Here is a 72,089-nt window from a genome sequence, read left to right on the forward strand (position 1 = left end):
TGTGAAGGGAAAGCAGAGTGACAGAGAGTCGAGCTTATCACTGTGCTGCTTTCCCTTTCACTGTGCAGTCACAGGCTGGGGGGGACCAGAACGACCTGGTCTCAGAGGAAGTAGGTTGAATGAGGTTGGTGGTCACATTAAGGACATCTTGTGGCATACAAAGTGACTGCGGGGGAATTCGCTTGTCCAAACGTGAATATTGTAGCAAAAACAGGTTTTGTTATTTCATATTTTAATGAGCTTTTTATTTTTTCTTGTTATTTTTGGCTGGATTTCTGCTTTAGGTTTAATGCAAAATCCTACAGACAGCCAAATAACCATCAATGCACCTTATTTATCATAGTAGGAGATCCATGTTGCCCATAGAAACTAATACGACAATGAGGACATTATTTAGTAAGCCAGTTCAAACTGCGGTAACAAAAGCAACCAATCAGATGCCAGTAAAAACAAGACTTCTGATTTGTTGTTATGATTTCCTTGACTTGGTGATTGCACCCCATTAGCCTTTGTACCGTATTACTGAACAAGCTGTATGTACAATTTTTGGGTTGAAAAGTGAAAGTTTAAAATAGTCATTATGGGTAATAAGGACTTCTTTTCTTTTTTTTAGATTTTTTTCTAAAAAACTAAATAATGATGTTGTTTATGATTTCTCTCCTAAGTGGAGTTCTCCTTTAAAAGCTGTAACCAGTTTTGGGAAAGGTACCGTCTTTTATCCTTCAATTTGTATTTGCAGCAGAACAAATTTCACTTGTAGACAATGTCTGGAGACGTTCACAGGATAATTAAAAGCAAACTCTGGATTATTTGGACTGTACGATTTTTGTTCATCTGATATGCAGTTATTACCCAAAGGGTTACTGGAGTTTTGGAAGGTCACATAATAATAATATTGATTTTCTTCAAATGTCACACAGTAATGACTTGACAAAAATGTATGCACTGCCTATTAATTTAAGCACTGGTAATTATTAAGAATGCAAATGAGTACAAGCCTGGAAACAGGCCCAAGGGTAAACTATCAATATTTTCCTTTTATTTGCTGTATTTTTATTGCATTAATTAGTGAGAACAGAAGTTGGAATCTAAATATGCTGATGTAAAATCGCTATCTTCGTGTCATTAATAAGGTTGGCTTGGGTGACATTTTGTTCTGGGTATTACTAAGCCTTGAGCATAGACAATGGAGGAGTTGACGATAGCAGCCAATCAAATACCAGCCGAGAGTCATGGCTCTTCTTTTATTATTTAGCTGTTGTCCATAGCCATTGGGGCACAACTAGCACAATGTATGGGGACTGATCCAATTCCTGCATTAGGGCACCCAATAGATAAGGGGTGTCAAACTGGCGGCCCCCCAGCTGTTGCGAAACTACAAGTCCCATCATGCCTTTACCTTTGGGAGTCATGGCTCTTCTTTTATTATTTAGCTGTTGTCCATAGCCATTGGGGCACAACTAGCACAATGTATGGGGACTGATCCAATTCCTGCATTAGGGCACCCAATAGATAAGGGGTGTCAAACTGGCGGCCCCCCAGCTGTTGCGAAACTACAAGTCCCATCATGCCTTTACCTTTGGGATTCATGGCTCTTCTTTTATTATTTAGCTGTTGTCCATAGCCATTGGGGCACAACTAGCACAATGTATGGGGACTGATCCAATTTCTGCATTAGGGCACCCAATAGATAAGGGGTGTCAAACTGGCGGCCCTCCAGCTGTTGCAAAACTACAAGTCCCATCATGCCTTTACCTTTGGGATTCATGGCTCTTCTTTTATTATTTAGCTGTTGTCCATAGCCATTGGGGCACAACTAGCACAATGTATGGGGACTGATCCAATTTCTGCATTAGGGCACCCAATAGATAAGGGGTGTCAAACTGGCGGCCCTCCAGCTGTTGCAAAACTACAAGTCCCATCATGCCTTTACCTTTGGGATTCATGGCTCTTCTTTTATTATTTAGCTGTTGTCCATAGCCATTGGGGCACAACTAGCACAATATATGGGGACTGATCCAATTTCTGCATTAGGGCACCCAATAGATAAGGGGTGTCAAACTGGCGGCCCTCCAGCTGTTGCGAAACTACAAGTCCCATCATGCCTTTACCTTTGGGAGTCATGGCTCTTCTTTTATTATTTAGCTGTTGTCCATAGCCATTGGGGCACAACTAGCACAATGTATGGGGACTGATCCAATTCCTGCATTAGGGCACCCAATAGATGGTATAAATTAACATCACTATGCACTTAATTTTGAAATGACTACATAAGGTGGGCAAATAATAGATAAAAATAATTATAACTATTTACTTTTGGTGTTCCTAGGGAAAAATTGTGTCATCGAAGGGTGTATGTGGAGAGGGGAGATTTACTAAAAATGGTGCGCACAGAATCTGGTGCAGCTGTGGATAGTAACCAATCCGATTCTAAATTCAGTTTGGTCAATTAAACCTAGAAGCTGATTGGTTACTATGCAGATTCTGTGTGCTCCTGTTTTAGTAAATCTCCCCCTTGATGCTCTGGTGTTGAGTACTTTGCAAAAACATAGCAAAGGGTTTCCAAGTTGGTCTTCTGGCCGTCTTCAGTGTTTAACCGCTTCCCACTGCCCTACAGCGAAACTACTGCTGCAGGGCTGTGGAAAATCACGTATATGTACGTGATATTGCATTTCCGCCATTGGCGGCTACAGATTTTGATCACTGGGTCTTGGCTGGAGATTCCCACCCGGCACCTGGCGATCGCTGAGGAACACTCACAGGGGAGAGGTCTGTATGTAAACAATACAAATCTCTCCCCTGTCAGCACCAACATGCTGCTTTGTATTGCCCTGCATAGCAGAGCAATACAAAGCAGCATGCTTACATAGTAAAATAGCACACAGCACATAATGTGAAATACACACAGCACACAGTTAACCCTTTGATCATCCCAGATGTTAACCCCTTCCTGCCCAGTGACACTAATACAGTGATCAGTGCTAATATAAAGCACTGATCACTGTATTAGTGTCACTGGGGATGTCAGTGGCAGTTATTCAGTTGCCCCCCCCCCCCCGTGTCAGGATGCCCGCTGCAGTCCTGCTATAAGTCACTGTTTGCCGCCATTACTATTATATATATAAAAAAAAAAAATTTCCAGTATATATACCGCCATTTGTAGACTTTCACGTAAACCAATTAATTTACACATATTGGGATTTTTTTTAGCAAAGACATGTAGCAGAATACATTTTGGCCTAAATTTATGACAAATTTTGATTTTTAAAATGTTTTTATTGGATATGTTTTATAGCAAAAAGTCAAAAATATTGGGTTTTTTAAAAATTGTCGGACTTTTTTTTCTATCGCAAAAAATAAAAAATGCACATTCAATCAAATACCACCAAAAGAAAGCTCAATTCGTGGGAAAAAAGGACGTAAATTTCATTTGGGTGCAGAGTTGCATGACCGCGCAATTGTCAGTCAAAGTAACATTACGCCGTAATGCAAAAAATGGCCTGATCAGGAAGGGGGTAAATCCTCAGGAGGGCAAGTGATTAAAAATACAAGGCTTCCTCTGGATGGCTGAGAAACACTTAGCCTGACTCAATCTTGTTTCGGCAGAAGACAGGAAGTCACTTGTACTGGTGCAGGAACGGAATGCTGCATACGGCATGTATCAGATACTGCTAATATATGAAACAGCGATGACCCAAATGAAATACTTAAAGAGTAACTCCACTTTTGTTGAGAAAAAAAAAGATTCCCCTCTGAGTGATCTGTGTACATTGTAAAGATATTAACAAACTTTGTTGCAGATTCCTACCATTTGTCATTCTAAAGAAACAGCTATTTGTCTGTCTGTGTCCATGTGTAAAATGAATGTGAATGGATATGATCGTATAATTATCAATCAGTTGCTGCACTTTCAGGGTTCTAATGAGAAAAGTGGCAGGGTCTGCATCCTTTTAGACATGATTTGCCTTTAGGAGTATCTCACTAAAAATTACATTTTTGTTGCAGCGGATGTTCAAACTTGGACTTGTATCTTAGTGCAGGCTTCTGGGAAAATCAATGAACCAATCACAGAAGCAGGAAATTACATTTCTGGGGGGCGTTCTGTACACCATCTATGTACAGAATGCCTCCAGGTGGCCATATTGCATTGTATTTTACAGAAAATTACAGCGCTGCAGATGTTATTGATTTATTACGGGTACTTATACTGTATATCGCCGTCAATTTGCACTGCACATACTTATAGTACATTCACATCAGTCCCTGCCCTCAAGGAGCACACAATCTAAGGTTCCTAACTTACATTCATACATATTAGGGCAAATTTAGACGGAAGCCAAATAACCGACCAGCTTGTATTTGGAGTGTGGGAGGAAACTGGAGGAACCGGAGGAACCCCACGTACAGTGCCTTGAAAAAGTATTCATACTCTTTTAAATTTTCCACATTTTGTCATGTTACAACCAAAAACGTAAATGTATTTTATTGGGCTTTTATGTGACGGACCAAAACAAAGTAGCACATAATTGTGAAGTGGAAGGAAAATGATAAATGGATTTCAAAATTTTGAAAATATCTGAAAAGTGTGGCGTGCATTTGTATTCAGCCCCCTTTACTCTGATACTCCTAACTATAATCTAGTGGAATCAATTGCCTTCAGAAGTCACCTAATTAGTAAATATAGTCCACCTGTGTGTAATTTAATCTCAGTATAAATACAGCTGTTCTGTGAAGCCCTCAGAGGTTTGATAGAAAACCAAAGACGGACTGATAACTCATGGGGCCCCCGGGCAATAGGGGATCATGGGGCCCCTGTGTCCTTGCCCAAACTCAAAAAAGCCTATGAAAAAGGTACCAGGGGCATCTCATGGGGCCCCCTACTGACCCCAGGCAGAGTATCATGAAGGCCAAGGAACACAACAGACAGGTCAGGGATAAAGTTTAAAGCAGGGTTAAGTTCTAAAAAAATATCCCAAGCTTTGAACATCTCACAGAACACTGTTCAATCCATCATCCGAAAATGGAAAGAGTATGGCACAACTGCAAACCTACCAAGACATGGCTGTCCACCTAAACTGACAGGCCGGGCAAGGAGAGCATTAATCAGAGAAGCAGCCAAGAGGCCCATGGTAATTCTGGAGGAGCTGCAGAGATCCACAGCTCAGGTGGGAGAATCTGTCCACAGGACAGCTATTAGTCGTGCACTCCACAAATCTGGCCTTTATGGAAGTGTGGCAAGAAGAAAGCCTTTGTTGAAAGAAATCCATAAGAAGTCTCATTTGCAGTTTGCAAGAAGCCATGTGGGAGACACAGCAAACATGTGGAAGAAGGTGTTCTGGTCAGATGAGACCAAAATTTAACTTTTTGGCCTAAAATCAAAACTAACACTGCACATAGAGCTGAACACACCATCCTCACTGTGAAACATGGTGGTGGCAGCATCATGTTGTGGGGATGCTTTTCTTCAGCAAGGACAGGGAAGCTGGTCAGAGTTGATGGGAAGATGGATGGAGCCAAATACAGGAAAATATTAGAAGAAAACATGTTAGAGTCTGCAAAAGACTTGAGACTGGGGCGGATGTTCACATTCCAGCAGGACAACGACCCTAAACATACAGCCAGAGCTACAATGGAATGGTTTAATTCAAAGCATATTCATGTGTTAGAATGGCCCAGTCAAAGTCCAGACCTAAATCAAATTGAGAATCTGTGGCAAGACCTGAAAATTGCTGTTCACAGACACTCTCCATCCAATCTGACGGATCTTGAGCACTTCTGCAAAGAAAAATGGGCAGAAATGTCACTCTGTAGATGTACAAAGCTGGTAGAGACATACCCAAAAAGACTTCCAGCTGTAATTGCAGTGAAAGGCGATTCTACAAAGTATTGACTCAGGGGGGATGAATACAATTGCACGCCACACTTTTCAGATATTTATTTGTAACAAATTTTGAAAACCATTTATCATTTTCCTTCCACTTCACAATTATGTGCCGCTTTGTGTTGGTCTATCACATAAAATCCCAATAAAATACATTTACGTTTTTGGTTGTAACATGACAAAATGTGGAAAATTTCAAGGAGCATAAATACTTTTTCAAGGTGCTGTAACTGCACTTTCTGTCTCCACACAGGCACAGGGAGAACATGTAAACTCCAGGCAGGTAGAGTTGTGGCTGGGATTTGAACCGATGAGCCTAGTGCTGCTAACCACTTTGCCACTGTGCTGCCCAGCTAGGAAGGAAAGGTCATTTTCAATTACAATATGACTTGTGTAACAAAGGTACATGTGTAATATTTTTTTATTTGTTATTTTTTCCCCCCACCAAAGTAGAGCTACCCTTTAAAGTAATAAGAAAGCTGGACTTTGGCATTAATACACAACTGAAATATATACAGTATATGGGATCTGTCTTCTCTGTCGAAGGATTTGTAATTCTGTACAGGCCCATTTTATAATTCACCAACTAGGAAGGTGACACCACTTTCTCTATTACAGTTAACTAATACAATGGTGTCACCTCCCCACGCCCAGTCTGTTGATTGGACAATAGAGAAATAGCGACACACTAATAAGTCTTCAACTCGACTCTATCCCTTCGTCAGCACATTCGTATGCGTATGCAGCAGAGCCTGAATAGCTTGCAGTGCTGACACTCCCTCTGCCAGCATGAATGCCGCTATACAAGGGATGACAGGAGGCTGACATGAAGACTGAGTCAGGTGCTTATGCTGGCTTTATGTAAAAAACTACATTTAGGGAACATTTACATCTGGTTGTTGCAGTAACGTGCAGATGCATTGTGGTGCCATTCATTGTGATGCACCATGCGTCTGCTAAAAAATGTATGCTACATCCGTTTTTCAGGATCTTTTTATGCCTTGGCAGCCCATTTGCAGCAGGACATGTCCTATTGAATGGGCTGCCATAATGCAAAGCACGTTAACACATGACATAATGCATGTTAATACACAGCAAGAATGTAAATGGACCTTTAATTACTTTTAAAGGAGAATAAACCTGCATTAAAGGGTGTTTAAAATCTGCCTGGAGCTTGGCTTTCACTATTTTCTTTGCAGTGTGAGACTAGAAAATAACAAGTACCAGACAGTGTAAAGTCTGAGGAGCTCACTAACACTTGCTGTAGAAAATCTGTACTAAGCTAGGTAATGAATGGTGGGGGGGGGGGGCTTTGTATTGTCATATTAAAACACCATGGCAGCAGTCCCCATCCACTGGAAAGTTCACGTCTGCGTAACCCCCCCCAGGAATGTTAGGTTGCATATCATAGGTGTGTGTTTGTGTGTGTTCAGATACAGCACCATGGGGGTTATTTATTAAAATTGAGAAGTGCAAAATCTGGCGCAACTCTGCATAGAAACCAATCAGCTTCCAGGTTTTATTGCAAAGCTTAGTTGAACAAACTGAAGTTAGAAGCTGATTGGCTACCATGCACAGCTGCACCAGATGCAGAATGCTCCACTTTTCGTAAATCTATCTCCATGTGTACATATCATTTTAGCTATAAATAGTTTTTGGTGGGGTTCTCCTTTAACACCATATTACTCCATAAAACCCAGCAGCCCCCATATATGATATAGAAATACACAATATATATCTCTGCTGCACAGGTTCTAAAATGTTGATTGTATGTACGCTACATAATCTATTCTAAACCAGCTCAGTGTGAGCAAGGACAAATCATACCTCACTTGCTCAACAATGCTGCATTAATCAGACTGCTGAATAAAAATGATATTTATAATGATACACAGATGCATCATTTGTATGTAAAAATACAGCGATTATTCTGGAATAAAAAAAAATCTTAACGTATTCAGTTTAAAAGGAATGAGGAACACAATTTACAATTCAGGTTGGGAAAAAAATATATTACAACCCTTGAAAGTTGAATAGTTCTTAAATGGCATACAGCAGATATTGAGATCGAGAGCAGCTTACCCCGACTGTCATTAGCCTGCCATGGAAACGTACACACCTAGCAGCCAATTATGAACAGACGGGAGAGGTGTTGGAGCTTGATTAATTATACAACGTTCCTCCTAAAATGGGGCAGGGATGTAAAAATAGACATTGACTGGAGACACACAATCTGTTTTCCTTTTACATTTGTGGAACTACAAGTCCTAAAGTGATTCTATTATTGTTGAGCATACAATGTGATCAAAGGAGGCGGGTAGGATAGACAGACAGAAGGTTTTAAGGCACATTGGATGGGTAGGGGGTAACTGTCAATGCGTAAGTCTTGGATGAGTTCCTGTTGTCCACTTTTCTATCCAGTGAAAGGCTCCATTGTTGAAATTCCTCCACAGCAATGTCCCTATGATTGTATTATGGAGACCTCATTGAAAGAGCATGACAATATCATTAGGGTTTTTATTAGCTTCGGTAGTTGGGCAGAACTGGAAATTTTGCTGGGGATATTTCATCCAAAGCTTTGAAGCCAACATGTGGTTCATCTTTCCAGGACCTAAGCACAATTAAAAAGCCAGTTTTGGTTGGAGTTGGCATTTTAGCTTTACTTCCTGGGGTTGTACACATCATGTATATGGCAGGTGTAAGAGGAGCCTGCAGAAGAGTTTACTGAAAGACAACTGAGCCTGTCAAACGTAAAGTCTATTTAAAGTGGTTCTAAAGGCTCAAGGTTTTTTTGTACTTTCATGCATTCTATGCATGAAGGCAAAAAACCTTCTGTGTGCAGCATCCCCCCAGCCCCCCCTAATACTCACCTAAGCTTCCTCTTGATCCAACGATGTGCACTGGAGTTTGGCTATCCCGGGACTCCCTCTTCTCATTGGCTGAGACAGAAGTAGGAGCCATTGGCTCCCACTGCTGTCAATCAAAGCCAGTGAGCTAATGAGTAGAGATGGGGGGGCTGAGGCTCAGCTCCATGTGTGAATAGACACATGGAGCAGCTGGTGCCCCCATAGCAAGCTGCTTGCTGTGGGGGCACCCAGCAGAAGGGGGACCAAGCGAGCTTGCAGGGGACCTGAGAAGAGGAGGATCTAGGCTGCTCTGTGCAAAACCACTGCACACAGCAGTTAAGTATAGACATGTTTGTTATTTGTTTAAGCAAGTTCAGTATTTGTTATTGCATGCAACTGTAAGTATGCATATCTCATGCTTGAGGGGCCATTGGGGAAACTGAAAATCACTGTAGTAGTCAGCGCTACCACAATGATAGCCATGATCTTCCAGGGCCTGAGCCGAGTGGCTTTCCCACTCCACAATTAACACAGGGTGTTTCTTGCTCGGTTCTTCTGCCATACCTATGTTTTCATGAATAGTTCAGTCACTTAGCCTTATTTCCATGTCCTATGCATGAAAACATAGCAACTGGGGTGCAGAAAAATGGCAGCAGGTGCTCTGGACTGATGAGTCAAATTTTGAAATATTTGGCTGTGGCAGAAGGCAGTTTGTTCACAAAGGGCTGGAGAGCGGTGCAGTAATGGGTGTCTACAGGCAACAGTGAAGCATGGTGGAGGTTCCTTGCAAGCTTGGGGCTGCATTTCTAAAATTGGAGTTGGAGATTTGGTCAGGATCAGTGATGTCATCAGTGCTAAGAAATACAGGCAGATACTTATCCATCATGCCATACCATCAGGGAGGCGAGTGATTTGGCCCAAATTTTTTTGCAGCAGGACAATGACCCCAAACATACAGCCAATGTCATTAACAGTGATCTTCAGTGTAAAGAAGAACAAGGGGTCCTGGAAGTGATGTTGCATCGATGTATATAAGCCAACTTGGTGTACTCAAAACATTATACTTCTTTATAAGAATAACAAGGTTTTGAGTACACCGAGTTGCTGGCTTATATACGAAATCCCAAGACCTGTGAAGCAGCTCTCTGTCCCCTCCTTGCAGGGATGACAGTATGGGCTAGATGACTTCTGATTGGTCAGCACCGCCCATGTGATGGTGCTGACAAATCAAAAGCCTTCTAGCCCAAACTGTCATCCCTGCATGGAGAGGAGAGAAAGCCGTAGGATTTCAAATCTCCAATACTTTCTCTCCTCTCCTACAGCTGAGAATACGGAGCATCTGCCACCAGGTATACATCCCGCACATGCCCTTCTCTTCCACTCTCTGCTGCTCGAAACTTCCCTGCACTGCACTGGTGTGCATTCCTGTTCAAATTGCATGCTATTCTTTGCAGTGCAATTTGCATCTATACATTTTGTATTTACCCAAATCACACCACAAAGTATTGGTGAGCACTTGACTAAAAGTATCGGTACTCACTGATCAAAAAGTGGTATTGGTGCATCCCTACTGTTGTCTGCCATCTTGATTAATGGTCTCTGGACTGGCCTGCAACATGTGCGCCGCCTATCACTAATAGGACACACTTATTACTGCATGTAGTACCACCATGTTAGCATCCCTATTTATACCTGTTAAATTAAAAGTCCTGGTTTGACTTGAATGCCTCTTGTACATCAATGCTACAACATTGAGGGACTACACATCCCAGCTACGAGCACCAGTCTTCAGCCTCAGAGAGCATAATCAGCAGTAGAGCTTGGGTATTGTATTTAATGACTGGTCCTGGAAGTGATGGTTTGGCCCCCACAGAGCCCTGATCACAACATCATTGAGTTTGTCTGGGATTACATGAAGAGAGAAGGATATGAGGCAGTCTACGTCCACAGAAGATTTGTGGTTAGTTCTTCAAGATGTTTGGAACATCATATATATATGAACATGATCATTCCATTTCAGTTGCTAGTGCAAGAATAGTAATAATGGATTATTGTAATTTTGGTGAAGTTCTTTGTGTTTGTTTCCAGAGAACATTAGCTAGGAATTCTCACTACAGCCTGTCAGAGCTTCCTCCCACCTCGTTCAGATCAGCTGGTAATGTATTGCTCTGCAATGTGCTGCCTGGTTCTGCTGTTACACCACAGGAGATCATAATCTGCATTACATAACCCGTCTAATGTATTCTGAAGAATCACAACAGGACAGTATGTAGAACTCAGAGACACTGAGAATTCTGTGACCTCTGCAGATCAAAATGGTAACATCTAAGACCAATGGTGCTCAGCTGGGGATCTGGGGTCTGCGTGTTGCCTTCCAATATAATCTACGCTGCCAGAATGACTTTGCGAAATAAATAATCGTGTTCATTTTTTCATTCTCTTTACATGATTTTTACAAAAGTTGGAGAGAACAGAATCTGCAGTAGCACAGGATTGTATGTGTTTGTATGTATTGTGGCTTGCACCTTTGTTTAGCTGGTAATGACCGGTAGTTCTGGCGAAGATCCATAAACTGGAGATTTGAATGAATTGTATTTATAAGCATTGTATTTAAGCATTCAAAGTATTCATATTGGCCATATATGGATTGAGGTTCGTCCGGCTTGGCAGGAACCAGATGAATTTCGATCCATATATGGGCAACCTGGGTGTACAGAAGTTGATCTACTGATCAACTTTTGTACAACCAGTCAGTTGGGTTTTTGCAATTGTGGAAGGCTCCCCGCCATAAGAACACAATATCACAGTGGGAGAATTCCCACATCAAATTTGTGGATAGGGAAATTGGATCTTTTTTTTTTTGTTCATTCAATCTGCTGGTTGAACAAAAAAAATTATGACTGTATGGGCTACTTTAGGAATCAAGTGAGCTTTAAAACAAGAAGAATATGAATAATAATATCTCCTGCGCATAATTGTGGGGGACTGAAGGCAGTGACCTTGATAAAGCTCAAGTAAGTGCATGTATCAGGATGTCCCACGGATAGACTAAGCCTTGCTGCTCTCGCACACGACCGGGGTAGTCCAGACCAAACTGCAAAGAGGCAAAGCAAGAGCGCACACATTATCCTTAAAGTGTTACTAAACCCACAACAGTATATGCAGTCTGTATATGCAGTAAAGTATGCTTGTTATACTCACTGTGGAACCTAAGGGGTTTATCCTCTGCATTGTGTAAAAAGGCTGCTTGATCCTCTCTTCTCTGTTCCATCCATTTTTCAAACGACCACCTCTTTTTTCTCCAGACTGAACCATGGGCATGTACATGCTCAGTTTGGTGTGTATTGCTAGAGAGGTTTGTTTTTTTTCTTGGGAGAGTGCATGTGATCAGCAAAGGGCCAATCAGCACTGTCCAGACAGAGGTCATGGAATTTGCATGCTCCTAGAGCAGAAAGAAAACTCCTCCTACAAGCTTTAGCTAGTGCTGGGCTGGACACTAATAGAAGTCACAAGACTGCTCTAACTTCTGATGATAAAAAGGTATTAAGCAGTTTATATTTCCTAAAATAATTGCACTTCCATGTTCTGTGTATTGTGGAAGTCCAGATATAGTGGGTGTAGGGTTCTGGGTTTAGTAACACTTTAAGAAATGTTATTGTAGTATAGATAAAAACATACTCACAAACATGTGATGACAATAATGGCTCTGAGGAAGAGGGTTGCCCTCAAAATGCATCAGCTGTATTTGGCCTTGGGATGATTCTCATCTAGACGTCGGGGTCTGTAGGCCCCCACTGGTCATTGTACGAAGTGGCTGTCTATTGTTATGCAAATTGTCATTACATGTTTGTGGGTATGTTTTATCTATACTACAATAACATTTCTTAAGGCTAATGTCACTAGGATGGTGCGCTCTTGCTTTGTCTCTTTGCAGCTTTAAAACAAGCCCTTGCTGATCTCTGCATGCACTGTGCAACAGTTCATCCTCAGAGTTTACAGAAGAAGCAGTCAAGTCATTCAAGTAATTTTTCCAGGCAGCTCAACTCCTCCTGCAACCCACTCCCACATCCTAGCAGTGACTCAAATGCATGGCTCACCCTGCTCCCCCCTCCTAGCAGTGACACTGCAGGCTTCCAGTCTTCTAATCTCTAATGTAAAACACACAGTGGGAGCAGAGTACACTAAGCTGTCTGCAAACACGATCTGAATGACTTTAGTTCTGCTGTACATTTTGAGGAGGAACTGCTTCACAGTTCCTGCAGCAACAGTGGTCATAGCTTGCTTTAAAGCACATTTATTGCCTTTTAATAACATATAAATACTTGCATGTCCATAGCCTGGCCACAGAATCAATTTAAAGTAACCTATCAGTACCAAAACCTACTGCGTGTAAAATACACATTGGCATGCTCCTGTGCAGAAAAACTGGCAACTTTGGCAGGTCCCTGCTGCTCCTTTAGCAAGATTCATACCACCAATAACCAACATGGAGCTGTGAAAGAGCTGAGGAGGCAAGAAAAACTCAATTATCTCTGCAAATCTGCTATTTTGAACACCCTAAGTTTCATGGTCCTTGGGCACTGGACAATTTATCTGAAGAAGCCTACATGCTTCAAGTTTCGTTATATTTAAATACTGCCAGGTTTTGTTCAGGTTTCATCATACTTCTTTTTCTTTATAAACGTTTTTATTAGCAGGTAGACTGCAGCAAACGCACCGTTAAGTGAGGTGGAATAAAAATTTTCAGACATATACATGAACATTAAACAGAAATAAAAAATACAAGTATAAAAAGGAAAAAAGAAGACAAGTACATGAAAAATGTAGTCAACAATATCAACAGATCAAGTACAAAATCACCTGAATTTAAATAAAGAAAAACCCATTAATTACATCAATCGAGTAATAGGTGTCGATGCATTTTCCAACCATCCCATTTACTGTTAAATGAGTGCAACCTATCTAGCAACGTATAGTGAATATGTTCCATAAGCATAACCAAATTGACTCTCCACAAGACAGCAGCCAAAGGCACCACTGGAGCTTTCCAATTAAGGGCAATCTCCCACAAAGTAGAAGTGCAAATTATAGGAATGAGCCTCATTTGGTTATCTGGGATCCCTGAAAGCGACACTCCCAACAAACAAACTTGCAGAGATAAATCCACCGAAGAGTCCGCCAGTGCAGATACCACTTCCGAGATCCTACGCCAGATCAAGGAAAGACCAGGAGAGGCCCAGAACACATGCACGAAGGTACCGGCAAGGCCACATCCCTTGAAACAGAGGTGCGACTTTCTGGGAAACATAATATGAATTCTGGAAGGGGTATAATACCACGAGTCAGAAGCTTCAGGGCCGTCTCCCGGACTGAAAGGGATCTAGATCATCATACTTCAAAGTGGAACTTGCATTAACATGACAGCCCCAACCTTCAAATAAAAAAAATAAATAAAAAGGCTGCTAGAAAGCACCAGTAGAAGAAAAGATTAATAATACTGTACATAGCTCACACCTGACTTTTTATGTCACCATGCTCCATCAGTGTTTTCCTTGAACACTGGTTGCTTGAAATCTCACAATAATGTCTTCATGCTGTTTGAAAATATTGAATTGAGAATGACAAAGGTAGTACCTCTGTATTGCTTTTCAGCCACTTGTTAGGGGACACTGATTTAGTATACACTTTTTAGTTTGTAGATCCAGCTGTCTACATGAATAAAATGCAGACAGCTAGAAATAGTTAATGTAGTAATAGGACCTCAGAGGTTTCTTTAGCTTAACACATTGAACATATTAAAATATAAATTTCACAGGAAACGTTTTTTCGTTAATTCTTACCCCAGCACTTGCACTTTGGGGCTGTGTGTTTCTATTGACGCACACAGTGTAGAAAGACACAACCAGTCCCTGCATGCAAGGGTGGCTCCATAGGGCTCTGAAAGAGAAAGGAGACACTCTGAAACAGGAAACCTGGGGAAGGGTTCCAGGTTTCCAGCTTAAACTGGAAAGTTGGCAAGGATTAAAAGATATAGAACCTGCATACTCAGTAAGTGATTAAATCAGTTGCTGGAAGTGATTTAAAAACCGCAAGGTTAATATAATTTTAACTTCACAAGAAGCCCTGGAATCCAAGAAACTCTAATATGTAAACACAGACTCTACCTGGTTAAATCGACAGCTGGCTAGCCTTCTTCCTTCACCACACCTTCATATTGCCCAGTGAGGCCATTCATTTCAGTGCTGGCCCAACATTGAGGTAGGACGGTGCGGGCCAAATTTCAGCTTCACCAGGAAGGTTTTTAAATAATAGAGATTCCCATTTTGTGGAGCACCTGGGCCAATGCAAATTAGGAGCAATGCAGGCGGATCCTATTGGTGAAATCAGAGACTAGTAGACACTGGGGGTGTGCTAGAGGAGTCTGTGCCTCTAGTGCTGTAGCTTTAAGAAGATTGGTACTTCAATCAGATGCAGCCACAGTTTGGGTATTCACACAGTGGGTGTCAGCTGTCAGTATACAATAGCTGGCAGGAGGGATTGCTCCTTTCACATGTATTTACAAATGTATGTCACAAAAGTCTCTTGAAGAATCTCACTGTTTTGGAACATTATCCCCCACTGCCAATGTGTGGGCAGGTCCACTCACCCATGCACATGGGGTACCTTGGGGTGTGTGATCGTGCTCATCAATGCCCGGGACCAGGCTGGGCTGTGTTCAGGTGAAATCAACCTGGAACCCCAACTTAGAGATAAGCCATACATGGTGTGCAGTAGTAAATGTACAGAGTCCTAATAATGTACTCTCCCATGTCCATACACACCTTGCTGTTGAGTGTCATATTATTTTTTTTTTTACAGATAAGTTGAGTGTCATATTTAGGAAGGATACTCCAGAGCCCATGCTCTCTCCACCAGCCCAGTGTACCTCTGTCATCACATTCCCAGAATGGTGTCCTGCCGAGCACCTGCAAGGACCTTGTGTGCTTTATGTCATCTCTTCACTCTCTCCTGTACCAGGTGGTTGGGCTGAGGAGCTCTGTGATGCAGCTTCGGTCCTGACCTCGGGGAACCGACTGCTAAGGGCAGGAATCATCAACCAAATACCATGCTAATGGCTGGCTGTTGTAAACCTTGCACTAACTTAACCCTTCGTAGTGACTTTGTTTCATACCCCAAATGTGCCTTACTTCTTTCCTACACCAGGGACCTTTATGCACGCCTTTAATATAAGTTGATACCAGGCTAGAAACAGTTGATACAATTTTACTTAGTAACAAAGATAACACAGTCCAAGATGAACATTAATGACAACATCCCTAACTCTCTAACTACTTGGTACAGGCATACCTCAAGAGGTGTTAGTCCGATACTGGCATAGTCCATACTATCGCAGTCCTCTGGCATCTTGTATCTTCCAGTGGACTGCACAGCACAGCAGTTTCCTCTCCATAGCTCCATGGTATCCCAACATTCTCCTAAAAGCAGCGGCTTGAGTTCCGATCCTCAATTTTCTCCCCTATTTATATATCTCAAGGGTAGGGTAGACTAGTTCATATAAGGAACAAGAAGGAAACAGATGGAGACAATGAACCCCTTCCCAGCCTGGGCCAGCCAGCTGCCTATCTTCCTAGTGTAGGAAACCTGCCGAAGGGTGTGCCGGGTGCTGGTCTATGGAACTCATTTCTACTGCTCGCAAGCATTGTATGTTGTAGTTTAAACAGTGGCTGCACATCGATGACACCATTTCCTTCAAGGTTTTATTCCAACAGGACAGTGTACAGTCTTTTGATAGTGTTTGCCCGAAAAACCCACCTGTTAATGCATTTAGTTGTAGAGAAGCTCTAGAATAGATCTACACTATCTTCTTGGAATAAAACTTTGAAGGAAGTGACATCACCACCGTTTAGCCTCTGTTTAAACTACAACAAAAATCTCTCTTATTTACCTGAATGTTGAAATATTTTATTTTAAAGGGGAATGCTGATCTTTCAACACAATCCTTAAAGTGGTTCTAAAGGCTCAAGGTTTTTGACCTTCATGTATTCTACCCATATAGGTAAAAAGCCTTCTGTGTGCAGCAAGCCCCCCCAGCCCTCAATCCTTACTTGAGCCAACTCTGATCCAGCGATGTTCTCAACAGCCTCTGCTATCTGGGGACTCTTCCTCCTCATTGGCTGAGGCAGCAACGGGAGCCCATTGGCTCCCACTGCTGTCAATCACAGCCAATGAGCCAATGAGGAGAGAGTGGGGGCAGGGCCAAGCCACGGCTCTATGTGTTTTATGGATTCAGAGAGCAGCAGCTCGGGGATGAGCACGCATCAGTGCCCCCAGGGTGAGCGACTTTCCCTGGGGGCACTGCTTGAGGAGGAGGAGCCAGGAGTGCCATAGGGGACCCAAAAAGAAAAGGATCGGGGCTGCTCTGTGCAAAATCACTGCACAGAGCAGGTAAGTATAGACACGTTTGTTATTTTAGAAAAAGAAATATAAGCTTTAGTGTCACTTTAAGCTGCTAGATTTAGTAGATAGATAGGAAGGTATATTATACTGTATATCAGGGCTTGAAATTTCCACTCGCCCGCTCGCCAAATGCGAGGGGAAGTGGCTTGCAATGCGATCCCAAGGTCCCGGGGATCAATTTGCGTTCCACTTGCACTCCAAGCCTCGTTGTGAAGCCGACATCCGGTTTTCCACTTCCGGTTTCTTCTTCGCATGTAGTCCATAAACATTGCCAGGATCAGTGGTATACGGAGCAGCTGACCTAGATCGGGTGAGAGACGTCAGTCAGTGAACATGATTTCAGACAGCTGGATAGTGGGGCACAATTGTATACCCAGCCAGCATGCAAGAAAAGGGAACAGTTACAGACATGTGCTGAAAGCAAAAGAGAAGTTCCAAAAAAAGGCAATGTATGTGGAAGGTGGGATATATGTAGTGGTATATACAGTGTTGGTACAGCACCTAATCATGTGAGTGGTATTATTTGACCTTTTTTTTATTAAATATATGTATTTTGTCTTTTTTGGCATTCCTGGGAAATATGGAGATATCTATGAAGATGGAGCAAAGAGTTCTTTCTGATATATGTGTGTGTGTATATATATATATATATATATATATATATATATATATATATATAATGCAAAATGTTTACTATTGTTATTTATTTTATGCAATGTTTTTTGGCCATCAAAAGAGGCACTTTTTCTTAATGCCACACTTCTCTAAGGTCTCTGCTGGAGATCAAAAATACAACATGTTTACAGTAACTATTATTCCATGTTTTTTGGCATCAAAATAAGCACTTTTTCTTATACTATACTTCTGTAAACTGAACTTACATCTTTTAAAAGAGACTTTAGTTACTAAAGTCTCTTTTTAAAGATGTAGGAGATAAACAAAAAAATACAAAATGTTTACTACAGGTTTAAAGCTGTAAAACTTGATATTTTGATTGCACCCTATTGCTATTAAGCTATTCATGTTATGTTTAAATTGACATAATAAAGCTATGTTATAATTGCAGTTATTTATATTTTGGACTCTTTATTCTAAAGAAAAATGTAATTTCATAAGCTTTAAGGGGGCGTAGTTGGAGGGGCGGGGTTGGAGGATTGGCCAGGGGTGGGGTTGGAGGCGGACCTGGGCAAGGTTGGGTGGGGCAACTGGTGGAGAGTAAGGTTTGTGTCTGGCTAGTAGATCTAGACTCGAAATTTTAGGCCCTGCTGTATATACTTGTTTTAAACTTTTTTTCCCCATTGCCTTCTGGTTTCTGGCCTAGGCCAACATGATGCCATCACAGTTGTCTTCATGGGCATTTATTTTATTTCATCTGGAGGAGTAGCTTTCTCAGCTAAGCACACCCTCCTGCCTACATGTCTGACCAGCAGCCCATGTATATTGTACTGTGCATGCACAAGATTTTTTAGGGTGTCATCATAGTAAAGACAAATAGATTTCAGGAAGTAAATACCACATGAATCATCTGCCTTTACTGAAGATGGTCACAGCTAGAATTGCTAGAGGGATGTTTTTCAAAGTGACTTCTCAACAAAATAAACCATGGAGACATGGATGGATGGGTGATTTTGCTTTGAATATTAAAAATTAATTAAATAGTGTTTTTGGTTTGTGGCGTTCAGATACAGTTTAACCACCTCGCGAAAGCGCCTCCTGGCCCTTTAAAAGTCTCAGAAGCTGGGAGGTGGGCGGGGTTTTAGGGTCATGTGACCGCCATGATTTGCCATCACAACAGTCACATGATCAGAAAAAGTCCCAATCGAAAGGGGAGATTGGGACCTTTCCGTGAATCACGGACATATGTGTTGGGAGAGTGCAGGGCGCGCTCTCAGCACATATGTATTTTCTAATTGCACGCAAATATGCCGCTGCTCGGCGTCAAGGCCCGATGCCGAGAGGCTGCATATTTGCGTGCGCTCGGCCTCAAGGGGTTAATTTTGCTACAAATCAGATATCTTTACAATGGCTAGTTGGATTCTGTTCTTAGAAATGTTTGTATAGATTGGATGACTCTGCTATCCTGACATTCTGTAAAGAACTGTATATTGGGGTGGTTCAACACATGCCATAACTCTACGTGGCAGCCCACCTAGCGAGAGTATTTGAGTGTCATTTAGCAAAGTTGGCTTGGACATAGTGCTAGCAGTGTAAATGTTAATTCCATGTTCTCTAGTCATTGGCTGGAGCTGAAGATGAGTGGTTGAATTCCAGGATCAGGCCAGGCAGAACAGAAACCGTGCACTGTTATAGCTTGAATCATTTTGTGAGCTAGTTTGACCATAATGTGACACAAGAGAAGGAAATGAGTCACTGGGTGCTGCAGCTGCCTTTTTATTTGCACAGATAGAGGCCAATAGTACAAATGGCACAATCACATTTCGAAGTTCACGTGGAGGATTTGGCACTCCTAGAAGCTGAAAGGACTAGGTATTGCCACAGGCAACATCACATCTACCTGATTTTTGTTCAGTCTGATTTTATTGAAATGAAATACAGATAAAGGTACATACATACATGTCATACAGAGATTGAACTTTGGAGTATGATAGGAAATAGTCAATATAATAGTTCAATCTGGTAAGATCACATTACATTCAGTGCAAACGAAGGGGTGCATGGCACCATTGTATGCATCAATTGTAGGTACATATGAAAATTGTGTTTTAGAGTGTATATTAACATTAAGTATTACATACAGAAGGTATGCGTTGAAGGGATCACATATCAGAACATATGGTAGTGATACTCCATGTAATGGGTGGATTAAAATCTCAGATAAACAACATAGAGTAGGAAATAGGTTGGAGTAGGCAGGTTAGAATAGGAAGATAGGATTAGCGTAAAGATACACTCCGCCATGGCTACTCAGTGATGGGTTCAGTTTCACTTTCAGCCCAAGCTAAGATCTCTTCAACTTCATACCAGGCAAGAAACTGTTGATACTTTACTTAGAAACGAAGATAACTCAGTCCAACATCCCTAACTCTCTACCACTTGGCACAGGCATACCTCGACAGGTGTCAGTCCAATACTGGCATAGTCCTCTGGAATCTGGTATCTTTCAGTGGGCTGCAGAGCACAGCAGTCCCTCACTATAGCTCCACAGTATCACAGCATTCTCCTAAAAGCAGTGGCTTGAGTGCTCATCCTCAATTTTCCCCCTATTTATATATCTCACGGGGAAGGTAGGCTGGTTCCAAAAAGGAACAAGAAGGAAAAAAAGATGCAGACAATTAACATCATTTGTGGATGATTGCATCATTACATGTGATGGAACATGACAACGCATTAGCTCATACAGCTCATCACATCTGTGCACATTACAGCAACTTGGCTGGGAGGTATTGCCACATGCCCCTTACAGCCATCATTTGTTAATACAATTTTTTTTTTTTTCTGATTTTTTTATACCACACTGTAACCAGAGTAATATAATGTTACCATAGTAACATTGTACTACTCTGGGAAAGTGATCAGTATTTTTTTGTACACATTATGATTGTTTATAGTAATATATTTCATTTCTAAAAGCAAGCATTTTACTGAATGGAATCGATTCATTCAGTTTCTTTTGTTGTGATTAGTTGTCCGGTCACAGCTAGCAACACAATATTATACAATGGATGGCATGAAAGGAAGCCATCCATTGTTTACAATTCTCATGTAACCTGCTGCGATTGGTCACAGCGGTCACATGGTACCAGCAACGGGCCAGTACACAGATCAGTCATTGGCTGTGTCCGATTGACACAGCCGGTGACAGACCTCGCTGCAGCGCAGCCCTGCTGACGTTCACTCAGATCGTCAAAAGGCCGGGCAGGAACTGGTTAAATACTTTAGTCAGGAAAGGGGTTGGAATGGAGGTGAATAGTTTGAAGAACTTTGGCGTAAAAGCCATCAAGCCCCGGGCTCTTACCAGCCAAGGTGTTAGCAATGGCTTTAGTGACTTCGTCTTCAAAGAGGGACCTATTGAGTTTGTCAGTTGTGTCGCCATCTAAGGTAGGAAGTGCATATTCCACAATGTAGGACATCTTCTCGTCTTCCAAAGTGGTAGTAGGGTGTGGATGCCATGAAGGGACTGGTAAAAGTCCCTGAACATGATATTGCAGAGGATGAGGAAATCACATCTCCATGTGGTCCCTGAAGGTGGGAGATAAAGGTGGAAGAATGCTTCAGGTGGACGGAGCGGGCCAATGATTGTCCACATTTGTCTTTAAATTTACATTGGTACAGAGCTAGTTTGTCTGTAAAAGTTTGGGCAGCCGCCTCATTTAATTCCCTGAGTTGGAAATCTACCTGACTTTTGACTGCACAATGAAGTCATTAGCATTTATAGTTCATGGATGCGACTACAGAAAACTGAAGTCGGATTTGGTGCCAATAGTCTTAGCACTTTGTTCATCATCAACACACTTTGCTTTGTATTAACCACTTACCTACCAGGCACTTATACCCCCTTCCTTACCAGGCCAATTTTCAGCTTTCAGCGCTGCCGCACTTTGATTGACAATTGCGCGGTCATGCAACATTGTACCCATATGAAATTTTGATCATTTTTTTCTCACAAATAGAGATTTCTTTTGGTGGTATTTAATTGCCGCCGGGCACTTTACTTTTTGCGCTATAAATAAAAAAAGTGCAAAAAATTTGAAAAAAAAAAAAAAGTTTGTTTCTTTTATAAAATTTTTCAAACAGGTATTTTTTCTCCTTCACTGATGTGCGTTGATGAGGCAGCACTGATGGGCACTGATAGGCGGCACTGATGGGCACTGATAGGCAGCACTAAAGGGCACTGATAGGCAGTACTAATGAGGTGGCACGGATAGGCGGCACTGATAGACAGCACTAATTAGGGGTCACGGATAGGCGGCACTGATATGCAGCACTGATAGGCGGCACTGATAGGTGACACTGATTATGAGTACTGATAGACGGCACTGACTGGCATCACTGCTGGGCACTGACTGGCGGCACTGACTGGCACAACCCCTGGGCACTGACTGGTGGCACTGACTGGCAGCACTGCTGGGCTGCACTGGTGGGTGGCACTGGTGGGCAGCACTGGTGGGTGGGCACTGGTGGGTGGCACTGGTGGGCACAGGTGGGTGGCACTGGTGGGCACAGGTGGGTGGGCACAGGTGGGTGGCACTGCTGGGCACATGTAGGTGGCACTTCTGGGCACAGGTAGGTGGCACTGAAGAGTGGCACAGGTGGGTGCACTGCTGGGCACAGGTGGGGGCACTGCTGGGCACAGGTGGGTGCACTGCTGGGCACGGGTGGGCGGAGCTAGTGGGCGCACTGCTGGGCGGAACTTGCGGGTGTCACTGCTGGGCACCGATCATCAGGGCACTGATCATCAGTGCCCTGATGATCGGTGCCGATCCCCGCTCTGACAACTGCCGGTTCTCGGCAGTACTTTCCTCACGATCTGACAGCGTGAGGAAAGTGCAGCCGAGAACCGGCACTTGCATTTCCCTGTGATCAGCGTGTCATTGGACACCGCTGATCACGTGGTAAAAGGCCGCTGTGATTGGCCTTTTACCACATCACGTGATCAGCTGTGTCCGTAGGACACAGCGATCACGGAGATTGCCGGGTGCGCGCCCCAGGAGAGTGCGTTCTGGGAGGACGTCATATGACGTCCACCCAGAACTGGCCGGCCGCGGTGAAGCCGTCATTCGGCTATGCGCGGTCGGCAAGAGGTTAATGAATAACCTAAATAAATTTCTAATGTGTAAGTTTTATGTTTCTTTTTTCTTAAAGTATAACTGAAAGCAAAACTTTTTTTTTTCTGGGTTTTGGATATAGTGGAGAGGGATTAACCTGCCAAGTTTTTATTTCTGTCTCTGTCTGGGTTATTCACCCTCTCTTTTTGTTCTGATGACCGTTATCACCAAAAGTGAAAGCGGAAAAAAAATCCAATATTTTGAGTTCTCACTAAAACAAGAAGAAAGGGAAAATTTTCTAATGGAAACACTAGTTTTAGTGACCCTGGTGAGAACCGGGGATTTTCCTCTCTGTGAAGGAAAATAAAACTATCATGGATTATAACCTTCCTTTACTCTATCCAAAAAAAGAAAAAGAGTTTTGCCTGTCACTTTAAAGGGGATAAATATGAAAGTAGAACTAGAAAGGCAGTGTTTTTCAATTTAGATAGCATAAAGGAGGGTTGTAATCCCTGTTAGGTTTTTGCCATTTGTATCCTATTGGGGAGATTTACCTTTACTTTCTGTCCCATAACCACAATAGGAAGTGAGAGGAAATCCCTCCGCAGAGAGGAAAATCCCTGGTTGTCACCAGGGTCACTAGAACCCCCCCCCCCCCCTCTCTCTTTTTCTCCATGCTCTTCTTTCCTCCTCTCTCTTTTACTTCTCTATCTCTTGCTCTCTGTTTTTCTCTCCCCCCTGTTACTCCCTCTATTTTCTGTGCGTCTGCCTTCCTTTTTTCCCCTTTTCCCATCATCCTCCCTTTATTATTTCTTTCTTTCTTTCTTTCTTTCTTTCTTTCTTTCTTTCTTTCTTTCTTTCTTTCTCTTTCTCTCTCTCTCTCTTTCTTTCTTTCTTACTCTCTCTGTGCATTTCTCTCTTTCTTTCTCTCTAGGTATTTCTCCCTCTCCCTCCCTCTCTCTCTTCTCTGTGCATTTCTTTCTCTTTCTTTCTTTCTTTCTTTCTTTCTTTCTTTCTTTCTTTCTTTCTTTCTTTCTCTCTATGTATTTCTCCCTCTTCCTCCCTCTCTCTCTCTTTGAGCATTTCTCTCTCTCTCTTTCTTCCTCTCTATGTATTTCTTCTTATCTCTATCTCCCAGCATACCCATGTTTGTTACTGTCCTACCATTTCTGCATCACACATGTGGCTCCTCTGTGATTATTTACAATTTACAAACAATGTTAATTTTTTGTATATATGTGTCAGTATTTTGTAAAACACCAGAGAAGTGATGACTACCATTCACAGTTTACAACATCTACATACACATGCCAGTTGATATGAAAACCTGCAAATTTCAGGTTTGGTTATAAAGAGACAATGTTAAAAATCTGGGCTGTTCTTGGCTACAGACACACTAGTTATATAAATGAGTCTTTGTGTTTTATGTTCAGATCTGGGTCCTGGGAGATATACTGATAGTTACACAAACCCCTTCGATGGTAACGATGAAATAAGACAAATAATCTCCTTTCTATTGCTGGTCTTTTGTACCAGAGACCTCAGTGTCTATGGGACTGACTGGGTGCTTTGACACTTGTCATGCTGTAGGATGCAATACCAGCAATGGTAATGATGATGACACTGAGGACAGTGCTGGAGTTAATTAGCGGATGGTAAGACTTAGAAGACAGAAAGGACAAAAACTGGCATATCACTTTACTGGCTCAGCACATTTTAGATGCCCTGCAAATTCCTATTAGAGGAAGATTGAACCAGGGTGGCACAATGACAAGAGACTCCAGGGCATAAACAAGTAATGAGCAATTATGATCATTAAAGGGGGAACCAAAATGTTTGCCTGAACAGCTAGTCCTCTGCAGACTATGCCAACCATTGCCTGGGTCACCAGAAAGATTATTTGCCTCACCCTGGCACTGGTATTACCAAACAGGCCAATAAGTCATTTCAAGGTGTGCTCAGTCTTGGAAGAACTTTCAGAACAATAATGTAGTTCTAGGTGAGCTCATGTCATTCCTTGGTATTGACTAGATAATTTCTTTAGGGCCTGGCATCTGTTCATCTCACAGCCAAGTAATGTAATTGTCAGGGAAGTAATCCTTTCAGTGGTGATAAAGTCTCCCAAGAATTGCTTGCTAATGCAATATAGGTAAAGCAGTCTGATTACTATTTTATAGTGGGCCTCATTAAGAATGCATACCACAACTCATTAGGCCTAGACTGGAAATCCGGCACCTCTGATGTATGCCAGAGGAGCTCATGAGTCCAAAAGTGCTTGTATCATATTTTGAGCATCTGTTGAGAGACAATAATGGAAAAAAACATTGAAAATGAATTTAACTTTGAAGTTTAAAAGAACAATAACAAACAGCCAAAAATATGTCATATTATCTGGTAATCGGTTGATGACCAGTTAGCAGTATGTGTCTGCTATGAGGTTCGTATCAGACGGCCTACTATGCCGCTAACTATCGTGCTGCTGGAAATTGGTCGCAATTGCCAGCAGGAGGATCACTAAAGAAGCTACCTGGCTGTCCCTATGGAATTTCTCCCTCTGTAGCTGAGGCAGCAGGGTTTCAGCGACAGCTGACATCTATCCACAGGGAAAGTGATTCCATAGGGACAGACAGGCAGCCTCTTTAGTGATCCTGCTGCTGGTTATTTGTCATTAGGATAGTCCATTTGTCAAAAGCCTAAAAGAGGTGCGTCAAGGAACACTTTAGAATGTGAATTTGTGAAGCAGCATGAGGCAACTAAAAGAGATTTAAAGAGGTATGCCCCCACATTGTAGGTATAGTGGTCATATGCCTTTCATTACCTCTGAGTTCTATCTGGCTTTAGTCTGATCTTTGCCCACTTCACACCTGTGTATCATCTACTTATTGTGGATGTTTAAAGCCTTGGCCCATCACTCCAATACCAGATTGTCTACACTGATCCCTGTGCTCCATGCCAATTTCTATGCTACCTCTATGGACCTTGGGCCCTAAATACTATTTCCTGCTCTGCTCTGGATGTAACACACAAGTCTTATAAAAGCCATAATCTTCAGCTTTGTTTATAGCAACCAACAGACACTTTCCTGCTCTAAGTAACACAAAACTTGGGCCCCTAAGCAATGGAGAATGACACAGGGAGTAATATTTCCTACACGAGAATGGGTTTAGATTTGGAGAAAGACAAAGTATGCCTACAGCTCATGTCTGGTAACTGTTGTATCAGTATTGGATCAAACATAAAATGGACAACCTCTTAGTTTGGGTCATCAGAGCTGAGGATTCCACTTTACAGATATTTGCATGACAAAGTGCACCCTATGGTGTAAACAGCAGTTTCTCATGATGTTCCCATGTTCCAGGATGATTACACCACTGCTTTGCAGCTCAGCATTTTAAGTGAAATGTCTTAAATAACCTCCCCAATCACTGCAATGGGAAAGTTGGGAGCTCTGAGGTAAAGCTTACCTTCCATTTTTAAATTTTAATTTTATTTTTGTATGTAGGGCTATGCATTATTTGTAGTGTGACATCATTTATCTACAAATATAAGGCATGATATCACCACCAATAAAATACAAGATTTTACAAGATTGTGCTGGAAATTTTTCCCTACCAGGTTCAGACAAAGTATCAGCCAGGCAGACTCCATGTGCTTTGGAGCAGATTACTAGAAGGCAAAGAGAGGAGGTTTGATGTGTTGGTGCTGGAAGGTGGGGGAGGAGTGCACAGTGTGTGTGTGAGGGAGGGTTACACATAACCAGCCAAGCTATCCCCTTGGGGTCTCCAGCTGCTTTTGTATTTTATTATCACTCCTTCACAAATTTCGATGGAGAAGGGATTGTCCCTCTTTAAGCCCTGTTTTTTTTCTCATTACACTCTTGATCCTGCGTGTTAATAGCAGTGACTTTCCTTTCAAAAGGCCAGGGCCATTGTGTCAGTATTGGGCTGGGCTTTTGGATTTTACCCTACAATGACTAAAGCTTCTCTACTTCTAACATAGCGTAATGAACACTTTCTCATCCTCCATAATAAAAGTAAAATATATTTTTCTTCCTGTTTCCTTTATTTCTCCTTTTTTCTCCCTCCCCCACTACCACCTTCTTCCTTCCTGCCTTCCTTTTTTCCCTTATCCACCCATTGTCCCCCATACCTTCCTGCTCTTTTTTTCCTTTTTTTCTTTTTCTTTCTTTCTTTCTTTCTTTCTTTCTTTCTTTCTTTCTTTCTTTCTTTCTTTCTTTTTCTTTCTTTCTTTCTTTCTTTCCATCCTTCTTTCTCTATTTTTGTTCTACTTGCCATTCCTTCACATCCTTTCTCCTCCATAACATGTAGGCAAATGTCAAATATATTTTCTTCCTGCTTCCTTACCTCCATTCTTTTTATTTCTTCCTTTCTCCCTGCTTACGTCTCCTTTTTTTTTCTCCCTCCCCCACTACCACTTTCTTCCTTCCTGCCCTCCTTTTTCCCTTATCCAACCATGCCCCCCATACCTTCATGCTTCACCACTCTCTACTTTGTTCTCCTTCGCCTTTCCTTCACATCTTTTCTTTCTTTTTTTCTCTCCTCTTTCCTTTCTAGGGATGACACCCCACATTTTAAAAAAATAGCAGAGTGACTGTATTTACCGCATAGCGTTTGCATGTAGTAAATGCCCTACATAATGTGTATTTAGATGTGATGGGGACTGAATGATCTATACATATTTATGTGTTCGGGGTGCCAGCTGTATTAGAAATAGGTCTGGATGCCTCGGTAATGTGCTTAACATTTCAGATGGCATGAATAATTGTGCAGTTGCCATTCAATTTGATTACACATGTTTAGAGAAATTCTTTGCTTGTATGGCTTGGCTGCACAGGCCACACACCAATCCAACAATCCTACTAGCTTGAATGGGAGACCACATGATGCAGGCTCCTTTGACATGCCCCTAAATAACAGAAACTAGCTTTCTAAATGCTAATGCTCTTTAAGGACTCTTCCACTACACGTTATACTACCAATACCAATTGGACCAAAATTGGACCAAGCTGCAGTTAGGAAATCAGACAACCATGGTCATATATCAGTGTAACACTGCAAACAGTAGAGGGGTTCAGCTTACATGCCCATACATGTAAACTCCAGACAAAAATCATTATCTCAGGATCTTAAGTACCTTCTCCCTGTACATGTCATAAACCACACTTACTTGGTAATGATACCTAAAGTGATGAGTGACTATATGAAATATCAGATACTAAAGTTCTGCTTCTTTAGTCCCCTCTCCTATCCAGATTGTAATTGGACAGTAAAAAAAAATCAGCATCACACCAATCAGGTCATCTCTGTGCTCTCACCTCACATCAGCAAATTCAGGATTAGGCTGATGACAAGCACAATGCAGACATCAGAGCTCTGATTGGCTGAGAGTGCTGCTCCCCTCATCTCCCATTCTGAGTGCTGCTGTACTAGCAATTGCAAGTGGCTGATAATAAGCTAGATTCAGGCACAAATGCTGTTTGTGTGTAGAAATACATTTCATGATTTTTTAATGAATACATCAACGGATTGAATGGCATTTTTTTTCTCTTTGCCCAGAGATGAACTGTAAGCTGATCATAGAGATTAGAGGACAGCCAAATGTGCAGGTAAGATCCTATCATCTGAAGAAGCCTTTAGGTTCAGCTTCAGGCATAAACATAAGCATTTAGGTTGCAGGTAACAAAAGCAGTTGAGCAAGGTTTCTAATCTGTCCAGTTGTGTTCCACAGATCGTGTAGCTGGCAGCGCCTGCAGGGGACCAGGGATATAGTATTATGATTTTGGAAAGTATTTGAAATTCCTTCCCACAGAAAAAAAAGCAGCAGTCATTTATTAATAATGTGACTAGTGTATGGTTTTACATAACACCAGTCTATGTTTTAGGTCTATCTATCTATCTATCTATCTATCTATCTATCTGTATTTTTCACATGTACACACTGGAAAGCAGAAACATGTTTATAGGATTAATAACCTATACATTTTGGGTAGACACAAAAACCCAACAAATTTCCCAACAATAAAAATTTCTTACACAATAAACCTGGATGAATAACACAGCAACAAACATTTTCCATAAACAAAGTGTATGTAGTTCACAGACACCAATCTGCGACTTTCTTTTACTCATCTAATTATACGAAACTGTGCTTTGGTCACTGTGACTTTCTTTGTACGTCATCCCTGCTTTGCATAAGAGTGCATGACTTAAAGTATAAGTAAGGCCAAACATTTTTGTTCAGTTTTGGATAGAATGTGAAAAGGTTTGAACCCCTGTCAGGTTTTTATGTGGGTCTGTGTCCCCACTGGGCAGATTTGCCCTCTACTGGTCCTGGGTTCCAAAGGGTAAAGCTTTTCTGGTGACAATCAAGAGGGGTTATCCTCCAGCTTTGGAGACCTCTCCTCTTACTTTCTGCTGTGTCTCTGGAACAGGAAATTAAGTGAAATCTCCCTGATGGGAAACAGAACAAAAACATCTGACAGGGGTCTTAACCACCACTCCCTGCTATATCCAAACTTTAGAAGGTTATGGCTTTACCTACACAAACCTCTTTGGCATATAATAATGTCAAATATCTTAGTAGCAGCAGTAATAATAATTATTCTTTATCACAAATTTCACAGTGCTAGGTTATTTTCAGTTTTTGTTTTTAAATGACTGCTTCCCCTCCTGCTTCCCTTGTATTTCTATAAACCTCTTTCTCCTGTGTCAAAGAAGGGCTAGCTCCTCCACTTAAAGTGGTAGTAAAGTCCCATTTGTTTATTTATTCCTACAGGTAAACCTATAATAAGACATACCTGTAGGTACAGTAAATATCTGCTAAACATGCACTTTACTTTAGTAGCAGCCGGTGAAGTCCCTAGCGCATGTGCACTGCACTCTCAATGGACAGCATGCCATCATTGAGAGAGCCGTGCCACGACCATGACTCTGGTGTGCATGCGTGGGAGTGACGTCATCTTTGGCTTGGCCGTTCAAGCAGCCAGAGCCTGAAAACCTGGAAGGAAGACCGGTTGAAGATGGAAGCCCTGTCAGCAGAGACAATGTTCTGCTGGAGGGCTACATTTTAAGGTAACTCTTTCATGGTACTAGCACATTGTGCTCTTAACTTGCAGGGTTTTTGCAGTTACTATGCTTTAATGTGCCAAGCCATTGGAAAGACCATCATCTGCTGTGTGGACATGCTGCAGTTTGTAGACTGTTGTGCTTAAAGTGACACTAAAGCTTAGTGTTTTTTATTTGTTACATAACAAACATGTCTATACTTACCTACTCTTTGTACTGGTTTTGCACAGAGCAGCCCAGGTCCTCTTCTTCTCAGGTCCCCGCTGGCGCTCCTCCCCTTCAAGCAGTACCCCCAGTAAAATCCATTCACCCTGAGGCCACCACTGCATGCTCATCCATCATACTTCCATCAGACACATAGAGCCGTGGCTTGGCCCTGCCTCCCTGCTCTGCTTGGCTCACTGGCTGGGATTGACAGCAGCAAGAGCCATTGGGCCAATGGGCTCCCACTGCTGTCTCAGCCAATGAGGACAAAGAGTCCCCAGACAGCAGAGGCTGTTGAGAATGTTACTGAATTGGAGGAGGGCTCAGCTAAGGATTGGGTGGGGTGGAGCTGCACACAGAAGCTTTTTTACTTCATGCATATAACACATGAAGGTAAAAAAAACCTTGAACCTTTAGAACCACTTTAAAATAGGCTCTAGAGCAGGGGTCTTAAAATGTTCTAAACAAAGGCCTAGTTTACTGAGGTTCAGCATTATGTGGGGGCAGATTGTGGCTAGTGTGGGTGAAAATTGTCCTGGATTCAATGAGATTAAACAATGGTTTAGGTTTGGTGGTCTGTGGGAGTAAATAAATTAAATAGAGCCTGTGGTCAGTAGGAGAAGAAATAGTGCCCCATCATTGGTTTTAGTGAGAGGAATAGTGTCCCATCATTGGTATTAGTGAGAGGAATAGTGCCCTATCATTGGTATCAATGGGAGGAATAGTGCCCCATCATTGGTATCAATGGGAGGAATAGTGCCCCATCATTGGTATCAATGGGAGGAATAGTGGCCCATCATTGGTATCAGTGGGAGGAATAGTGGCCCATCATTGGTATCAGTGGGAGGAATAGTGCCCCATTGTTGGAGTCAGTGGCAGGAATAGTGCCCTACTGTTGGGAAGAATAGTGCTTTGTATCAGTGAGACGTATAGTGCCTCGTGGGCTGGATAGAGACTAGCAATAGACTGCATCTGGCCTGTAGGATGCATTTTTGGGATCACTGCTCTAGAGCACTGTATTCTGTTATCCTGCAATGATCCTGCTTGCATCCTGTTATGAGTCATTTGAAGCAGTAAAGATCAAACTTTGTCATTACTTTGTTAATGGGACATTGTTGAAGGTCACTGAGGTTGGTAGAGAGATAGTGCAAAGCTGGCCCTGGGACTTGGAAATCTGCCATTACAGAAACATCAAAGGAAGCCATATCAGTGATTGCAGGTAGCACAAACTTTGCACTGAACAGCAAGATGTTGCTTGCAACAGAATGCAAATATATCCAACTGCATTTGCAAACAGAAGGGCACATCCACAAACCTGTGGCTGTAAGCTGGTAGCATGCAGTATATCCGCCAGTCACCTTGTTTAAATGCCTATGTATATTGGGCCTCAGCATAATGCGAGCAAAGCTTTGGACCATACGTGCTATTGTCCAGAGTTAAATAGCACATTTATGTAACAATTTACCATTCTTCACATGGTTGATTGCATTTCCTATTCCCCAACTCTTTGAAACATAATATTCGAACATGCCTTCCTCCCACTCCTCCTTAAATAACCTGCGGTCACCCAACTATGTACTTTAAGGCACTGAGCTTTTAAGTAAGGTAGATTGATATGCGATATTATAGTCTGCCTATAGTATTCTATAGTATGTTATTTGTGGTGGAGCCTGAAACCTTGAAATGTGGCTTATGCAGACTGTTCTTTTTTCTATGTAGATTTAACCCCTGGCTGCACAAACAACCAGCTATTTACATATACAGTTTACTTAGAGTGTTTTTTTTCAGCTCTTTAGACCTTTTTCTTGTCATATCTTTTGTACCTAGCCATATGTATACCATGAGGGATAGGGACATGGCCTTTTTTGTACTAAAATGTGACCCTGGCCACAAAGCAAATTTCAGTTTTACCAGTTTAGAGTATGTAGGCCAATGAAAGATGATTTCTGATTGGGTACTCTGAGCCACTGGTTTTTGCCCAATTTCTCTTGTTCAAGAGCTTGAAATGTATCTTTTTTTTCTGGTGAAATTGTGAACTATTAAAGGTATTCTAAATGTTCTTTTTCTAACTTCAAACATGTCAAACTTACCTGCTCTGTACAATAGTTTTTCACAGAGCCCTGATTCTCTTTTTTCTTGGCTCCCCCGCAGGCGCTCCTTGCTCCTCCCCCTTGACCAGTGCCCCCAATAGCAAGCTGTTTACTAAGGGGGCACTGGTGCGTACTCGCTCCTGAGCCCCACTCTATGCATCCATAAGACACATAGAGCCGTGGCTTGACCCTGTCCCCCACTCTCTCCTCATTGGTTCACTGCCTGTGATTGACAGCAGCAAGAGCCATTGGGCCACTGCTGTGTCTCAGCCAATGAGAAGAGAGACCCGGGTCAGCCGAGGCTCCCGTGCACATCATCTGAGGGGGCTCAAGTGAGTATTGGGGGCTGAGTGAGGAGCAGCACACAGAAGGTTTTTTACCTTCATGCATAGAATGCATGAAGGTAAAAAACCTTCAGCTTTTAAAACCACTTTAAAATCTTCTTGCACTCTTCTCTTTTTTATTTTATGGTCTGGTGCAAGGATTCTCTAAGATTGGAAAGTTATTTCAAGTCAACTCAGTTGGTCAAAAATCTCTACTTGAGTTTATAAATGTGTGTAATTGTTGTGGCCACTATGGGGGTGACTACTCTTTCAGCTGGGTTTTTTAATTTAGTTTTATAATATAAAGCATGCAGGAGGAGTTGGAAAGCAAAAAGGTGGATGGAAGCACCAACGTTTTAGAAATCAAGAAAAAAGGCACGGACTGGAGATCTTGCTTTTGGAGTATCCATGACTCATAAGAAGCCAGGCCTTATTCAGCCCACCAATATCACTTATAACTAAAATCTGACTTTTGGGTGGACTCACCCTTTAACCCATTTGACTTGTCAGGAAAGGAAATGTGTGTCTAAAGATGAGCTTTGTGCTCCTTCAGACCAATGTTTCACTGCATTGGACAAGAACTCCTGTGCAGATATATCATATTTGCCAATGTTTTTATCCCAGTCCCTGAGACTCTGTTACCTCCACCCATGGCCCATACATATCCCCACTTTCTTGGCAAATTCACACCTACTTTGTGGGTGGTCCCACCCATGTGGCTCCTCCCCTAATTATGTAGGAGCCTCACACTTACCTTCACAAATATCCTTTTTTTTAGTTACTGTGCATGCTCAGTAACTTAAATGAGGGAGATGCTGCAATCTTGGGATGCAGATTGGAACACAGAATCAGAAAATCCTGGACAGTTGACATGTATGATATACATTATGTGTATCTCTCTCTCTATATCTTCTCTCTATCTCTCTCTCTCTTAGAGAGAGTGATACAGGATATATATATATATATATATATATATATATATATATATATACACACATCCATTCACTGGCTAAATCCTGCCGCCTCAACCTTCGGAACATTTCCAAAATCCGCCCCTTTCTAACCAATGACACCACAAAACAACTTATCCACGCCTTGGTTATATCCCGCCTTGATTACTGCAACTCCCTCCTCACTGGTCTAGCATTACACAGGCTATCCCCCCTTCAGTCTATTATGAATGCTGTTGCTAGACTCATACACCTTACCAACCGATCAGCGACTGCAATCCCTTCACTGGCTTCCTCTATCCCAACGTATACAATTCAAAATACTAACTACAGCTTACAAAGCCATCCATAACAATTCCCATAGCTACATTGCCAACCTCATCCACAGAAATCGGCCAAATCGCCCACTCCTCCTCCCAAGATATCTTCCTCTCTAGCTCCCTTATCTTCTCCTCCCACGCTCGCCTCCAAGACTTCTCCAGAGCCTCTCCCATCCTCTGGAACTCCCTACCACAGCATGTCCGGTCAGCCCCCACCCTGTCTGCCTTTAGGCGATCTTTGAAAACTCACTTCTTCAGGGAAGCCTACCCCACCTCAACCTAAGAACTGGACTTGAATCACCTCCTCCAGATCATCCCCCACAGCTATCACCTTTTGTGTCACCTCCCCCTTCCTTTAGATTGTAAGCTCCACAAGCAGGGCCCTCCTATTCCTTCTGTACTGAAATGTATTGTAATTGTACTGTCTCCATTATATTGTAAAATGCTGCGCAAACTGTTGGCGCTATATAAATCCTGTATTATAATAATAATAATATAGTGCTGTAAAAGGTATTTGCCCCCTTCCTGATTTTTTTGTATATTCGTCACATTTAAAGAGTAACTCCACTTTAGTTGAGAAAAAAACTTTCCCTTCTGGGTGATCTATGTACATTGCAAGGCTTTTAACAAACTTTGTTGCAGAGTCCTACCTTTTTTTATTCTGAAGAAAGAGCTGTTCATTGCTCTGTGTCGATGTGGAAAGTGAATCTAATGGGAGTGGTTTCATAATTATCAAACAGCTGCTGCATTGCAGGGCTCTAATGTGATATGATTTCCTATTGGGAGTATCTCACCAAAAATGAATTTTTTTGTACAGGGGATGCCTGAAATCTGACTTGTATCCAGGGGCGGACTGACCCTTTGGAAACTCAAGCACTGCTCGAGGGCCCAGGGTCAGTAGGGGGCCCCATGAGATCCCCCTGGTACCTTTTTCATAGGCTTTTTTGAGTTTGGGCAAGGACACAGGGGCCCCATAATCCCCTATTGCCCGGGGGCCCCATGAGTTGTCAGTCCGCCCCTGCTTGTATCTTAGTGCAGAACACCTCCAGGTAGCCATATTACATTGCATTTTACAGAAAATTACAGAGCTGTTGATTGAAAAGGAAAGGTCGTTTTTAATATCATTCAATTACAATATGACTTGTGTCACAATTGTATATGCTATATTATTTTTTTATTTGCTATTTTTTTCCACAAAAGTGGAGTTACCCTTTAAATGATTTAGTCCATCAAACAAATATGAATGTTACACAAAGATAACCTGAGTAAATACAAAATGCAGTTTTTAAATGATGATTTAATTTATTTACCACTTGTCCTCCAGAAGATTTACCCTCCTTCCTGACCAGGCCATTTTTTTCTGACATGGCGCTATGTTACTTAACTGACAATTGCACAGTCATACAATGCTGTACATAAATTAAATATGTCCTTTTTCCCCACAAATAAACTTTTCTTTTGGTGGTATTTGATCACCTCTGAGGTTTTTACTTTTTGTGTTATAAACAAAAAAAGACCAACAATTTAAAAGAAAATACAATATTTTTTATTTTCTAAGATAAAACATTTCCAATAAAAATGTAAATATCAAATTTCTTCATAAATTTAGTTCAAAATATATTCTGGTACATATTTTTGGTAAAAAATCCCAATAAATGTATATTGATTAGTTTGCGCAAAAGTTATAGTGTCTACAAACTATGGAACATATACTGGAATTTTTTTAAGTTATTTATTTTTATACTAGTAATGGCAACGATCAGCGACTTACAGCGGTACTGCAATATTGTGCAGACATTTTTACACTGACACTTTGTGGGAACCAGTGACACTAATACATTGATCAGTGCTAAAAATATTCACTGATCACTGTACTAATGCCACTGGTTGGGAAGGGGTTAACATCTAGAGCAATCAAAGGGTTAAATGTGTACCTAGCTATGTGCTTGGTGTATACTAGGTGGCGCTGTTACTACAGGAACTGAAAGATAGTGTTCACACAATAATTCAGTTCACCACCTGTCAGAACAGATATCTATCTTTTTTACATAGGCAGAGCTCTGTTCTCTCTCCTGCCCGACGATCAGCGGGTGCCAGTGAACGTATGTTCGCTGGGACTCACAGATCGGCTTCTACTGTGAGTGTTCACAGGAGAAGCAAGCCACCACCAGTGCACGCACCCCCTATGAAAGAAGTGCAAAATCACGTATATATACGGTATTTGGCACAGGAGGGCCGCCCTGTAGCAGTAAAAGTGCTATAAGGGTGGTCCTCAAGTGGTTAAGGGAAAAAAGCTGTCCAAACCTGTCTGGCCCTGTGTGAAAAAGTAATTGCGTTCCTCTTCCTTGCTAAATCATGAATTAACTGTGATTAACCACATTTTTTGGAAATCTGAGTTAAATTTCACTTGCCACACCCAAGCCTGATTACTGCCAGACCAGTTGAATCACAAAACCACTTAAATAGAAGCTGTCTGATAAAGTGAAGCACGCTAAAAGTCCTCAAAAAGCAATACATCATGTGGCGATCTAAAGAAATTCAAGAACAGATGAGAAACAAAGTAATTGACATGAATTAGTCTAGAAAAGGTTACAAAGCCATTTCTAAGGCATTGGGACTCCAGCGCACCACGGGGAGAGCCATTATCCACAAATGGAGAAAACTTGGAACAGTGGTGAACCTTCCCAGGAGTGGCCAGCCTATCAAAATGACTCCAAGAGCACAACGATGACTCATCCAGGAGGTCATAAAAGAACCCAGAACATCATCTAAAGAACTTCAGGACCCATTTGCCTCAGTTAAGGTTAGTGTTCATGATTCCGCTATAAGAAAGAGACTGGGCAAAAATGGCATCCAGGGGAGAGTTACAAGGCGAAAGCCACTGCTGACCAAGAAGAACACAAAGGCTGGTCTCACATTTGCCAAAAAACATCTTAACTATCCCCAAGACTTTTGGGCAAATATTCTGTGGACTGATGAGACAAAAGTTGAACTTTTTGGTAGGTGTGCTGTTACATCTGGCAAAACGAACACAGCATTCCAAAAACAGAACATCATACCAACAAACATGGTGGTGGTAGAGAGATGGTCTGGGGCTGCTTTGCAGCTTCAGGACCTGGACGACTTGCCATAATTGATGGAACCATGAATTCTGCGCACTACCAGAAAATCCTGAAGAAGAATTTCCGGCCAATAATTCATGATCTCAAGCTCAAGTGCAGTTGAGTTATACAATGATCAGAAACACACCAGCAGGTCCACCTCTAAATTACTCAAAAAAAAAACAAAAAAACAAACTAAAGTTTTGGAGTGGACAAGATAAAGTCTGGACTTAAATCTGGCTGAGATGCTGTGACATGACCTTCACCACTTGCCTACTGGGTACTTAAACCTTCTTCCTGCGCAGGCCAAGTTCAGCTTTCAGCGCTGTTGCACTTTGAATGACAATTGCGCGGTCATTCAACATTGTACTCATATGAAATTTTTATAATTTTTTTTCACACAAGGAGAGCTTTCTTTTGGTGGTATTTAATCGCTACTTGGTGTTTTATTTTTTGTGCTATAAACAGAAAAAGAGCATAAATTTTGAAAAAAAATTAAGTTTTTCTTTATTTCTATTATAAAATTTTGCAAACAGATCATTTTTCTCCTTCACTGATGTGCATCGATAACGCTGCACTGATAGGCAGCACTGATGGGCACTGAAGAGGTGGCACTGATAGGCTGCACTGATGGGCACTAATGGGCGGCACTGACTGACAGCACCGAGCCGCACTGCAGGACACTGATCATCAATGCCGATCTCTTCTCTGACAATTGCCGGTTATCGCCAGTACTTTCCTAACGGTGTGACAGTGTGAGGAAAGTGCAGCCGATAACCGGCAACTGTATTTACCCGGTGATCTACTCTGTCATTGGACACAGGTGGTCATGTGGTAAAAGGTCACTGTGATTCTACATTTACTACATACCAGATCACCGTCATATGACGCCCTCCCAGAACTGGACAACTGCGCTGTAGCTGTCATTTGGCTATAGCGAGGCTGGCAAGTTCTTAAACAGGATGCTCATGCTTGAAAACCCTCCAATGTGGCTGCATTAAAACAATTCTGCAAAGAAGAGTGGGCCAAAATTCCTCCAAAAATGATGTGAAAGACTTATTGCCAGTTATTGCAAACGGTTGATTGCAGTCGTTGAGTGGTACAACCAGTTATTAGTTTTAAGGGGTAATTACTTTTTCACATAGTTCCAGGCAGGTTTGGTCAGCTTTTTCCCTTAATAAATGGATCATCTTTTCAAAACTACATTTTGTATTTACTCGGGTCATCTTTGTGTAATATTAACATTTGTTTGATGATCGGAATCATTTAAGTGTGTCAAATATGCAAAATAAAAAAAATCAGGAAAAGGCAAATACTTTTTCACAGCACTGTATGTATAGCACACACACATAGTGGTAGATGATATAATCCAGTTACTGACTTTGTACATGACATGTTTACTGTATAAAAGATGATAAGTCACAGTTAGCATGCTTTAGTTTATAGAGAAGGATTCATTTTAAGATAAAGGAAGCACAGCGAGATAGCAGTTGTTTCCAAATGTGGAGGTTCTCATTTTAACCTCTCAGATATTCCACAGGTATGATTAGGAGCTGGGGAGCTGTATATCTGATCCAGTAGTACAACCTAAAAGGGGTACAAGGGTGCAATGTTTCTGGGCCCAGAAAGTCTCAGGGTCCAGTCCAGGGGCGGACTGACAACTCATGGGGCCCCCGGGCAATAGGGGATCATGGGGCCCCTGTGTCCTTGCCCACACTCAAAAAAGCCTATCAAAAAGGTACCAGGGGCATTTCATGGGGCCCCCTACTGACCCCGGGCCCTCGGGCAGTGCCCGAGTGCTCGAATGGTCAGTCCACCCCTGGTCCAGTCATTCCCTTTACTGATCAGCTTGGTACTCACAGTATATTCAGTTTACAATAAATCACTATTTCCGTTCCCTACCTTTTCCTCTCATTTATCTGCTTTTTGAAGCTGTTGCAGGTGCAAAAGGCATGGAAAGTCAACATTTTACCCAGTTTTATTTAAATTGATCAAATCAAGCACAGAACAGGACATCAAGGATTTCTGGTTTATGCATGAGATATGAGAGGGCCTCTGGGTTATCTTTAGCTTCAGAGCCCTGTGTTTTTTATTTGCAAAGGGCTATTTATGCTGTATCCAAACCCAAAAACGTCAGTCCATCCAAAATCAACAAAAGTACGCTTTTAAAACTCATTGGTTCCTTTAATATATCCAAACAAATGAAATATATATGCAAATATAAACTTTCACCCTCTCCCTGCATTTTTCAATCTCCTTTGAGAGCTGTGATGAATGGCTCAGGTAGTACTTTTGGTTTACTGTAAGCCAACTCTCAAACATAATTGCAATTTGTGTTCTGTATTTACAGAGTGATATCAAACAAGGCACATCAGCATCCCATTGGATAAGGATGATTCTGAAAGAGTTCTTATAGTTTGCTGGTTGAGGTCACATGGAATGTTCCCCGCTATTGGGCGCTGGAAATGCCTGCTCTTTACAGTTTCTTCCCTCCGTGTTTTGTTTGTGAACACATGCTTTCCTAATTCTGCATAAAGGTGTGTACTGTATATAACTCATCATGTTATGGCTTCTTGGATTAAAGGCATCACATCAAACAGTTATGTGGAGCAATACAACATTCTCTTTTTATTTTGATCACAAAAGTGCCCTTATTCATAACCACTTCCACACTTGGGAAATTTTATTCACGCCAAGCGTTATTTTGCCTAGTCTCTTTTTCGGCTTTTATCTTGTTTCATTTACAAGTAATACAGGTCATCGAATTCTAAAAGAATTTTCTTTAGAAATTTGAAATTACGTGCATTTGGTAATCTGATGGTGCCACCATTGATTTCAAAATTGGACCAACCAAGCCATCAATTTCATGTTGCTAAAGAAAACTATTTTCATAGCTGGAAATCTTCTTTTCTTTCCAGGTCACAGCTCATGCTCATTTCTTTTCTCATTATATTTCTCACAATATTCCCCCATCATTGATTAGAAATTTGTTCGTTGTTCAAAAAAAAATTCCAACATGCCCGATCACTTAAATTCGATGGCTGCCCAAAAATCGGATGATGTTGCGGCCCACTAATGGTGTGAAATTCAAATGAAAATTCTTAGTTATGATTTTCGAAAAAAAAAAAAAATCTTTCTGAATTTGACCCATGTGTGGCCTGCAGAAGTTAGAAAGTTCTCAGCACATACAGCAAAAGGAAGGGAGACACAACATTGTATGCAAAGTGGTATCAAGCTTACTGCTTTGATTTTGTGATCTCTGTGAAATAACAGCTAGGAACCAAAGTGATCCTGGTCCTTCTAGCGATGATCATGCACACAGAATTGCCCATGGGATTGTGCACAGAGACAAAAGGGCAGAATGGAGTAGATCTAGCTTGTGGTGCATTAATGTGCTGCCTATTAGGATGCAGGTCTACTGTCTGTGGATTAAGATACGTTCTGGTTGGGTTAATTATGCATATGACTTTTACGTCTCCAAAGATCTCCTTGCTGATGTTACTAGTTTACTTCTCTTCCTATCTAGAAATCGCACTCTTCCTGCTGCATTCTCCATAAAGTCAAACAAGCAAATGTTGCTCTTTTCTTAAATGGATAAAGAGTAAAAAATGGGAACAAGATAGATCACAATGCACTTGTACAGAAGAAATAGAGACAACCATAGGGGTATTGAAGGGAAAATCCAATGAGGGGGTGTAAGACTCTGGATACTGGAGGCTGAGATCTCACTGCTGGTGTCCCTGAAATATAGTTACATAATTAGTCCGGCTGAAAAAAAGACAAAAGTCCACCCAGTTCAACCATTAAAAAAAAAGTTATATTCCTATACCCATAGCTTCCAAGGAAAAACAGCGCTGTGAGAGTGCTACAGTTAAGCCTCACTAGGAGGTGTTCCTTTATTCAAACAAAAGCCAGTGTAGATTGCAAGAGATGCCTGGGCCAGGGGTGGACGACCCGTCCTATCTGATGGAGATGGAATGAGGCAGGGAGTACTCCTGTCGCTGGCAGTGGACCACGTGACCGCGGTGTCCCAGAATGAAGTCACCCTGATCTACGGATGAAGTGTGAGTGAAGAACCAGCTCTGGATCGCAAACCAAGAGGAGGCCGGTAACCTGGACAACGCGTTTCGCATGCATGCACCTTCTTAAGTCCTCCTGGGTATATCCTATATCCACAGTTGATCTAGAGGAAGGCAAAAAAAAACAGCAAAGCATGATCCAATTAGCTCCTGCAGGGAAACAAATTACTTCCTGATCCCCCCGAGAGGCAATCGGATATTCCCTGGATCAACTTTACCTATAAATGTTATATCCAGTTATATTCTGTGTATCTAGGAAAGAATCCAGGCCTTTTTAAAAGCAATCCACTGAGCTGGCCAGAACCAACTCTTGAGGGAGTCTATTCCACAATATATAAGAAGCCAGGGGTAATGCAACCTGCCGAAATCTATAAAAAAAAGAGACATCCATACTGAACGGATGGGACCTACGTTTATACATTTTAGGTTCCAGCACAGCGCAAGCTTCTCTGATTTTGCTGCAAGCGATTAGCTATCTCTGACTAAGGTCTGAATTTTTAAAGTGCTGTAAACCTCAGACTTGAAATATACAGTCAGGTCCATAAATATTGGGACATTGACACAATTCTAACATTTTTGGCTCTATACACCACCACAATGGATTTGAAATGAAAAGAACAAGATGTGCTTTAACTGCAGACTGTCAGCTTTAATTTGAGGGTATTTACATCCAAATCAGGTGAACGGTGTAGGAATTACAACAGTTTGCATATGTGCCTCCCACTTGTTAAGGGACCAAAAGTAATGGGACAGAATAATAATCATAAATCAAACTTTCACTTTTTAATACTTGGTTGCAAATCCTTTGCAGTCAATTACAGCCTGAAGTCTGGAACGCATAGACATCACCAGACTCTGGGTTTCATCCCTGGTGATGCTCTGCCAGGCCTCTACTGCAACTGTCTTCAGTTCCTGCTTGTTCTTGGGGCATTTTCCCTTCAGTTTTGTCTTCAGCAAGTGAAATGCATGCTCAATCGGATTCAGGTCAAGTGATTGACTTGGCCGTTGCATAACATTCCACTTCTTTCCCTTAAAAAACTCTTTGGTTGGTTTTGCAGTATGCTTTGGGTCATTGTCCATCTGCACTGTGAAGCGGCGTCCAATGAGTTCTGAAGCATTTGGCTGAATATGAGCAGATAATATTACCCGAAAACACTTCAGAATTCATCCTGCTGCTTTTGTCAGCAGTCACATCATCAATAAATACAAGAGAACCAGTTCCATTGGCAGCCATACATGCCCACGCCATGACACTACCACCACCATGCTTCACTGATGAGGTGGTATGCTTAGGATCATGAGCAGTTCCTTTCCTTCTCCATACTCTTCTCTTCCCATCACTCTGGTACAAGTTGATCTTGGTCTCATCTGTCCATAGGATGTTGTTCCAGAACTTTGAAGGCTTTTTTAGATGTCGTTTGGCAAACTCTAATCTGGCCTTCCTGTTTTTGAGGCTCACCAATGGTTTACATCTTGTGGTGAACCCTCTCTATTCACTCTGGTGAAATCTTCTCTTGATTGTTGACTTTGACACACATACACCTACCTCCTGGAGAGTGTTCTTGATCTGGCCAACTGTTGTGAACTGGTGTTGTCTTCACCAGGGAAAGAATTCTTTGGTCATCCACCACAGTTGTTTTTGTTCTTCCGGGTCTTTTGGTGTTGCTGAGCTCACCGGTGCATTCCTTCTTTTTAAGAATGTTCCAAACAGTTGTTTTGGCCATGCCTAATGTTTTTGCTATCTCTCTGATGGGTTTGTTTTGTTTTTTCAGCCTAATGATGGCTTGCTTCACTGATAGTGACAGCTCTTTGGATCTCATCTTGAGAGTTGACAGCAACAGATTCCAAATGCAAATAGCACACTTGAAATGAACTCTGGACCTTTTATCTGCTCATTGTAATTCAGATAATGAGGGAATAACACACACCTGGCCATGGAACAGCTGAGAAGCCAATTGTCCCATTACTTTTGGTCCCTTAAAAAGTGGGAGGCACATATGCAAACTGTTGTAATTCCTACACCGTTCACCTGATTTGGATGTAAATACCCTCAAATTAAAGCTGACAGTCTGCAGTTAAAGCACAGCCATTGTGGTGGTGTATAGAGCCAAAAATGTTAGAATTGTGTCGATGTCCCAATATTTATGGACCTGACTGTAAACAAAGCATATCCCTTTATAGCGTGTACTTGTCTCAATTAAGAGTAATTTCTGTCTTCTGCTGCATTCCTCAGCTATCAGCATTAATCACTTCTGACAAGTTTTTCTGACACCAAGAGAAAAATGGTGACATGAGAGGGCACTGCCAGTGATTGACAGCCTCAGCTCTGTTCCTGTGTGGAGTGGGAGGGAGTGTCCTTTCCCTCCAATCAGCTCTCAGATCTCTCCTCACTGATCTAACGTCAGCTCCCCAGCCCCTGCTTTTTAGAGCTGAGAGATGCTGTTTAAATTCTGCACTTTGAATGGATATAAGGGAAAGACGGTTGTAGATAGACAGGTACAACTTATGTAGAAGGATTTGTTTCATCTCTGTGTATCCTCTGTGTATTCACTTCACTGGGTATATATAAAAGTTGGCAACCACCTTATGTTATGCCAGTGACTAGAGCAGATTTACCTGACAATATATTTTAATAGAGGCAACCTCCCTAAACTTAGAGGCTTTCAAGTATTTTAATGGAACACAGCCTTAAAGTGGGAGAGTGACAAAAAAGAAGCACAGTTGGAAGACAGTTGTCACCCCATAACAGAAATCACCTGAACAAAGACCTTCGCCATAGCATCACCAGGCCTTAAAAAGATTGATAGCTTTTAAAATCACTTTAACATATTAAGGTTTATATGGGATTTTAGTGATTTGTTTAGCTCTACTTTAATGATCAGATGGATTGAAAATAATAAAGAGATGAATGCTATGCAGAGAATGGGCTATGAAAGGTTTAATCTGCAGGAATCTGTCCAAGGATATTGAGGCCAGGAGTATATTAAGGTGACACCAGAGGACAAAAACAAATGTATGATGAATTTATTGAGTAATAGTATATGGAAAAGAGAAAATGAACACTAGTGCACTGAATGACACTGGTAAACAAGTGAAGTGGGAAGAGCAAGCAAACAACCAAGAAATCAGAAGTACAGTAACTATAGTACAGAACACAAAATACTAGAGACATGGGGAACTGAGATACTGGACACCTAGCAGGAACAAACAGGCACAGAAAACTAGGTACGGTGACGGTACGGTGATTAAAGGAATACTAAATATCAGGTTGCACAGGGCCAGATTAGCATACCACACTAAAATGCATATATGTAAATGAAGCTAGGGGTAAAGATTTGCTTGCTGTATAGGCTCATTTGCACCTCCAGTGAAAAGTGATCCACAGCAGATTGCTTTTCACCACTTGGTTGAGTAGAAGTAGCAGCACAGCCACATTCAGTTGAATGGATCACGGTAGACGGGTGGTACTGAACACAGATTCCAACAGGAGGGGTAATTTTTGCATGTCTACAACCTTGTCCACGGCCTTTGCAGCCTATGGGTAAGCAGTTGGGGAAGGGGGGTGGTAAAAAAAAGTCTTCAACTGCATGTTTATACCATATATCTTATTCTTTATTTGGTGCGGTTTTCAGTAACATCTTTTCAGCTTTTTTTAGTGTTTTTGCATTAGTGTTTAGCAACGTTTTGCCGCTTTTAGCTGCGTTTTTCCGCCGGTTTGCAGCGTTTTACAGCATTAGAGTGTTTTGACAGCTAAAAAACTCCTCTAGAAACCCACTAGTTATGGTTTTTTTTTCTAGCCAGAAGATGTCCCAGCCAAAAAACGTTGATTACAGTCTATGTGTGCATGGACACATAGGATAACATGCTGGGGAGTTTACTGGCTGTAGAAAAAAATGTCAAAAGCCAAAAACAGCCATTGTACAAATGTCAAGTGTACTTGAGGGCTAATACTGAACAACCTTCTTCATCCTCTGAAGGCTCAACTGCATGGTACAGACCAGTGGTAAGGAGGCTATGCTACCTCCCATTTCACAATCTGATTTCTGTTTTCATGATAATCATGATAATAATCGTATTCCATAACCGGTGATAGGAGTGGAGCCTCTTTTCCGCTTATTTTTATGCATCCTAATTTCCAGACACCGCCCTGACTTTAAAATCTTCATCATCTGGAGGGAAATCACTAAGCATTCAAATCTGAATCATATTAAAATGTAAAAAGACTAGCCGATAGCAAAACACAAGGTAAAATCCGTCCTCTAAGAATATACAGAAAACCTAATTTGAGTCTGTTTTCAAAGCATACTATACCGCTGTGTCCATGAATTTCTGAATGGTTAGCAAGCATGGACTAGAAAAATGGGGCACAGTGATAGAAATCTATGGTGAGGGTTTGGATCTCTGCTACACAACAAACTGCATGAGACATGAAAGGCAGAGAGCGCGCTGAATACAGAGTAACATTGACAGCATGTTCAGCAATTTCCTCACATTAATTTCTTCATGGAGAATAAATGAGGAAGGCAGACTCTATGTCAGCCAGTGATGATAAGCTGTGAGTGGCAGTTGAAAGTTACAGTGTAGGCCTCTGGGGACGTCTTCCGTTGCGACTGTGCTCAGCAAAGAAAGTGTGGATGTAACACGCCAAACTCGCTTGAAGTTTTTCTTTTACAAGTTTGATGTAGTGGAAGATATCTGCGAAAATGTAAGGATCTCCGGTATGACAGATGGCAGTAGAAGTACGAAAAACTGCAAATGACATTAACAAATGATTTCAAATATTGTCTGCCAAACAATATTTACTGTAAACCTATACATAATGACTTACTTCCAATGAGTACTTAGGCTGCGGAAAATCGGAAGCTCCATGGGATAGGGTACATATATGAACCATAGTGTTCTGGTAATGGCTCAGGAGGAGTGTGATAGGGGCTAATTTAAAGGATAGGTTCACCTTTGGGAACAGGTTACCCTTTTTTTGGGTGGAACATGTAACATGTTCCCATAGCCGCAGCTGCCCACCGACAGATGATACGGGGAGAAGTCTCCTCGTACTATCTGTCAAATTTGAACAGCGTGGCCGTGCTGGGCTCCGCCCACACAGACGCATCATTCATTCACGGACTTCCGTTAATGAATGAACTACAAATCCCAACAGCCTTAGTGGCTGTGGGCTTGTAGTTTTCAATGAATTACCACGGCGCCGTAGAACCCCGTGGTAGTTCATTGAAGCTCCTTGTCAGAATATCTGCTTGCTTGTATATCCCATAAAGCTAGCAGATATACTGACAGGTCTGCAGGAGACCTGCATGGCAACAGTGATCTACTGATCGCTGGTGCAATATCTGCTTGCTTGTATATCCCATACGGCTAGCAGATATACTGACAGGTCTGCAGGAGACCTGCATGGCATCAGTGATCTACTGATCGCTGGTGCAATGCTTTTCAGGCTCCTGTAGACCAAAAAAATAATAAATGCACATTTTTATACCTGCAAAAAAATGTGGATTTATTGTTTTTGTCTAAAAGATGAACTTATCCTTTAAAGTGGTTCTAAAGCCTTCAGGTTTTTCAGCTTAATGCATTCTAGCATTAAGGTGCAACACCTTCTGTGCTGCAGGATCCCCCCCAGCCTCTCCTTATACTTACCTAAGCCTGATCCGATCCTGCGATATGCACGAGAGCAGCGGCTCTTGTTGCTGTCTCCCTCCTCCCTGGGCAGATTGATAGCAATGGCTCCCGCTGCTGTCAATCAAATGCTGTGCCAAGCCAGTGGGGAGAGGGGCTGAGCCCCCTGCTCTGTGTCAATGGACGCAGACAGGGCTGCTCAGGAACGAGCCCACACGGATGCCCCCATGGAACATGGCTTTCAATGGAGGCACCCGCCAAAGTGTAGGAGCCTGGAGCGCCAATGGGGGACACCAGAAGAAAAGGATCCATGCTGCTTTGTGCAAAACCACTGCACAGAGCAGGTAAGTAGAACGTGCCCCCCCCCTTTATACTTATTTAAGCCTGATCCGATACAGCAATGTGCATGAGAGCAGCGGCTCTTGTTGCTGTCTCCCTCCTACCTGGGCAGACTGATAGCAATTGCTCCTGCTGCTGTCAATCAAATGCTGTGCCGAGCCAGCGGGGGGGTGGGGCTAAGCCGCCTGCTCTGTGTCAATGGACGCAGACAGGGCTGCTCAGGAGCGAGCCCACACAGGTACCCCCATGGAACATAGCTTTCCATTGAGGCACCCTCCAAAGTAGAGGAGCCTGGAGCACCGGGGGGGACACCAGAAGAGGAGGATCTGGGCTTCTCTGTGAAAAACCACTGCACAGAGCAGGTAAGTAGAACATGTTTGTTATTTTAGGTGCACAAAAAAATGAAGATTTATTGTCACTTTAATCAAGGTTCTGGTCTGTTCTTCAGATATAGTCTGTCCCTGGTTGGTTTACATTTTTGGGAGGAGCAGTAGTTTTCAGCACTGGTATTTCACGTTAAAGCCCAATTGATCTTTCAGTTTAAATCAGCTAACTGCATTCCAGGTGCATCAAAATAAACAGTATGCAAAATCTTACAGTTCATCTTATTTAGAAAGCCGCGTCCCTAATAGAAAGCCCTATCCCCTGCCAGCATGCTGCAGAGAGGGACCAGAGTAGAAGCAGTAGTCTCCCTGCAGAGGTCTGACTCACCCCCTCTTGAGTCAGAGCTTGAACGCTCCAAGCAGGGAGCATGAGCTTATCTGATACAAAGATATAATGGTTTGACTCAGCAGGGGGGGTGTTGGACCTCTGGAGAGAGACTACTGATTCCACACAGAAAGCAAAGGTACTTACTGGAGTTACAGGATTATTCTTGCAATTGCCAATGACTTTATAGAGCACTGCAGTGAAAATTTGAGGAGAAGAATGTATAGACACTGGAAGAAGGTATAGACTTCAGACAGGGCGGAGGGAAAGTAGTTGGGAATTTATTTATTCTGACAAAATTACTTTCAAGTCTTCCTATTGTTTTTATGATACATAGTTACATAGTCAGTCTGGCTGAAAAAAGACAAAAGTCCATCCAGTTCAACCATTAAAAAAAAAAAGTCCTTAAATTCAATTTACAAAGCTAACTAGGATAAGTATAAAAGCAACAGTTATTCCTGATAATCCAATGAAATGTAAAATGACAGTTACATGGCTAAAATAAAGATCCCTATCCTTGTGTTAAAGCTCTTTGATCTGAGCCTATAGTTATCCTATACACATAGGGGGTTATTTACTAAAACTGCATGGTGCACAATCTGGCACAACTCTGCATAGAAACCAGTCAGCTTCCAGGTTTTATTGTCAAAGCTTAATTGAACAAGCTGATGTTAAAAGCTGATTGGCTGCCATGCACAACCAGATTATGAGTGCACCCGTGTTAGTAAATACCCCTCATTATTTTACAAACATTTTATTGGATTTTCAAAATTTTTAAGACAATTTTTCCCTGGAAAAGGGATACAGGAAGTACAACAATTAGCGCAGTGTGGATCTATAGAAACATAGTTGGTACAGAGTCACAAGATAAGCAGTATATAATAAGTCAATACAATCAGGATGTGTAGAGATTCTGTGCATAGCCCTACAGAACAGACAGTGAACTGTCCACATGTGCTTTTGTCTAGAAACTGGAACTTTATTCAGAGAAATTACATAGAACTCCACCACGGACCTACAAACACTGCCCTCCACTTGTTGATATAGTTGTTGCACAAAATACATGAACAATGCACTCCAACACCCCAACTCAACAACTACTCCTCATATTAGATCTCAGTTCTATAAATCGGTTTCTTGTAAGGGACTTGTCAAAGCATCTGATCCACTTTTGTTTCTCATGGTTTGGAAATCTTTGCATCTCATCCCATGAATTTGGCTCTGGTTTTAATGCTACGCAATCAACATAGGACAGACATTTGGCTGGGATGCCTTTATTGCTTCAGGCGGATTTCCTGACTGAAGCCTCTTGTGGCCTGGTTGTTTATTTTACAGTATTTGGATTGTCTGCATTAATTTTTATTTCTGAGTCACTTTGTTGCTTGTTGTCACGTGACACTGGTGTGGAATTTCCCTCAGATTGAAGCGTTTGTGTTAGTTCATGAAATTGTGACCACACTGAAGTTTCATCTGTAATTTTATCTTTTGTAAGTAAGATATCCCCTTTTTGTGATGGCACAACTGTCACCTCGGAAGGTGCCTTGTTTCGTGAGCTTCCACTCTTAAACTAATCTTTTATAAGTACAGGAACATATAGGACATTTTTCACAGGTATCTTTCTGGTGACACTCTGGGGAAATATGACAGTAAAGAAAACCGTCTACTGATTTTTCTAATTCCATTATTTGCCCATTAACTGTGGTGATTTTGATTCTGTTTTACTCTGGGCAAGGTGATTAAAGAAATTTCTGTCATTTGTCATGTGACTTGTAGCTCCTGAATCAATGCAGCATGCCTACAAAAATGAGGTGCAACTTTTGGATTGAAAAACATATTCATTCATTTTTCATAAGAAAAATCAGTTTCTTTCTTCAAATTTTTGGCCTTTTGTAGTTAAGTTTGTTTTTAAATCCTAGCTTTCCAGATTCTGCAATCTGCTTTTAAATGGTCCTGTTTCTTGCACACTCACGTTTCTTGTTGCATGTTACTGTTTTCATTCCTATTTTTAATCTTTAAAGCAGTTTAGAAGCACTGTCACTATTAATGCTTTCTGTTTTATGCTTATATTCATCCATATTCCAATGTCAGTTCATTATCTGAACGTGCATCAAGTGCTGTGACAAGTGATTTATAACGTTCTGGTACACCACTAAGTAATAGTGCTGCAACATGAAATGTATTTCATCTATACCTCTCAGGCGTTCAACCATTTCCAGGGTGTGCCTTATGTATTCCTGCATATCTTGGCATTTCATCAGCTTTGTTTGGTATAGCTTTCTAATCAAATACAGTTTATTGCTGAGATTAGCTCTTTCATGCACCTTCTGTATTCCTTCTTACATTTCTTTAGCAGTTTCACACTTACTTATATGTATGATTTGATCATCTTCTATGTTAAGATTGTGCTCTGAGCTTTTTGGTCTTTCTCTATCCACTGATCTGAAGGTGTCCAGGCCTGACTTCAGTTATACATTTCCACATACCTTCTCTTATTAGCAGCAATTTCATCTTGAATTTCCAGGACTGGGAGTTCTGGTTTGTTATCTTTTCAAATGAAAGCTTTGTTGCAGCTGTGTTTCTGACCATTTTCTTTTATTTATGTTGCAGCCTTTTTTCTGTTACTGTAGCTTGCATTTCTTTGCTGTAGCTGGCTATGACTGGGTGTATAGGTCTCTGTGGATGCCAAATTTCTTATCTGTGTCTCCGGTCTTTAGCTTCTCCATGCAGGAATGCATTAATGTACTACTAGGCCCATAAGAGCACATGTGGTTTGTGCACTGTCTGTTCTGTTGGGCTATATACAGAGATTCTGTATATAGCTCAACAGAACAGACAATGCACAAACCACATGTGCTCTTATCTGTTGCTTCATTGCTAACAGGAAACAGGAATGTTATTCAGTGAAAAGACATAGAGATCCATCACAGGTGCAGCTACAAGCCTACAAACACTGCCATCCACTGGATGATGTAGTTGTTGCCCAAAATACATGAATAATGCCCTCCAACAGGATGCTACAGTAATATTACAGAAATTCTAATGTAGCGCCCTCTTCTAGTTATGCTGCTAGGTTATATTGTTAGCTTCTCTGTAATCAGTGGAGCAGTGATCTACTGTTCTTGTCTAGTCAGAGTTTCCTAAGCTGGGTGTTTGATTTCTCCCACCTGCTTCTGGAAGAATCATCCCAAATATAGGTCAGGGAGGAGTCAAATGTCCAGTATGAATATTTATCATGCCTTAGCCAATCCCTGGAAGAAGGCAACCAGAAGGAGTCTGGGGAGATGATAAATGTTTGGAAGGCCTTTCCACAGTGTTCTGTTCCCTCCAGGGAGGGTTCCAGTTCTTCTGGGGCTGCTGGCCCTGGAAGATGGCTAACGATGGCTAGTCTGGGCCTCAGCAGGTGCTGGGCTGAGGGCCTGGAAAAGATCGCTAAAGGATTATTCTCTGGAGGGCATCATCATGGAGTTTTGGTCTATGGATGCTGGATGGCTGTCAGCTCCTGGGACATGGTGAGTAAAGACTTGCTGTAGACTCTTGGGTGTGTAAATGGTAGACAGGAGCTAAATGGCAGATGCTAAGTGAACTGGGACTGCTCCTATGGAGTCCTAGATATACTGCCTATGCCTTGTTATCTTCAGGAAGGGCTACTTTGTAAAGATTAGCGAGAAGCTGTCCTGTTATTTCTGCTATAATTTGGAAGATCCTGATCCCTGAACCATCTCCTGTTCAAGTTCTTTAGTAATACATTCTAAAAAAGACATCCCCTATACTGAGCCTGTATTGGCAGTGTGCATGGAACTGTACATGTGATGGGCAGCCTCTAGCAGCCTCTGTACTAGTAAGGGAGACCTAGCTGTATTCTTTGAGGCCCCTCTGGGGGAGAGTGTTACACAAATAATCCAATTTAATACTAATAATGACAACTAGTCTTCTTTTGTGTCATATGTAATATTGCTATTACCCTTCTGAAATGGTGACTAGTCTTCTGGATTTCTTTTGTGACTTTTGTGATAATAAATAATGTAACGCTTTCACCCTCCCCCAGAAGCGTCCAAGGTTACACATGCGCCTCATGTCTTTTCAAGGACATGACCATGAGAGGTTTAATTTTTTTTTTCAGTTGTTGACACGGAGACACATATTTCATCATACAAAGTTCTGAATACCAAGGACATCATAATTCAGTGCAGTAACTTGAACCAGGAGAGAAAAAAAAAAGGGCATTATTCCATGAAACAACATATGGTATGTTCACAAAAATACTACACTTAGAGCTGTTTCCAGGAGAGAAGTGAAGCATTCGTAGTACTTGTGGCTGGAGCTCTTATTGAAACCTTAACAGTCAGCACATTGTATTATTGTCTCTTTATTGTGTACATGTACTATAAACCATTTTTATTTATTCTTTCTTTCAGTCCTTGCAAATTCTTGTTGGTATTTATGGCAAGAGTGGACACATTGATTATATTGCTTGAGCTATACAGGAATATAACACAAGGAGAAGGAGACCAGATGCGTAATCCAGACTCTTATCAGATGTGCATGAAAGGAGGCCTGTAGGAAGAAGTCTGAAGTCAGTTATCCTTCCACTTCTGGTTCACTAGGTGCCTCTGTAGATGCAAAATCTATACGAAAACTGTTATGTAGTTTCAAACTGTAGCGCTGTTTGGATGTCTTAATATATTATACTGTAAAAAACATTGTGTCCCAGTATTATGCAAAGGAGATGATCTGATTATGCCAAATGTCTTGTCTGTGTCCTTCCTTCTCAGGGACCACCAAGGGTCAGTAGTAGGGATGTGCCTATCCTCACCCCTGACAGATATGATGAGTCACGGTACATACATTTTTAACTGCTTTGTCCAATATAAAGGCAAAACATTAGGTTCACTTAAAATCCAACTTCAGGAAGATAAGCAGCATATCAGAAAGAAATCCCTGTGTAAACTCAGTCTCGACTTGCAGCATACACGTACATCAAGATTCTCTCTCTCTCTCTGCCCCTATATTACAGTTCTGGAGCAATTACCAATCGCCAATGCTGCCGATGCTGTCAATGCTATGGGTGGTACTGCAGAACTTGAGAGAGGTGATGTGGTATCACTGTGTGTCTTGATTGGGTATTTCTCCATTTTGTAAGGGCAAATTATTATTATACAGTATTTTAATTGCCAAAAAGTTTGCTCAGCGCTGTACATTATAGTGGGGGACAGTACATGAGACAATACAGTAACAATACAATACACGAGGGGTTCGAGGGCCCTGCTCCTTGGAGCTTACAATCTAGGAGGGAGGGGATAGTGGTACAGGAGTAAGTGGCTGTGGGGGATGGAGTGGTAGGAGCAGTGGAGGAGATTGGCTGTTAGGCGAGGGCATTGTAGGCTTCCCTGAAGAGATGGGTTTTCAGCCTAAAGGTGAGGAGGGTAGATGACAGTCTGATGGATTAGGGTAGTGAATTCCAGAGGATGGGGGAAGACCTGGAGAAGTCCTGGAGTCGGGCATGGGAGGAGGAGACCAGGGAACTGGAGAGTAGGAGGTCTTGTGAGGAGCGAAGGGTATGTGTTAGGTGGTATGTGGATATCAGGTCGGTGAGGTAGTTTGGGGCAGTATTATGAATAGCTTTGTATGTCAATGTTAGTAGTTTGAATTTTATGCGTTGGGCAATCGGAAGCCAGTGGAGGGAATGACAGAGGGGGGTGGCGGATACTGAGTGGTTGGTAAGGTGGATAAGTCTGGCCGCTGAGTTCAGGATAGACTGAAGCACGGAGAGTCTGTGATGAGCTAAGACGGTGAGGAGAGAGCTGCAGTAGTCGAGTCGTGAGATAATAAGGGAGTGAATGAGTTGTTTAGTAGTGTCTGGGGTTAGGAACGAATGTATTTTGGAGATGTTGCGGAGGTGGAGCCTTCATGAAATTGCATGTATGTCCCCCATCCCAAAGTATGGGATGGGGGACATACAGAGAAGAATAAGCAGCAGAGGGTGAATGAGTGATCCAAATAGGGCACATGTCAAATTTGACTGAGTCACCTCTACTCATATAGGTATGTACTCTTCTTATATAGTACTTATACGAGTGGTCTTCAAAAAGTTTCTGTACTCTTATACATATATACAGTGCCATGAAGAAGTATTCATACCCCTTGAAACTTTCCACATTTTATCATGTTAGAACCAAAAACTTAAATGTATTTTATTTAGAGTTTATGTGATAGACTAACACAAAGAGGCACATAATTGTGAAGTGGAAGTAAAATGATAAATGCTTTTTAAATTTTTTTACAAATAAATATCTGAAAAGTAGGGAGTGCATTTGTATTCAGCCCCCTTTACTCTGATAACCCTAACTAAAAATCTAGTGGAACCAATTGCCTTCAGAAGTCATCTAATTAGTAAATAGAGACCACCTGTGTGTAATTTAATCTTATAAATATATATATATAAATATAGCTGTTCTGAGAATCCCTCAGAGGTTTGTTAGAGATTGTTAGTGCACAAACAGCATCATGAAGGCCAAGGGACACACCAAACAGGTCAGGGATAAAGTTGTGGAGAAGTTTAAAGCAGAGTTAGGTTATAAAAAAATATCCGAAGCTTTTAAAATCTCACAAAGCACTGTTCAATCCCTCATCCGAAAATGAAGAGTATGGTAAAACTGCAAACCTACCAAGACATGGCTGTCCACCTAAACTCACAGGCCAGTCAAGGAGAGCATTAATCAGAGAAGCAGCTAAGAGGTCCATGGTAACTCGGGAGGAGCTGCAGAGAAAAAAAGCCATTGTTGAAAGAAAGCCTTAAGAAGTCCCGTCTTCAGTTTGCGAGAAGCCATGTGGGGGACACAGCAAACATGTGGAAGAAGGCGCTCTAGTCAGATGCGACCAGAATTTTACTTTTTGGCCTAAAAGCAAAATGCTATGTTTGGGGGAAAACTAACACTGCACATCACCTTGAACACACCATCCCCACCGTGAAACATGGTGGTGGTGGCAGCATCATGTTGTGGGGATGCTTTTCTTCAGCAGGGACAGGAAAGCTGGTCAGAGTTGATGGGAAGATGGATGGAGCCAAATACAGGGCAATCTTAGAAGAAAATCGTTTAGAGTCTGCAAAAGACTTGAGACTGGGGTGGAGGTTCACCTTCCAGCAGGACAACGACTCTAAACATAAAGCCAGAGCTACAATGGAATGGTTTAGATCAAAGCATATTCATGTGTTAGAATGGCCCAGTCAAAGTCCAGACATAAATGCAATTGAGAATCTGTGGCAAGACTTGAAAATTGCTGTTCACAGACACTCCATCGAATCTGGCAGAGCTTGAGCTATTTTGCAAAGAAGAATGGGCAAAAATTTCTCTCTCTAGATGTGCAAAGCTGATAGAGACATTCCCAAAAAGACTTGCAGCTGTAATTGCAGCGAAAGGTGGTTCTACAAAGTATTGACTCAGGGGGGCTGAATACAAATGCACACCACACTTTTCACATATTTATTTGTAAACAGTTTTGAAAAACATTTATCATTTTCCTTCCACTTCACAATTATGTGCCACACAATATATTATGTTCCAACACAATATATTTTGGTTGTAACATGACAAAATGTGGAAAATCTCAAGGCACTGTTTATATATATATACTGCCCAAACAAAAAGTAAAGGAACCCTTTGAAAACACATCAGATCACAATGGAGAAAAATCTCATGCTGGATATCTTTACTGATATGGACTGGGTAATGTGTTGGGGATGTAAGGATGCCCCATCGTTTGATGAAAATGAAAATTATCAACCTACAGAGGACTGAATTCAAGGACACCTCGAAAATCAAAGTAAAACATTTCATTGCAGCAACTCAAAATGGTACTGAGTAGTTTGTATGGCCCCCCACGTGCTTGTATGCATGCCTGACAACATCGAGGCATGCTCCTAATGAGATGACGGATGGTTTCCTGGGTTATTTCCTTCCAGATCTGGGCCAGGTCATCACTGAGCTCCTGGGCAGCCTGAGGTTCAACCTGGCGGCGTTGGATGGACCAAAACATGATATCCCAGATGTGTTCTATTGGGTTTAGGTCAGGTGAGTGTGGGGGCCTTTCAATGGTATCAGTTCCTTCATCCTCCAGGAACTGCCTGCATATTCTCGCCACATGAGGCCAGGCATTGTCATGCACCAGGAGGAACCCAGGACCCACTGCTCCAGTGTAGGTTCTGACAAAGGGTCCAAGGATTTCATCACGATACCTAATGGCAGTCAGGGTGCCATTGTCTAGCCTGTAGTGGTCTGTGCGTCCCTCCATGGATATGGTTTCCCAAACCATCACTGACCCACCACCAAAACGGTCATGCTGAACGATGTCACAGGCAGTTAATGTTCTCCACGCCTTCTTCAGATGCTTCAACGTCTGTCACCTGTGCTCAGGGTGAACCTGCTCTTATCTGTGAAAGGCACACGATGCCAGTGGCGGACCTGCCAATTCTGGTGTTCAATGGCAAATGCCAATTGAGCTCTATGGTGTCTAGCAGTGAGCACAGGGCCCACTAGAGGATGTCAGGCCCTCAGGCCACCCTCATGAAGTCTGTATCTGATTGTTTGGTCAGAGACATTCACACCAGTGGCCTGCTGGAGGTCATTTTGTAGGGATCTGGCAGTGCTCATCCTGTTCCTCCTTGCACAAAGGAGCAGATACTGGTTCTGAAGATGGGTTAAGGACCTTCCACCTTTAAAACCATTCCTGTTTTGGGGGTCGTCTCATTGTTGCCCATCTAGTGCGCCTGTTGTTAATTTCAAAGCAGCTGAAACTGATTATCAACCCCCTCTGCTACTTAACTGATCAGATCAATATCCCAGGAGTTTAACTGGCTTGATGCTATACTCTGATTAAAAAATAGAGTATATATGTTTATATTTTTATTTTTTTTTTAAAGTGCGGAAACGTTTTAAAGAACCTTCATGTATACATATATACAGTCATGGCCGAAATTGTTGGCACCCTTGATATTTTTCCTGAAAATCAAGTATTTCACACAAAAAAGGTATTGCATTAACACATGTTTTGCTATACACATGTTTATTCCCTTTGTATGTATTGGAACAAATATAAAACAGAGGCAGAAAAGCAAATATGACATAATGTCACACAAAACCCCAAAAATGGGCTGGACAAAAGTATTGGCACCCTTAACTTAATATTTGGTTGCACACCCTTTGGAAAACATAACTGAAATCAGTCGCTTCCTATAACCATCAATAAGCTTCTGACACCTCTCACCCGGAATTTTGGACCACTCTTCCTTTGCAAACAGCTCCAGGTCTCTCTTATTGGAAGGACACCTTTTCCCAACAGCAATTTTAAGATCTCTCCACAGGTGTTCAATGGGATTTAGATCTGGGCTCATTGCTGGCCACTTCAGAACTCTCCAGCGCTTCTTTGCCATCCATTTCTGAGTGCTTTTTGACGTATGTTTGGGGTCATTGTCCTGCTGGAAGACCCAGGATCTTGGACGCAAACCCAGCTTTCTGACACTGGGCCCTACAGTGCGACCCAAAATCCTTTGGTAATCCTCAGATTTCATGATGCCTTGCACACAGTCAAGGCACCCAGTGCCAGAGGCAGCAAAACAACCCCAAAACATCATTGAACCTCCACCATATTTTACCGTAGGTACTGTGTTTTGTTCTTTGTAGGCCTCATTCCGTTTTCGGTAAACAGTAGAATGATGTGCTTTACCGAAAAGCTCTATCTTGGTCTCATCTGTCCACAAGACGTTTTCCCAGAAGGCTTTTGGCTTACTCAAGTACATTTTGGCAAACTGTAGTCTTGCTTTTTTATGTCTCTGTGTCAGCAGTGGGGTCCTCCTGGGTCTCCTGCCATAGCGTTTCATTTCATTTAAATGTCGACGGATAGTTCGCGCTGACACTGATGCTCCCTGAGCCTGCAGGACAGCTTGAATGTCTTTGGAACATGTTTGGGGCTGCTTATCCACCATCCGGACTATTCTGCGTTGCAATCTTTCATCAATTTTCCTCATCCGTCCACGACCAGGGAGATTAGCTACAGTGCCATGGGTTGCAAACTTCTTGATAATGTTGCGCACTGTGGACAAAGGCAAATCTAGTTCTCTGGAGATGGACTTGTAACCTTGAGATTGTTGATATTTTGCCACAATTTTGGTTCTCAGGTCCTCAGACAGTTCTCGTCTCCTCTTTCTGTTGTCCATGCTTAGTGTGGCACAGACAGACACACAATGCAAAGGTTAAGTGAACGTCTCTCCTTTTTATCTGCTTTCAGGTGTGATTTCTATATTGCCCACACCTGTTACTTGCCCCAGGTGAGTTTACAGGAGCATCACATGCTTGTAACATTCTTATTTATCCGCAGTTGTGAAAGGGTGCCAATACTTTTGTCCAGCCCATTTTTGGAGGTTTGTGTGACATTATGTCGAATTTGCTTTCTTTCCTCCCTTTTTTTGTTTTGTCCCAATACACACAAAGGGAATAAACATGTGTATAGCAAAACATGTGTTAATGCAATACGTTTCGTGAGAAATACATGATTTCCTGGAGAAATATCAAGGGTGCCAACAATTTCGGCCATGACTGTATATATATATATATATATATATATATATACCTCTATTGATAAGTCCCTTTACTTATATAGGTACTCATACAGGTAATGGAAGAAAGGTATTAACTGTTACATTTCAGTAAGCAAAAGATGGGGGAGACAGCATTTTTCATTACAACAGGATTTCCCATCCAGCTTAGAAGGGGGGTGGGTCTAGGCCAGGGGTGGGCAAACTTTTTGACTTGAGGGCTGCAATGGGTTCATATATTGGACCCGGGGGCCGGACCAAGAGTAGATGAATGATGTGTATGTGTCATCCATAGTAAGTATAGTAATATTCCCCCATAGTAAGCATAGTAATTAATCCCCCATATAGTAATTCATCCCCCATAGTAATTCATCCCCCATAGAGTAATTCATCCCCCATAGTAATTCATCCCCCATATAGTAATTCATCCCCCATAGTAATTCATCCCCCCATATAGTAATTCATCCCCCATATAGTAATTCATCCCCCATAGTAATTCATCCCCCATATAGTAATTCATCCCCCATAGTAATTCATCCCCCATATAGTAATTCATCCCCCATAGTAATTCATCCCCCATATAGTAATTCATCCCCCATAGTAATTCATCCCCCACAGTAATTCATCCCCCATATAGTAATTCATCCCCCATATAGTAATTCATCCCCCCTATAGTAATTCATTCCCCATATTAATTCATCCCCCATATTAATTCATCCCTCATATAGTATTTCATCCCCCACAGTACTATTCCCCCCCAAGTAGTAAGCCAAGTCCCCCCGTGTCAATTCACTTACCTTTGCTCCGCGCGTTCCTCTCGCCGTGTTCCCGCGCCGTTCCGGTCTTCAGGGCGGACTGTGAGAGGAGCCTAGCTCCCCTCACGTTCGTCACGCTGCCTGCCTACACACATCCTGACAGCCAATGTATCACGCTCCGCGGGCCGGATTAAAAGGTCCGCCGGGCCTTATACGGCCCGCGGGCCGTAGTTTGCCCATTGCTGGTCTAGGCCCAGGGAGAGATCAGTAACACTACTAGGCTTAGCTACCTGACAGATTAATCTCATTGTCAGTAGGATACTGAGTTTGAAAAAGCTGTGGGTAGTCCATTACTACCCCACTACTTACTATTCCTATGTAAGCGGGGTTAGTATCTTAATTATGCTTTTACACTTTTGGATCTCAAATTGGACTCAGAGGGAAAATATGTTTTCTCAATGCTATCACTGATGGTGTCGATATGTTGTCATTTGGGGTATACAGTGAGAAACAGAAGTATTTGAACACCCTGCGATTTTGCAAGTTCTCCCACTTAGAAATTATGGAGGGGTCTGAAATTCACATTGTAGGTGCATTCCCACTCTGAGAGACAGAATTAAAAAAGAAAAATTCAGGAAATCACATTGTATGATTTTTAAAGAATTTATTTGTCTTGCACTGCTGAACATAAGTATTTGAACACCTACGAAACAGCAAGAATTCTGGCTCTCAAAGACCTGTTACTGTGCCTTTAAAAAATCCACCTCTACTCCACTCATTAATCTACCTTAGTAGCACCTGTCTGAGCTCTTTAAAGACACCTGTCCACCCCACAGTCAATCAGATGCCAACTACTACCATGGGCAAGCCCAAAGAGCTGTCAAAAGACACCAGAGACAAAATTGTGGACCTCCACAAGGCTTGAAAGGGCTACGGGGCAATTGCCAAGCAGCTTGGTGAAAATAGATCAACTATTGGAGCAATTGTTAGAAAATGGAAGAGGCTAAAGACGACTGTCAGTCTCCCTCGGACTGGGGCTCCATGCAAGATCTCACCTCGTGGGGTATCACTGATGATAAGAAAGGTGAGGAATCAGCCCAGAACTACAAGGGAGGAGCTGGTCAATGACATGAAGAGAGCTGGGACCACAGTTTCAAAGGTCACTGTCGGTAGAACACTATGCCGTCATGGTTTAAAATCATGCATTGCACGGAAGGTTCCCCTGCTCAAGTCATCACATGTCCAGGCCCATCTGAAGTTTGCCAATGACCATCTGGATGATCCAGAGGAGGCATGGGAGAAAGTCATGTGGTCAGATGAGACCAAAGTAGAACTTTTTGGTCTAAACTTCACTCGTCGTGTTTGGAGGAAAAAGAAGGATGAGTTGCATCTCAAGAACACCATCCCTACTGTGAAGCATGGGGGTGGTAAAATCATGCTTTGGGGGTGCTTTTCTGCAAAGGGGACAGGATTACTGCAGTGTATTAAAGAGAGGATGAATGGGGCCATTTATTGTGAGATTTTGAGCAACAACCTCCTTCCCTCAGTCAGAGCATTGAAGATGGGTCGTGGCTGGGTCTTCCAACATGACAACGACCCGAAGCACACAGCCAGGATAACCAAGGAGTGGCTCTGTAAGAAGCATATCAAGGTTCTGGAGTGGCCTAGCCAGTCTCCAGACCTAAATCCAATAGAACATCTTTGGAGGAAGCTGAAACTCCGTGTTGCTCAGCGACAGCCTCGAAACCTGACAGATCTAGAGGAGATCTGTGTGGAGGAATGGGCCAAAATCCCTGTTGCAGTGTGTGCAAACCTGGTCAAGAACTACAGGAAACGTTTGACCTCTGTAATTGCAGGCTTCTGTACCAAATATTAACACTGATTTTCTTAGGTGTTCAAATACTTATGTTCAGCAGTGCAAGACAAATAAATTCTTTAAAAATCATACAATGTGATTTCCTGAATTTTTTTTTTAATTCTGTCTCTCAGAGTGGGAATGCACCTACAATGTGAATTTCAGACCCCTCCATGATTTATAAGTGGGAGAACTTGGAAAATCGCAGGGTGTTCAAATACTTCTGTTCCTCACTGTATATTCCTCCGCCAGCCAATGCAGCCTTTCTTCACCATTTGATGTTCATGATTTCTACTTACCTGATGGACAATGTTATAATTGCTGGGGATTTTAAAATAACGCACTGTCTGTCTTTAGATTAAGTAGCCCCCAGACACTGCTGTAGATTCTGCTGTCATTGGGAACTTGTTCGGTCTACAGGATGTCTAGTGCTGGAAACACAGACATAAGAGGGAGTTTACTTGTAACTCCTCTACATAGAGCACTATGTCTCGCATTGATCTTATATATGCTAGTAGTAGGATTCTTCCTAAATTAAGGGAGTTTTTTTCCCTTCCTGCAAGAGATTTCAGACCACTATGATGCTATATATACATACCTGCTGTGCCCAGGGGCGGACTGACCATTCGAGCACTCGGGCACTGCCCGAGGGCCCGGGGTCAGTAGGGGGCCCCATGAGATGCCCCTGGTACCTTTCATTGGCTTTTTCAAAGGCTTTTTTGGGTGTCGGCGAGGACACACGGTCCCCATGATCCCTTATTGCCCGGGGGCCCCATGAGTTGTCAGGCTGCCCCTGGCTGTGCCCCTTCTGACAGGGTGGGTCACTTTTAGTACCCAATGGTTCAAGGGACAGGTTCATTTCTTCATTAATTATTTATCTGCTGAAGCTGATGCTTCCTTCCCTCCTTTCTACCCCTCCTTTTTTACTCTACCCCTCCTCCCTTCCTTCTCCTTTCCTCCCCCACGCCCGCTTCCCTTCCCCACATCTCAGTCCCTCTATACGTCTGCTAATCTAATAATCAATACCTACTTTTATTTTTGGATTATGTTCCTTCCTCCTTCCTTCTGGGTGACGCTACTGGTATTATCCTATGCTGCTGATTGTAGACCCATGTTCTTAACTAAATGCTATTGCTTGACCAGAGGTCTCTAAACTATGGCCCTCCAGCTGTTGAAGTACTACAAGTCCCATCATGCTTCTGCCTCTGGGAGTCTTGCCTGTGGCTGTCAGAATCTTGCAAGGCTTCATGGGTCTTCACATTTCACACCTGGAGGGCCATAGTTTAGAGACCCCTGGCTTAGACCTTTACTTTGTGATATGTACTATGTACTATAATGTTTGTGTATAATATATAATTGGTTATATGAGAATGTGCCACTGTTGTTTGCTGTGTTGTTTCTAAAATTCAATCAGTACTACCTAAAAAAAAAAAAGCTTAGCTGCTTGAGTTCAGAAGGTTTGGACAACCAGACAGTTCCGTACTGTATGGATAAAAAGTGCCCATTTCTGCCGAACATTTGCAACAGGTGCCAGGGAGCATGGGGTTAATTCTATGCATTATGGACTTTTCTGTTTTGCTTACTAGTGCCAGTTCTGCCATAGTATGGATGGTAATAAAGTTGCTAGGTTAGAATAATATCCACCAGCAAACATTTTCAGAAAGTGAACAATGGTAGTCACCACGCTGCTCTTATGAAAGGTTTACTGTAAGTGAAAACAGGTAGTAGAGAAGGGAAAGAGTTTTCACCTTCAGCCCAGAATGCTTCCACTAGGCCTTGTATTGCAGCAGGTATGTTGCATATTGTAAAAGTAACCAGCCCTGGTTATAATATGCTTGATGTTGATTATTAACAAATGACTGATCCATTCAATGAGCATGAAAGTACTTCAGTCACTTGATAGCAGCCAGCCTTTGTTCTTCTTGTCCACATTTCAGGAACTGGTAGAACAGGCTGCAGTGAACCAACATGGAGCTGTAGGAGATGAGCAGTTTTCAGCCTAATTTAGCTGGTAATCCTAGGACAATGCACTGCTCACATTTCAGCCACGTATTTATTTATTTATGGTGCTAAAACTGTTTTTCAACCTGTTAAAGTCTAACTTCAGCCCAATTGTGTTTTCTTTTTTATGAAAAGAACATGGGAAGGAAGAGTTAAAGCCATATTCCATTATTATGAAAAAAGTCAACCCTTGCAGTGGCCCCTGGCTCACACTGCAAGAGTTAAAAGTTTATTATGTTTAGTGGTACCAGAATAGCAAAAAATTCAGACAGGTGCTGAGACCTGTCCTGCATGTTGAGCAAATTTTGCTGTGTGTGTATCCACCTGAGAGCTGCGTTCAGGCAGCCCGCATGCACAGTGTCTGCATTTAGATCTGGGAAGCTGCTTCTTTCCATGTGTCAGATTTTGACATGTGACTATGTCCATGCAGGCACTGATTTTGACATGTGACTATGTCCATACAACCACTGCATCTGCATCCACTTCTTTGGGCTGCCTGCATGCAGCTCCAAGGTGTTTGCACACGCAGAAAAAAGCAGCTCAGCACAGAGGATGGGTTTCAGCATCTGTTTGAATGAGCCCAACTTCTTACCTCATTCCATGCTCCAGCATGCTCCTTCCAGCGCTGTGATTGGTCCCCCACAGCCTCCTCTGCTCATGGTCACAGTCGCACTCTTGCCTCCACAGTAGTATATAGTACAGACTTAAGAGCATTGCGTGGGGTGAAGCCAAGGAACCAACCACAGACTGGAGCTTCGGGAAGAAGAGGACAGCACCGTAGTGGTACATAGGGTAGGCAATTATGCCTGTTCCTCTACCCCCTAGGCATAGTTTAACCTTTACAAAGCCCCATGGCAAGGGTAGATTTTTACGAATTTCATGAGATGGACATCAAATTTCTTTAAATTGTTTTATTTCTGTCTGTGGCCAAGGAACCAACAACAGACTGGAGCTTTGGGAAGAAGAGGGCAGCATTGGAGTGGTACATAGGGTAGGCAATTATGCCCGTTCCTCTACCCCCTGGGCATAGTTTAACCTTTGCGAAGCCCCATAGCAAGGGTAGATTTGTACGAATTTCATGAGATGGACATTACATTTCTTTAAATTGTTTTATTTCTGTCTGTAACCAAGGAACCAAGCACAGACCAAAGCTTTGGAAAGAAGAGGGCAGCACCTGGAGTGGTGCATAGGGTAGGCAATTATGCCCGTTCCTCTACCTCCTAGACATAGTTTAACCTTTGCAAAACCCCATGGCAAGGGTAGATTTGTACGAATTTCATGAGATGGACATTACATTTCTTTAAACTGTTTTATTTCTGTCTGTGGCCTGGGGAGACTCTCTCAATTTCTGTTTTTGGGACACCTCTAAAAGGAAATCGGTGTGGTTGTCACAAGGACAGCAAATCATTAAAGGCAGAAGTTCTACTAAAACCTTAGATTGTCCATGGTTCTGTTGTAGAGATTTCTCATTACTTCCATTCCTGATAGTAAATGAGGGAAATCGTCTAAGACAGCAGATAGCAATATAAAAAGCTTCCCAAAACCACCCAAAAATAGAAAAATGTGTACTTTAAAAAAATATATAAAATTACATCTTAAAATAGATGTACACCTTAATGTGGTTGTAAACCTCAGACATGAAATAGGAACAAAGCATATCCCTCTATAGTGTGTATCAATCCAGAGGACTAAGTGACATTTCAAGTTTTCCTGACACCAAGAGAAAAAGGGTGATGGGTATGAAGCTCCAGCAGATTGGTAGCCTCAGCTGAGGCCAGTTAATTCACAAGGTATATGAAAGGGTTTACAACCACTTTAACTGGGTGATATTAGTTTAGTACAGCAAAGTGTATCATAAACAATTGGAATGGTTTCTGTTTTCATACAATGCTGTTTTCACTGTACTTATATTACCATCTCAGCACTACGGATCTCCTCCAACCTCATTCTACTGTTTCCTGTTTATCTGCACACAGTCCAGCATCAGCTGCACGTCATTGTTCAAGATCGCCTTCTTGCTAGTGCACAATGTGTGTCTGCACAGTCGATAGAGGCCCCCTGTAGGGGTGCAAATGACAGGGTGACAACACAGGAACATAACTGGTGCTATTCCATAGAAAGAAATGCCAGAAGGACCTGCAACACTGACTGTACACATTACAATTTGATAGTACAAACTCTGTACAATCTTTTTTATATTTACCAACTAATCTGTAATATGAAGGCCTACCTTATCAAGTAGATGATCACACTACAAAACTAATAGTGAATCTAAAGCAAATTGTACAATCACATCACAACACGTTTGGTCCACCTAAGACGTAATTGGTTGCTTAATGCAATGTTTCTCAACCAGAGTGACATCTGGGTTTCCCAGGGTTCCTCAAGCACGAGACCCAGTTTGCCCTGCATAACCGTCATGAGTTGCCATGATGCAGGCAGACTGGCAGCCAGCACCATAACAACCAATGATGCTCTAAATGCCAGGATTGGTTGCTATGGTAGTAGTGGCCAGCTTGACTATACCATGGCAACACATGACTCTGATCCAGGGCAGGTGGCATTCAGGGCCACCCCCAACATACAGGAGCACAGGGTCTCCACCTCCTCCAGACCTCCTCCTCTTCCCACTATCTGCCATGCTACTGGAGCCAAAAGGTAAGGCTCTGATGTGAAGAGGGGGGCTGTGTGATCAGGGGTTCTCTGTGATGGGAAGACTGTGTGATTGGGGGGACCTCTGTGATGATAGGGGGACTCTGATGTGATGAGGAGGTTCTGATGTGATGGGGAGACTCATGCACAGGGAAAGGGGGCTGTGATGTGATGGGAAGACTCATGCACAGGGAAAGGGGACTCTGATGTGAAGGAAGGGCTTCTGACATGATGGGGACCTCTCATGTGAAGGGGAGAATCTGATGTAAAGGGGGGCTCTAATGTGAAGGGGAGATCTATGATGAGATAGGGAAACATCTGACGCATAGAGGGGCTGAAATTAATTTGGGTGTGTTTGGGTTAATCAAAGTGTGTGTATTGTGTGTATTGTGTGCTCAGTTTTCCAATTTTTAAGAAACATTTACTTTTTTCCATTTTAAATTGGAGTGCCTTGAGATTTTTACAAACTTTGAAAGGGCGCTGCTGATTGAAACAAGTTTGAGAAACGCTTATTGCATGCTGTGCATCATCAGTGTTGGCTTATTGAAAAAGCTTGCAGATGTTTCTTTGAGTATTGATCCATCAGTGGGCTGGAATTTTGGTGCATATCCTTGCCTTCCTCCAGAAGTTCTGCTTCCTCTTTTTGTCCTTCTCCTGTTCCTTGATACTATCCTCAAATGAACTCCTTTTTTTAGCCAGCTGGGTGGGGACAGAAGTATGTTTCCTTACTGACACTCCTCCAGAATTCAGCTGGCATGGCTTTCAAGTAACTTGACCCATACCGTGGTAGATAGTCTGCTGTAGATTTAATTAGTTTATTATACTTTCATTTGTGTGTTTATTTCTTTGTTTTGAAATTCTACAACATAATCATTATTTGTGGTATTCATAATTTACGTCTCAACTGGAATATGTTTTTTTATGTATTATTTTCATTGTATGAAACAAAAGCAGCATTTGGGTGATACAATATTTAACCTAACATTAAAGTGTTACTAAACCCACAACAGTAAAATCAATCTGTATATGCAGTAAAGCATACTTGATATACTCACTGTGTGAACTAAGGGGTTAGTCCTCTCCATTGTATACAAAGGTCGTTTGATCCTCTCTTCTCTGCCCCTCTTGTTCAAATGTCCACGTCTTATCTCCTGATAAGACAGACTGAACCATAGCCACATGCACATGCTCAGTTTGGTATGTATTGCTGGAGTGTTTTTTTTTTTTTCTTGGGAGAGTGCATCTGATCAGCACAGGGCCAATCAGTACTGTCCAGACAGAGATCAGGGGTTTTGCATCATCCTAGAGCAGTTTATATTTACTAAAATAATTGCATTTCCATACTCTGTGTACTGTAGGAGTCCAGATATAGTGAATGCAGGATCCTGGATTTAGTAACACTTTAAGTTCACACCTTTCCATTTTCAATGCACATTGATGAGTTATTTGCACATGTATTGACGTGTGTTTTTAATGTGTTTTCATGCATTATGTTTTTAACATGTAGGCCAATAAAAAACCTTTTTTGACTTGTTAACGGGCTGAAAATGTATTTATTACAGGTACCTATATAGAGCTGTTAATTTATGTAGCACTTTACATATGTATTACACTTCAACATCAGTCCCTGCCCTCAAGGAGCTTACAATCTAAGTTCTCTAGCTTACATTCATACATACACATACTAGGGTCAATTTAGACAGGAGCCAATTAACCTACCAGCATATCTTTGGAGTGTGAGAAGAAACTGGAGCACCTGGAGAAAACCCACGCAGGTACAGGGAGAACAATCAAACTCCAGGCAGGTAGTGCCGTGATGCTAGGCAGAAATGTTAACTACTTAACCAATGTGCTGCACAGAAATGCACGAAAAAAATGCATGTAGACAAATAGATGCATTTTCATCTATTGCAATCATCTAATTTCTATATGCCTCGAAATGTATGAAGGCAACATATAAATGGACCTAAACTATTTTCAAAAACATGCTGGAGTTCAGCGCCCAGATGTACATAGGTCCTCTCTATAACATTGCCTCTGACTCATGCATTTAAGCATGATCCAACATGTGTGTCAAAATGTGAATGTGTGAACAGGGCCTAAGAGATAAGTGGAGTGATATTATCAAAATTTATTTTACCTTGCATAAGAAACTTTAAATGTTGCTCATTAGGCTGCAAAGGTGAATTTTGCTTGAATGGAAAAAGCCTTGAACCCTGCACTGCTGCTACATTTAATTATTTATTAAGTATTTTTCAGTAAGTAGTTTATCATTGCTACATTCCCTGCCAAAAAGGAAATGTCCTGACCACATCATACATGGACTTGAAGGTGTGCCTGCTGATGGCTAATTGTATGTCAGATAGTGGAAAGGACATCCATCCATGCTAAACGTATGCTGTTCTAAGATCAAATACACTATAATCCACTTCAAACATGTTGTCAAGGATGTTTGTGTCCTGATGTGGAAATACACTATATTGTCAAAAGTATTGTGACGCCTGCCTTTACACACACATGAACTTAATGGCATCCCAGTCTTAGTCTGTAGGGTTCAGTATTGTGTTGGCGCACCCTTTGCAGCTATAACAGCTTCAACTCTTCTGGGAAGGCTGTCCACAAGGTCTAGGAGTGTGTCTATGGGAATGTCTGACCATTCTTCCAGAAGTGCATTTGTGAGGTCAGGCACTAATGTTGGACGAGAAGGCCTGGCTCACAGTCTCCACTCTAATTCATCCCAAAGGTGTTCTATTAGGTTGAAGTAAGGACAGTCAAGTTCCTCCATCCCAAATTCATTCATCCATGTCCTTATAGACCTTGCTTTGTGCACTGGTGCTGTTGGAACAGGAAGGGGCCATCCCCAAACTGTTCCCATAAAGTTGGGAGCATGAAATTGTCCAAAATTACTTGGTATGCTGATGCCTTAAGAGTTCCTTTCACTGGAACTAATTGGCCAAGCCCAACCCCTGAAAAACAACCCCACAACGTTTTCCTGGCAACCGCCAAACCCAGACATGTCCATCAGATTGCCAGACAGAGAAGCGTGATTCGTCACTCCAGAGAACACGTCTCCACTGCTCTAGAGTCCACTGGCAGCGTGCTTTACAGCACTGCATCCGACGCTTTGTATTGCACTTGGTGATGTAAGGCTTGGATGCAGCTTCTTGGCCATGGAAACCCAATCCATGAAGTGCTCTACGTAGTGTTGTTATGCTGATCTGAAGTTCACATGAAGTTTGAAGGTCTTTAACTATTGACTCTGCAGACAGTTGCTGACTTCTGCGCACTGTGTGCTTCAGCATGCACTGACCCCACTCTGTCATTTTACGTGGCCTACCACTTCGTGGCTGAGTTGCAGTTGTTCCCAGTTGCTTCCACTTTGTTATAATACCACTAACAGTTGACCGTGGAATATTTAGCAGCAAGGATATTTCATGGATGGACTTATTGCGTAGGTGGCAGCCTATCATGGTACCACGCTTGAATTCACTGAGCTCCTGAGAGCGACCCATTCTTTCACAAATGTTTGTAGAAGCAGTCTGCAAGCCTAGGTGCTTGATTTTATACACCTGTGGCCATGGAGGTGATTGGAACACCTGAATCCAATGATTTGGAGGGGTGTCCCAATACTTTTGACAATATAGTGTATTTTTCTCAGGAGCACCTCCACCTCTATTCTCTTAACCAATACTGTGTGATATTTATAGATTTGAATTGATGAATATATAAATTACATTTCTGTTTTCCTAAACCTGGGAGATGTAGTTCATGAGCTAATATACTGTACGTACCCTGTGTCTATATATTTCATAATCATAAATAGGACCAAGATTTTGAAAGTGTATTTGCTGATCACATTCACAAAGGATTTATTCTTTTCTTGTAGCAGCTATATAATGTAAGGTGATACCCTAGCCCAAAGCAGTGCCAATGACACCAACAGTTGTGTGCCTACAGGCTCTGCAGTTTGGTTAAAAAGTTAACTGTAGGTTATTTTTTTTTAATCTTTGCTAGCTCCCTCCATCCTTCCTTCATTTACATGTATGAATATTTATAACTGAACAAGACAAATTCCATGCATTGCCCACTTAATGTCGGGCAGACCACTTATGAAATATACATTTCAGCTGAGAAGGATTAGTTACACTCCTGATTGGCGTTAGGTACTGTATTATTCTGCATTAAGAGGGACACATAGCCTAGTGTTTTTCTTTAGATATAGATGTGAAAATGATCAGTTAACAGCAAATAAACTTAATAAAGTTTGTTAATGGTGAAAAAAACATTTTTATGTAGCATTTCTAATTATTTATGTGTAAAGGGGGCACCATACTGGGTACTTACATAGGTTTCCTGCTGATCCTGTTATCTCACTGATAAGGTCTATCTGATGAAAAAAACACAGACTGTCTGCAGTCTCTAATGATGTCAGCCACCCACAATGCACTGGTGACTGTCATTCGTGCCCAGGCTGTTATGTGATTGATCTCAGAGCAGGGATTCTAATTAAAGAGGGCCTTGCACTAAAATAGCAAGCTCAGCTTATAAACTGAGGAGCCCATCCACCACCTCAAGGCCTTATGCACACAGGGAGCTTGACCAGTTCTTTTAAATGCCTTTCATCCTGGCAGTAGTGTTGTGGCAGAAAAAATGTATGACACGTGTAAACGTGTTTAAGAATGTTTAGGCGCGTCAAGCACTTGAGCGTTAACTCATTTCAGTGGCCAGAATAAATTATTGTTTTGGACAATGAAATTAGTTAACGCCCAAAAGCCTGATGTGCCTAAACGTACCTAAACACATTTACACGTGTTCAAATGTTGCAAGCGATTTTCAGCTAAAATGCTGCTGCTCCTCAACGCGCTGGCAGTGACTTTTCTCCCTGCCTCTAAAGGCCTCTAAAAGCCTATATGGTCATGGACACATAAGCTAAAGTTTAGGGGCATTTAGAGGCATATAAAAACGCCAGATGGTCCTAAAAGCAGCGTTTTTTAACACTCAGTGTGCATGAGGCCCAAAATATTACAAAAAAAATTGACTGGGGGGAAATTACTTAATACACTTCCCTTAACATAATTTCACTCATCAGGCCTTAGGCAGAGTCACCATTCTCCAAGCGAGATTCCTGGGGAATGCTGAGTAGCCCAATCTTGTGAGAAGATGCTTTAGCTCTGTTTTTAAAAAATATTTTTTATGTTGTGGACTGAGATAAGGGTGGTAGCACTTAAGTGAAGAAATGGACCTTGCTTGGAACATTTTAATGTCAAGAAGAAGCTATTTTCTACGGAAAATGTAATGTTATTTAATAATTCTGAGATGTGTTTCATTCATGGAAAGTTTTATTTTTAAATTTACCGTATTTTTCGCCGTATAAGACGCACCTGACCATAAGACGCACCTAGGTTTTAGAGACAGAAAACAGGAAAAAAAATTCTGAACTAATGAACTGCAGACACAGTACAGGAGATGACTAGAGACTGCGGACAGCACAGGGATGACCAGAGACTGCGGACAGTACAGATGACTGCTGACCTTTGGGGAAGTGGGGAGCGGGTACCTGAATTTGACAGGTACCCGCTCTTACTTCCGCAGAGTTTTTGTTTGATCTTCCTGTTCCTCGATCCAGCCGCGCGCTGTCTTCCCGGCTTCTGTAATGGCGCTCGGCATGACAGCCGGGTGCCCAGTGCGCAAGAGCCAGAAGCACTTGCGCTTTGTGATTGGTCCGGCGGCTTCTGGGATCTGTCATGTGTCCCAGGTACCGCCTTACCATTCACAAAAAGCACCGCTTCTTGCGCATGTGCACTTGGGACCCGGCTGTCATGCCCAGTGCCCACACTACAGAAGCCGGGAAGACAGCACGCCGCTGGATAGAGGAACAGGTAAGGTCCCGCTGCAGAGCTGAGCGGCCGGCCCGGTATTCTGACACGGCCGCGGTGGAAATACCGGACCGGCCGCTCCATATTCGCTCCATAAGACGCACTGACATTTCCCCCCCAGTTTTGGGGAAGAAAAAGTGCATCTTATATGGCGAAAAATACGGTAGTTAAACTTTAAACATAGGTGTATATTCTGAAAACCAGTCTGGCTACAAATATCATCATTCAATTTGACATATCTGACGTGAATAGATAGTGCATTTACCTGTAGTGTAACATACCCTTGATGCTATATATATATATATATATATATATATATATATATATACTGCTCCTTGGATATTGATCTTGTCAGTTAAGTAGCAGAGGGGGTTGTTAATCAGTTTCAGCTGCTTTGGTGTTAATGAAATTAGCAACAGGTGAACTAGAAGGGCAACGATGAGACGACCCCCAAAACAGAAATGGTGTTACAGGTGGAGGCCACTGACATTTTTTTCTCTACTCATCTTTTCTGACTGTTTTTCACTAATTTTGCATTTGGCTAGGGTCAGTGTCACTACTGCTAGCATGAGGTTGCACAGGCAGTCCAACTCCTCCAGGATGGCACATCAATACGTGCCAATGC

The 72,089-nt window shown here is 42.1% G+C and overlaps 1 long non-coding RNA gene across 1 annotated transcript; it reads left to right on the plus strand.

The window, feature by feature from the left end:
- The first annotated feature begins 17,432 nt into the window (after positions 1 to 17,432).
- LOC149457830 (uncharacterized) lies at positions 17,433 to 52,467 on the plus strand. The gene is made up of 3 exons (XR_016313562.1): positions 17,433 to 17,494; positions 28,487 to 28,536; positions 52,153 to 52,467. It is a non-coding gene; the product is annotated as an uncharacterized LOC149457830 (long non-coding RNA).
- Positions 52,468 to 72,089: the final 19,622 nt, after the last annotated feature.

Source organism: Staurois parvus, unplaced genomic scaffold (genome assembly GCF_062004578.1).
Source record: "Staurois parvus isolate SC_StPar_1 unplaced genomic scaffold, SC_StPar_1.0 ptg000303l, whole genome shotgun sequence".
Taxonomy (NCBI): domain Eukaryota; kingdom Metazoa; phylum Chordata; class Amphibia; order Anura; family Ranidae; genus Staurois; species Staurois parvus.